The sequence below is a fragment of the Perca fluviatilis genome, chromosome 23, assembly GCF_010015445.1.
Source record: "Perca fluviatilis chromosome 23, GENO_Pfluv_1.0, whole genome shotgun sequence".
Classification (NCBI taxonomy): domain Eukaryota; kingdom Metazoa; phylum Chordata; class Actinopteri; order Perciformes; family Percidae; genus Perca; species Perca fluviatilis.
This window is the reverse complement of record NC_053134.1, coordinates 23169355-23240219: the sequence shown is the minus strand read 5'-3', so window position 1 is coordinate 23240219 and position 70865 is coordinate 23169355. Positions and strand designations below refer to the sequence as shown.

Sequence of the window (70865 nt, the reverse complement as noted above, 5' to 3'; positions counted from 1 at the left end):
ATGGGATGGCGCCCAGAGCAGGTGGGGGGGTTGTGCCATGCTCAAGGGCACCTCGGTAGTGGTTAGGGGATTAAGTTTATTCAAAGTTTTAACTTAAAGGGGAACTATGCAGTGTTTTTAGCTTAATTTACCTTAACTGAACAGCTTCGGAGTCATTGGAATGGTTATATGACTTTTTTTCGGGTTGAATGGTGGTCGTCTCGCTCCCCCCTAGCGCCTGTGAGCGGAAAAAACTCCCTTCAGGAAGTATGGCGATATGGTGATATCAGGTCTCGCGATGTAACAAATTGCTTCACGGCACTGCACACATACAACAAGGGAGCGATAGAGTTTTTCACACTATCGTCATGGCTGAGCCAGCAAAAAAGAAGCAGAAAGCTAGGAAAGCATTGTCGGAGGAACAGAGAAGGAGGAAACGGGAGACTTACCGAGCAAGGAGCCGAGCTGCCAAATATCTATTCTGAAGCTGTAGGGGGAGCTCTATAGAGAAACTAAGGTATGGATACCCGAACCAGATATTTAGAAATGATGGTCGGGGTCTGGTCGGGCTCGGTCACATCAGCGCGATAAGGCATTTGTTGTAAAATGGTGCTGCGGCTCCTTTAAGAGAGCTCAGTGCGTGTGTAAAGCGGGCAGAAGAGAGAGAGAGAGAGAGGAAGAGTAAGCAGAAGTGTAGACGCGACCGGAGCAGAGATGGTGGAATAAGTTTAAGTTTTGTACAAAGTGTGTGCAGTGTCCGAAATAAACCCCAGACTGGAAGCAAAGTTCAGTCATTTGCTCACCAGAAACAGGATTTTAACCCCCACGTTATTCTTTTTATAACATTGGCCCTGGAGGTAACCAGGCTCACCTGGTTTTCTGACCACGATCAAAGGTTAACACATTGAACATATTAACAGCTTATTAATGTGCGCTTTTTTGCCCCGTGTTTACTGATGCGCTCATCTGTTGACATTTCCGAATGCCTTCCTACAGTTGCTTAATAAAAGCGGGCTTTCCACACAAACGACCGTACCTGTGTCATTAGTATGAGAAAAAAGGAAAGAGATTTTAACTGTCGGGCTCAGACACAAATTTCTTAATGCCTGTCGGGCTCGGGCCGGGTTCGGTCACAGCTCTGTCGGACAGAAAAATTCGGCCCGATCCGGACTCTAGAGAAACCTGCGAGCAAAAAGCAAATGAACTTAAAAAGGGTGTGGATGGTAAAAGAATGTATACTGGCCCGGATCTGACCCTTCTTGTGTCTTTTCTAGTTACCCCACACTGAAAGTCTTGTCAGAGAGGAGGCCAGATGTCCCCATTTATGTGGGTGACACATCAAGAGCTGTCTTTTGGTGAGTAAAGTGATGGAGCTCAGTGTAATTCATTACATTGATTACTTTAAAACTGAATCTCTTAATGTGTTTTAGGTAACCATTATCCCATTATGCCCCTCTCTCTGTCTTGATGCAACAGGTATTTGGAGCAAAGTCAAGTCAAGCTGACCAACATCAACATTGTTCCTTTTGGAGTCTGGCAAAATGTAACTCACATGACAAAACCTCCTGTATAAAATGTCGATCTTAAAGATAAACTGTTATGAGAAGAGCTTTTAATCAGTCACTACCCTTGTTCTCCACCAGATTGACGAGGACCTGAGATTCATGATCCTGATGGATGGTGTGCATCCAGAAATGGACACCTGCATCATTGTTGAATATAAAGGTGCATGCTGTCATGATTGGTTATGCAGGGCAGGGATTGGACCAATGAGGAAACAGCACGGGGAATTTATTTTCAAAAAGCTTACAGAGATCAAGACACCAAAATGTAGAGAGGCAGACCGGTAACAGACAGACAGACAGACAACAGGCAGGCAGACAGACAACAGGTCCTCGTGACACACAGTTGCAGACTAAAAATCCATTGTGTACGATGGGATTGTTAAAATGCGTTTGGATTGCAGGTCACATGATCCTGAACACTGTGGACTGCACCAGGCCAAACGGGGGCCGGCTACCACAGAATGTGGACTTAATGATGAGTGACTTCGCTGGGGGTGCATCTGGATTCCCCATGACGTTCAGCGGGGGGAAATACAGTGGTGAGGCTGCCCCATTATTATTAATAATTAATATTTTTTGGGGGGCATTTTGGCCTTTAACGGATAGGACAGTTGTAGACAGGAAAGGGACACAGGTCGGATTCAAACCCTGGGCCACTGCGGTAAGGACTATGCCTTGGTACATTGGGCGCACGTTTTACCGGGTGAGCTTCCAGGGCACCCCAAAGCACTAATATTAAAATGTGATAGTTTAGTGTATCCATTTACTTTCACCTGTAGCTACTGAATGAAAAAGTTATACCCTGTAATGTAAAATGTGTCACAAAAGTAAGTAAGTCTGGTTTCACTCCAAATGGGTTGGCAGAATGCCCTGTCTTCCTCCTCTTCGTGACCCTTCCTGTGTTCCTGCTTATCGGTCTGCATTCTTATGCCATAAAAAGCTAACTATTTAATGACTTAAACTTTAACTTTCGGTGGATCAGGGACATTCCTTGAACCACTTCCTCAACGCAGCTCTTTTGCAACGAGCACATACACACAGATAGGCACATGAGACACTGATACTATAACTTGAATAATATGACACCTTAAGGTAAAATAAATGTCTAAAATAATAGAAATATCTTTCACTAATCTGAAACGCAAAGATATAAATCTGAGTTCAGTACACCCACGGTCAGGTGTGTCTAGTATGTCCCACACTGCTGACATAAAGATAATGGTGTGTGTCTGTGCCCAGATTCCTGGAAGGAAGACTTTATCAAGAACGAAAGGAAGAAGCTGCTGAACTACAAAGCTCTGCTGGTGAAGTCCCAGCAGCCGGCGATCTACTGCCCGTTCGCTGGCTATTTTGTGGAGGCTCATCCATCAGACAGGTAGAGTTTGTACAGAGGGTCAGGATATGTACAATATCAGTCAATGATAAATAATTTACAGACAAGCTTTCACTCTATATCAGAGTTGATATGCAGTTTATCTTGGAAAATAATCTATAATATGGATGAACTGTAACTGTTAAACAGTAACTACATGCACAAACCTGGCTAAGTGCTATTCTTGGGGTGTGTGTGTGTGTGTGTGTGTGTGTGTGTGTGTGTGTGTGTGTGTGTAGATACATTAGGGATACAAATATTAAGAACAGTGCAGAGGACCTCAATGCGCTCATCAATAAGCTCGGACCAAACATCAAGACATGGACGCCCAAACCAGGAAGTGTTCTGGACCTCGGCCTCGCTCTGAGAGACCCCACTAACAGGTTAGCAACACCTCAAGCTAGGCCTGTAACAATTCAAAATTTTGCTGGACAATTAATTGTCTCAGAAATAATTGTGATTAACAATATAATTGTCTCTTTTAGTGAAATAATACTTTTTTTATTTATTACTTTTTCAAACAAATTAAAAATGTAAATTAATCCCAGGATTAGAGATGCACCGACAGACCAGCCGGTGACCGGAATTGGCCGGTTTTCACATGCTCAGCCACAACCGGCAGGTCCGTCTGTCATTTCATGCCGGTCAACGCTACAATTAACCAACAACATAAGTTATACGAGTTACAGTTCTCAAGGACACACGCACACACGGACGCGACAGCACGGTCTCTTTTTACTTTCTCTCAACTTTCCCGCGGTGTGTGGCGCGTACCCGCTCGCGGCGTGAAGCGCGTGTCGGCACTATTCTCGCCCACGTAGGGAACCTCGTGAATGAACCTGCAACATGTCAGCTGTTTGGAAATTCTGCAGCGTGTGTGCAGAAGATAACAAGTTTGCAATATGCAACACCTGCAGGGAGGAAGTAGGGCGTGGAGGGACGACACCAAAAACCAAAATCACATTTTTGTTGTTGTGAAAAGAAGGAATTAGTTCTAACATTGCACTTTAGATGTGTGTGGATTTCCCACACCAGGAGTCATTTATATAGTTCTATTTTATAGTGATCCATTATCTGTTCAAAAAATGTTCTATGTTCTGTGCAAAATGTTCTATTAAAGAAAAAATAGAAAATAAATATTTGTGTGTGCTGTAAAGTGGTTAGAAAAGATGAAATCTGAATCTGCTAAAATCAGTATCAGCTGGCCTAACTCAAAGAAAAATCGCGTGTGGCGTTTGTCAACCTTTTTTTGTGTTCATTTTCTTTTCTTTTTAAGCCTTCCCCAATGTTCTTTTCCTAAACCCAACAGTTTGTTTTCCTAAGCGTGTGACGTTGGTCACCGTCGTGTTTTTGTCTTTTTTTTTGTGTTACTAAAGCCTTTCTCAATGTTCTTTTCCTAAAACAAACTTCTTTTTTTTTAAAGCGTGTGACGTTGTTCTCGTGATAGTATGGCATGGCCTCGCAATAAAACGCCACGTTGCAACGCAAACAAATTGTTATCTACAGATGCGAGATAGCACAAATCCCCGTTGACCTACGTTATCATAATGTTAATAAAAGTCGGCCAATCTCCGCTGGAGTGTTGTCATTGACGGTAACGTTACTAATTAAACAAAGCACCATAGTGGATTAAACACCACAGACGGACTAACTACATTACTTAAACACATGTAAAGGTGCTTTGGTGGATTTTTAAACGTTCCAAAGCCGACTAGACTTGCAACTGTGGGTGGTGTGTCCTCTGGTAGGAATCCATAGTATCATAGGCTAGCTAACGTTGCTGTTAGGTGACGCTACGCCGGTATTGGAAACGCGTTTGATGGATCCAAACAATAGTGTGACCAATCTCATTTAAAAAAATGCTCTAATGCTTTAATTGCAGTTATGTAAAATAATTGTGGTTAGACAATTATTTTATAATTGTTACAGGCCTATCTCAAGCACTGTGTGACGAATGTCTGGAAAATACTTTTTTTTTTTTAAGATTATTTTTTGGGGCTTTTCCCTTTATTTCAAAGTGGATAGAGATGAAAGGGGGAGAGAGATGGGGGATGACACGCAGCAATGGGCAGCAGGTCGGATTCGAACCCTGCGCCGCTGCAGGACTCAGCCAACATGGGGCGAATGCTCTTACTGGGTGAGCTAGAAGATGCCCCGATAAGACTGTTTACTTAGTTACTACATTGTAACAACATTAATAATTAACATTAAACATACTTGTCAGCACAAGGCAGTGTTCAAACCGTTTATTGGTTTGTGTCCACTGTGGAGTTTTTTGATGGCAGGGATCGCCTCGCTTCCCAGCTTTGTACACTAGTGGGCTTCATCAGTTTCTCCTCACTGACCACTGACAAGCAAATAAAACAGGATCCACCCTCCAACAGCCCAGATGGCTGCACCCGATTGGACAAACGCTTCATGTGGGGCTGTCTGCTCCCGGAGTTTCAAAACAGACCATAACAGATGCTCGTTTGGAAAACTTTCTGATTTTACAAAAACAGTTCACCGAAATGTGTTTCTGAAAACATTTTATGAGGGAAATAATCTGCAGCTGCTCAATGAGTCTTCATTTTAGATCGACAACGGTCAGTTTAAACCATTTCTGTGAGTTTTTGAGAGGTGGCGAGTGGAGCTGGACGCTTCTCTCTTGCATAAAGTAGCCTGCATTCAACTTTATGTAAATGAGGAACGGGCGAATGGACCCCCCTCTTCTCCAAAGTCCCCGCGACGCTACCAGCATTGCACGGCTGCTCCTATAGAAATGAATGGGAAGCGGGAACATGACGCTTCATGGTGGACACGTACTATGAGTTTTGGCCATCAGTTCCACTGGGTATAGCAAAGAGCAAAATTGACATTTGCCAGCTAGAAATGAGAAGCTTTGTTCTACCACAGTCGCAAATCAATGCATTATTTGAAAAATGACTACGCATTTTGAGTGGTAAATCTGCCACGGTTATCACTGTAAACCCCTTAAGTGCCACGTGAGAACGGAAAGCTGGACAGACGTAGCAACAGTAAATAAGCTGTGCTGAGCTTAGCAAAAAAATCAATTAACTTGGTGAGTACATTGTTATTATTACCAAGAGGAATGGTGGCCAAACTACAGAAACCATCCAAATTGTAATACATTGAAATAAGAGGCTGTACTCCAAATACTGAAAAACCAGCGGGCTGGGTTTGCCTCCACATGACTCTCACAGACCATTCCACAACTAGAGAAATACAGATGTTTTTCCACGGCCAACAAAGAACAGAGAAGAAGAGTAGTTTGGATTGCAACACACACCGAGGCAGTGTGACTTTATTCTTTGCTCAGGACAACATTACTCCACTATATCTTTACATTGCAAATATTTGCTGCTATATTGATGTTCTGAATGTTGAGTACAAACCTATAAGTTCTAAGTTTGCATGTAAATGTTTCCTTAACTACACTAGTGACGCCATCACCAATCCTCCAGCTGGTGCAAAAATCTACAAGGACAGTTGGGATTTCGACTTGTATGTGGATGAACTTAACAGCGCCATCAGCTGTGAGATATTTAAACATCAAAGCTGGATCCAGTTTTATTACACCTGGGCAGGCTTTCAAAACTACAACCTTGTTGTGCGGGTAAATATGCTGGACAAGCAAGATCCTCTCTGTTCTTTTAAAACGTGTTGCAGACTGGGGCTGGGCTCTTCCTTTGCATTTAAAACGCTGCTGAGCACTGCACCATACTAAGGTGGTCTGAACTTTGGTGGAACACTCTGGTGCTTGGTTCTACAGTACTTACGAGTCCTGGCCTGCTGTAACAGTTCAATCTCAGCCAGTGAGCATTGCATGTCTTTCCTTCCCTCATTTCCTGTCCCCTCTACTTTCTGCTATTAAAATGATTATTAAAATTTTTTTTGTTTAAACCTACCAATTTTATTTTAACCTGTTCATATCCACTGGGTCGCGGGCGGTTAAGTAATTGGATGTTTCACATTAAGCATTTTACCACAAAAGTTCAACACTTGTGTCAATATGGACATGCTACACATCGTTAGATCAGTTAGATTCTCCTCAATTCAATCGTTCAGTTCATTTTACTGAAATCATAAGCACCAAAGCATTCTTCACAATCTTAGTGCTCATGAAACGAAAGAGATGAGAAATCATGACGCTTCCCTACCTGTGAGCTGGTCCTGAACGCTGAATCTGGGTCCATTGCTGACTTCTATATTCCTCTAGTCCATTAGTGTCCAACGAACAAAAGAATCTAAAGGGTTTTTAATAAAAATAGTCCAAGTTCTGAATATCGTCCTGTAGAGACCATGGCTAACTGTCTGCTAACTTAGTCCTGTAGAGACCATGGCTAACTGTCTGCTAACTTAGTCCTGTAGAGACCATGGCTAACTGTCTGCTAACTTAGTCCTGTAGAGACCATGGCTAACTGTCTGCTAACTTAGTCCTGTAGAGACCATGGCTAACTGTCTGCTAACTTGGTCCTGTAGAGACCATAGCTAACTGTCTGCTAACTTAGTCCTGTAGAGACCATAGCTAACTGTCTGCTAACTTAGTCCTGTAGAGACCATAGCTAACTGTCTGCTAACTTAGTCCTGTAGAGACCATGGCTAATCGTCTGCTAACTTGGTCCTGTAGAGACCATGGCTAACTGTCTGCTAACTTAGTCCTGTAGAGACCATAGCTAACTGTCTGCTAACTTAGTCCTGTAGAGACCATGGCTAATCGTCTGCTAACTTAGTCCTGTAGAGACCATAGCTAACTGTCTGCTAACTTAGTCCTGTAGAGACCATAGCTAACTGTCTGCTAACTTAGTCCTGTAGAGACCATGGCTAATCGTCTGCTAACTTAGTCCTGTAGAGACCATGGCTAATTGTCTGCTAACTTAGTCCTGTAGAGACCATAGCTAACTGTCTGCTAACTTAGTCCTGTAGAGACCATAGCTAACTGTCTGCTAACTTAGTCCTGTAGAGACCATGGCTAATCGTCTGCTAACTTGGTCCTGTAGTAACCATTGCTAACTGTCGGCTAACTTCGTCCTGTAACGTTAGAGGCCATTGCTAACTTTGTTTGCCGAACTCGTTTCGTCTAAAAAAATATTTTCTCTTCTTCTTGCACCGTGTTGCTGGTTATGCTTATTTTCGTTAGGTTGTTGCCTACACAATTAAACTATTCCCACCTTTTTTTGTTTAGTTTTCTTCCCAGAACAGCCCCTGACATCCAGCAAGCACCAGGTGTGGAACGTCAAGTTGCTTCATGTCCATAGATAAGTCTCTGAGCAGCCATGTTGGAACGAGCTGTCATTGGCTAGCAACACGTCAGTCATGATACTTTTAGCCAATTAAATTCCAAAGCTATATAGCTTGATAGTAACGGCCAATGGGAGCCAGTCTAAATGTAACGGAGCAAAGTCTGTCCTCCCAGAGCCAGCAGGACATGTATGTGTTTTGTCAGAAAAGAGGATTAACAACGTTTAAATGAATGAATATGTGTGGTGTTCCGCATAGTGTGGAATAAAGCATGTCTTTTTTCCAATAGGCCTATGACTTATTTAAGACGAAAAAAAAAAAATAAAGTGCCACACTGCCTCCTGCTGGCAACACTCAAATGCTTTATGCCTCCATGTCTGTATTACAAAGAAGCCTTGTAGTCTAACCAAGAGGCAGTAATTCACCATTAATGCTCATATTAGAATATTTCTCTTATAGCAATAACACTCCTGAAATAAAAACAAAATTCCATTAAATGTGACCATACATTTCGTGTGCGTCACATTAGCACGCTAACATTAGCTAATCAATAGTAAACATCAAGTACAGCTGAGGCTGATGGGAATGCCATTAGTTCTGCAGGTATGTGGAGATAAAATAGAGGAAATATGTGGAGATCACTACAGTTATATAGAGTCATCCTTTGGAGTCTATGAATGTGTTGACACCATTCGGCAATCTGTTCATTCTGGAACTAGCAGGGCCATGGAGGGACGTGGGAGGTTGTATCATACAACGTGGAGATTTTAAAATTTACCTTTTCTTTGATTCCACCTTTGAGTGGTTCTCTCTCTCTGCCTGCTTTCTTTCAAAAGTCTGTGGGTGGTGAGATTATTTTGAACTGAAAACTGCTCCTATTGGCTGAGCATGTCTTCCTTTCTTTCTGTTGCTTCTTCAAAGTGAATGTCTGTTTGATGAAATGCAAATGTCCTAATATGTATATTCCAGGTGATCGAGACAGATGATGAATTTGAAACCCTAACTGATGGCTATGACTACTTGGTGGACTTTTTGGATCTGTCGTTCCCCACCAAGAGACCTGACAGAGAGCACTCCTACATAGAGGTGAGTTACTGGAGAGCACCAGGCAAACAACACACAATGGCATAGTAGAGCTTTTTGAACTCTACTACCTAAAATCATGTCTTAGAAGATACTAAAGGAACAAGAGAGCTAACAGATCCTACAATCAATCTGTTATCTGTTATGTTAGATCTTACAATTGTTAAAAATGGTTGATAGATGAGCATAGTTACAAAAAGTAATGCTTTTAGATTATATATCCTCAGATTCTCCATGTTTTTAGAAGATGATTAAGAGTCAGATGAGAAGCGTCTTGCTTTGCCGTAGCAGTAATGTGATGTTTCCTGGTTTCCTCCTTAAAGGTTAAAAACAGGATTGGGGTGATGAGATACGTGGTGCTGCACGGTCGTCTCTGGGATGATCTGTACATCGGCTTCCAGAACCGCATAAGCCGAGACCCGGATATTTACCACCACAAGTACACACACTTTATCTCATATATACCAAAAACATCACGATTGAGTCAAAGGAAACGGGAAACAACCGCAGGCATTCGTTTGTGATCACAGCAGAAGCAGCCTTCATTATTTTTGTGCAGGGTTGGGTTGTGATGAAATGTAAGCATTCAGAATACAGAAACAAAGTATCTGTGTTCAGGCCATGCATCAGTATTTTAGTATTTTCAACACAATGTTTACTGGTGCTTTGATTCAGTGGTGTAGTCTACGTGATACACAGGTATACGCAAGTATATCCACTAAGAAAGCTTCAGGATTTCATATTTTTGATATATTTTGAATGGTCATCTGTCTTTTTCTTCTTCACATAGGCTAAATAATATATTTCCACCATAAATTGGTGCATAAAAGTGTATCCGAATACAAGAAATGAAGTTGTCAAAACGTCCCTGGGGGAGGACACCCAGACCCCCCACTATGATATGTTCACCCCACAAAGCCAGATTCTGGCCACTATATACAATACAGTACAGTATACCCACTACAATACATTAGACTACACCACTGCTTTGATTAATTGTAAATGTTCTAAACTTGAATCTATCCTGTCGGTCTCCAGGTTCTGGAACCACTTCCAGACAGAGTTACCAGTTGACAGGCCAGACTGGGACCAGTTCCTGCAGCAGGAGACTTCCATCCAGGAGCCTGACACACCACAATAGGAGCCAAAGAAATGGAGCTATTGTGTAGTGTTATGATTATGTATAATTGGCAGATAAAAGATCAAGTAATTTTTTTTTTGTATGTTAGATTTATAACTTCCATGCCAGCCAATACATTACATTACAACATTAACATGAGGTGTCCTTCTGGCTGCAGAAGTTACGTTACCATGGTAATCTTAGAACTTTGATGATTGCATTAATCATTGTTAGTATGTGTCTTTGCCAATCATATTTTTATGTTAGTAAAGTGAAGTTTTTGTTGTTGTGAAGCCCAGTTTGACATTAAATGTCCCAACAGGCTGTTCAGGCCGAAAACATGAAGCCTTGCTGACACAGCAGAAGTTCAATAAGAAGACGAAATTCATCTGTTTTACCGGGCAGTTACTGTATTTTATCTGTGTTATGTTTGATTTGTAACCCTGTAGGCTGTGTGTTGGTTATGGATTATGTATTAGGTATGATTAGGTAATGGGTATGTATGGGCCACTAGTCCATATTTTAGAAGTACTGTATTTGGAGTCTTGGCTTACTTTATACAGTCAACCTAGTGCAATGATACAGTATGAGGGTGTCAGAGTTCAGGGAAGTGTATTAATCATGTCATTTATCATTAATAATCAATGGATGCACTATCAAATAGAAAACAAAGATTAAAGTGTTAGTGGTGTTCCTTGTTGTTGTTCCTTATTAACACTGTCAGTGTGTGACCACAGAAAATGTGACCTGTGACAAATTGCATTTATTTTTTGTATAAAACCCCTGAATATAAATACATAATCATTCAACGGTTTTGTTTGAACTATCCGTTTTTTTTCGACAGTTTTTATTCCTGTTACAAAAACCACACGTGATTAACAGTGAGTACACCTCACATTAAGTTCAACTTTAAAGCAACACTAGAGAACTTTTCCCCCCTTCGGTTCCCCAACAGGTTGGAAGCGGAATTGTCAAATTATGTCTCCTTTGAACTACAGATCCGCTACCCGATCTGGCAAAGTTACATAGTGCGGTGATAGCCGATAGAGGGCCGCAAAGCGAATGCTGAAGTGCTGTTCACCCTGTTAGGAGTTGATGAACCACTGAAATGATTTTGGAAACATTTTAAGTTACTAAGAGTTCTCTAGTGTTGCTTTAAAGACTAATATACAGTATATACATACTTTTAAGACTCCCCATTTCATATGATTATTCCAGTTGGATTTGACATACATTTTGTAGGTTTTGTATAAAATAAAGAAAATTGCAACAGAAGAAATACATTTTCCCACTTCTCATCAACCAAAAGCACAACCCAGCATTCCTCCAGAGCGTCCTCAGGGGACAGTGGCTGGAAGGTGCAGAAGCCCCGATGCACGTCAGGGTCAGTGGAAACTTTCAAACAGGATCAACCCTTCAAGTGATTCTACTAAAACCAAGTTCTCACCTCCAGGACCTCCATGTTACGTAACACAAGGATTAAAACAGCCACAGCCAGACAGAGGAAAATGGCTCTGTACTCCCTTTTTATACAAGCTCTGGCCTTCATGATAGTCTTCATCTATGGCTGCAGCTTAGCACCACGAGCACTTCATCCAGTACTGGATAAAAAAAAAAAAAAGCTAAGCTAAATCCAGTCACCCAGGAAATTGTTTTATTCATTGAACATGATAAGTCATACCCAGGTGACCCTATCATGTACCCTTTGCAACATAATGTACATATTTGAACTATATTCTCAGAAGGTGAAGCACTGCTACTTCTGCTACTTGGGCAGAGTGATTTGCTCGCAGCACCTGAGAAGCCCCGTGGTGAGGAGCAGAGAGTAACAACGGTGCTTTTCAGGTGTTGCGCTAATCACTCCGCCCAAGTAGCAGTGCTTCGCCTTCTGAGAATATAGTTCCCAGTATGTATACGGTTAGAAGATGGCTGTGTCTCATGTGACCTTGTTATTTGTACACGCTGTGACTATACAAATCACAACATGTAAATAGGAACATGTTGGTGTTATTTTGTCACTTATTGGGAGCTATAGGCTAGATGGAGGATCTGTGCTAAGCTAGGCTAGATGGAGCCGGTTACCTCCAGGATCTGTGCTAAGCTAGGCTAGATGGAGCCGGCTACCTCCAGGATCTGTGCTAAGCTAGGCTAGATGGAGCCGGTTACCTCCAGGATCTGTGCTAAGCTAGGCTAGATGGAGCCGGCTACCTCCAGGATCTGTGCTAAGCTAGGCTAGATGGAGCCGGTTACCTCCAGGATCTGTGCTAAGCTAGGCTAGATGGAGCCGGCTACCTCCAGAGCAACACTAAACTAGGCTAGCGGTGGATGCGTCAGACAGAGTTACGACACGCACTGAGATGAGAAGGGGATGTATGGACTTATCTAACTCTGGGGGATACGGGGAATAAGACAAAGTCCCAATAAGTGAGCGTGTTCCTTTAAATAATTGAAGTTTTTCAGAGCAATAAGATACAGATTATTAAAGCCATGTTCGTATTTGTAACAAACTAAAACCCTGATCATGTCCAGTAACCTAACAAAATCCAGTACAATTAAATTTACCTTGTCAAAACAATGAACTAATTCATAAAAACTGCACAATATATAACACAAAACCTAAATAGTGTATGGTACTCCTGTGAAGCAGTACACTTTCCCTGTAGGATTAGAAGGAACACTTGTTCACAAAGGACCGAAATTCAGGTATTGCAACACAAATTAAGAATAATTAAAAGAAATAGGTATATACAACTAGTAGAAGATAAATTAGCTATATATGAGGTAGTGGCAAGCTAAAGTGACATATAATCAATAGCAGGTAGTCATGTCAACAGTGTACACCAGAATAATATCTACTGTGATTAAGTTATGATACTTAGCAGGCACGTGCACACAGACATCAAAAGGGGCTTGAGCACCTGCCCTTTTTCGTCCTCATGAGAAAGTGCCCTTTTTTCTAGATGCATGTTTTTTTTAAATTTACTTTTTTATTAATTATTAAATATAGCCTATATAGTCCTGGTAGCACACAGCTTCCCTGTCTAACAAATGTATTTATTGAATTAAATAACTCAAAATATCAGATCGGGAGATGAACATTTGTCGATCTCTCTCTATACGATGCGTCTCCTCGCAAAACACACACACACACACACACACACACACACACACACACACACACACACACACACACACACACACACACACACACACACACACACAGGGGCATATACCCTGCATCCCTCCACCAAAATCTACGCCTATGCACACCTTAGGACGAAGACCTCAGAAGTAAGCCTCACACTAAATATTCTCTCCTCTTTATGCATGCATGCGCGCATGCACACATACACACAAACACACACACACAGCAGCCAGCCTCTGTCCAACATCTGCTTTGGCGAGACATTTAATTTCACTTGTTACGTCAGCCACACACTCTGGCTTCCAGGAGAAGCCATTAGGAACATGACGCTGGGCAAGGTCTGAGGCAGCGAGACAAAGGAGGCTTTTGACTGCAGCATCAGCCATCATCCGTCCACATCCCAACATAACCTCTGGCTGAAGTGCAACATCAGTATTCTAACAGCACGGCTGCAGAAAACACACAGACATGTACAGCTTGGTGCTGAACATGAGCAGGAATATTACAGGACACAAGTAGAATTTGGAATGTATTCTGTCATGATTTTAGTTTTCAGGGCAAATAATTGCAATATTAAAGGAGATATTTGTGATATTGGACTGTTTGGTGACACTTTTGCATTGTTCTTGTACGGCTCAAAAGATGGAAAGGGAGGCTTTTAAAGTATTTTATTCAAAAATGTCAAAGGACTTGGAACCTGCTCTGGATTTTTCCAAATCAGGAATAGAGTCTATTTTTCAGTCTGAGATGACAACAAACAAGTCTGGAAGAAGCAACTGGATGGCATCAGATTCAAATCAAAGTTAAGAAAAAACTACAACAATGAGAATATCTTAATACTTTTTTAAAATTTTGCTGAATTGATTAAAGCTGCTGTATTCAATAGACATATTAATAATGGATCCGATAACTGTGTGTATGTGTAAGGAGTCACTCGTAGTTATGCATTATGTACCCCGGGTCTGATTAGCCACTTGAGTCGCGATAATGAAGTTTAAATTGAGACAACATCTTTAAAGAGATATCTGCATATCAACGCAGTTAAATAAATGTAGAAAGCTAATAAAAAGCTGAATCGTTGTTAGACGTTAGCCAATAGTTTCCAAAAGTTTCCATACCCACAAAAACAGTAAAGGTGTATCCCAATAATAAAACCTATGTAACCAAAGGCATTAAACAAGTAATGAATTTGAGGAAATAGGCTTTTAAAAATAAAGACAGAAGGGAGTTACAAAAAACAGACAAAAAACTGAGAGAAAAATTGAGGAAGGCAAAGGAGGCACACAAGAAACACCTGGAGGAAGCTTTCAAGGCTAGCAACCCACGCAAAACATGGGATACAATGAAAAACATGAGAGGCATGCCAGGTAAAAACAGGAGACCTTTTGTGACAAGTGATGAGCTAACCTCTGCTATTGAACTGAACACCTTCTTTACTAGGTTTGAAACCTCTGGGAGTACGGAGAGATGCAGAGAGGTGCTGGAGTCAGTCGCAGCAGGCTCTGAGGATAGAGTGACAATTACTTTATTATATTTTTTAATAATTATATAATATATTATTATTATATTATATAATTAAAACATCAGTGCCTCTATCCTTAAAACTTACAGCAAGGAGCTAGCCCCAGTGTGGCAACCCATCTTCTAACAGTCCATGGATACACACACTGTCCCCATGGCCTGGAAGACATCGCACATCATCCTCCTGCCAAAGAAATCATGCCCCAGGGAGTGCAATGACTTCAGACCTGTGGCATTAACATCTGTATTAATGAAGTGGAAAAAATCATATCCTATGTACTCTCTCAGTCTGTACAGGACATACTAGATCCATTCCAGTTTGCATACAGGCAACAATGCAGCACGGAGGATGCTGTTGGCACTCTCATGAATCTGGTCTCAAAACACCTGGACGCTCCGAAAATAAAGCCTTATGCCAGGGTACTGTTCATCGACATCGCCTCTGCATTCAATACAATAAAACCGGAAATATTGTTATCCAAAATGGCTCCAATGGGTATGAACCCATATCTCATTCACTGGTTCTGTTCCTTCCTTAATAACAGGCAACAACTGGTCAGGGTCAATAACACCTATTCCCCCATGGTCACATCCAGCTGTGGTGCCCCACAACGATGTGTTAGCTCTCCTCTGCTCTTCACACTCTATACCAATGACTGCGCTACCTCTGCACCCGACCACCATATCATCAAATTTTCCGATGATACTGCACTGGTAGCTCTGATGAAGGAGGGGGAGGGGGCTGACCTCTATGTGGAAACGGTGAATAATCTGGCAAAGTGGTGCGATTTAAATGCCCTCATCCTCAATGCACAGAAAACTGTGGAGATTATCTTCGGCACCTCTCATGACACCAATACCCATTCACAATCAAACCATAAAACAAAATTCATCCTTCAAATACCTTGGAGTGCACGTGGACAGTGACCTTTCCTGGACCTATCATGTAGACTTTATCTGCAGCAAAGTACAGCAGAGAATCTACTTTTTAAGGAGACTTAGGTCATTCGGAGCGAGCAGCGAAATCCTTTTTCTTTTCTTTGTGTCGACAATTCACAGCATCCTGCAGGATGGAGGCGCAGTGTGGTTTGGGGGCCTATCAACTCAACTGAAGGCCAGGATTCTACGGCTCCTGAGGATTTGTTCCAAATTGGTGGGACGTTCAGTGGAGAACGCGTTCACTGAAAGCCACGTATTGCACACCGTCAGACTGGCTGACAAAATCTCCCAGGACTCTTCCCATGTGTTGCATGGGGAGTACCAACTCCTGCCCTCCGGGAGGCGCTATAGGGTCTCAGGCTGCAGAGAGAACAAATATAAACACTCATTTGTTCCTCGGTCAATATCTCTGCTGAATCAACACAGGATAGCAAAGAAGTGATAGTTCCCCCCCTATTTTTACTTTTATTTATTTTTACATTTATCTGTATGGCTATTTAAGACCACTCTTGCAGGGCAGGGCCCCCCTCATATTAATTATCTATTTATGTTTAATTGATGTCTCTATGTTTTTAGCTTTTGTTTTTAGTTAGTTGTGATTGTTGGAGCTTGTATTGCAAGACAAATTTTCGTGTACACGGACAATAAAGTGCTATCCATCTATCTATCTATCTATCTATCTATCTATCTATCTAAAATTGCATTACGGGCCACTGCGTTCCACCTCTTTTGCTCTCCACATTTTTTTTTATTGGTGGAACAAGGGGAGAGGAGGGTATGTGCTGCTGGATCCAACTGGAAGCTAAGGCTGGAAAAAGAGGAGAAAGTTCTGAGTGGTGGTTGCGGTGTGGCACTTAACCTCCGTGCAAGACGAAAGGACAGCATGTGTGTGTGTGTGTGTGTGTGTGTGTTTGATGTGCCAGATCTGTGGGTCTATAGCTGCTCTCAGATGAGCAGGAAACCAAATATTTTCATGGCTGCTATACCAAGTCACTTTACCATGTGGAGCTGTGTGTGTGTGTGTGTGTGTGTGTGTGTTCGTGGTTTCCCTGGGGTCCATTTCAGAAAGCAGGTTTAGTGAAAACTTCAGGTGTATTTGTTTCGCAACGTGCGTGTAAAAGCATGGCGAGGTATGTACAAACAGGCAGCACTGAGGTAAAAGCGCAGACTGCGTGTCGCGGGGACTGAAAATGACAAATTTCGCTTTTTCGTGTCATGCGTATGCATTCATGGGAGGGTGAAGGGGAAAGTGGGAGTTTCCCATAAAGAGATGGGAGGGGAAGCGTAAAGTGCCCCTAATTATGTATTCCGCGGTATGTACAAAAACCGCCCGTGAAAGCGCGCCTCTATTTTGCGGTGAAAATGTCTCCGCCTCTTAAAAGCAGGTGTAAACCAGGGGCCTCATTTATAAAACCTGTTACGCAAGAAAAAGTTGCGTGAAGCAGGGTGAAATTTGTCGTTGCAACATTCCTCGCAATAGTCGGGATTTATAAAGAATTTCCATGCGTAAAAATGTTCCCAGTTTTTTGCAAACTTTTGACCACACGTGTGATCGTGCGTTATGCTCCCAATGTTTTGTAGACTGCGTTTTAGTGAACTCCGATGGTATGCCCGTTTTCCGAACCTAACCCAGTTTTTGTTTTCCTGAACCCAACAATCCCGTTCTTTCTAAACCGACCCAGAGCCGGTCGCGGCGCCCGGCGAGGGGCTGCCAGCAACGGGGTAGTGATGGGTCGTTCGAGCCGACTCATTCGCAAAAGTCAAAACATACATTTTTTTAAAGAGCCGTTTGTGAGCCAAAAGAGCCGGCTCTTTTCAGTGAGCTGAGTCAAACGAGCCGGCTCACGAAAAAGAGCCGGAATGCCCATCACTACAACGGGGAGAGGCAGGGGCTCCTCCCACACCGTGCAGAGTGAGGAAGAGGAGGCTGCAGATTCAGAGAGAGGAAGAGGAGGCTGTAGATTCAGAGAGAGGGACAGAGTGAGGAAGAGGAGGTTGTAGATTCAGAGAGAGGGACAGAGTGAGGAAGAGGAGGCTGCAGATTCAGAGAGAGGGACAGAGTGAGGAAGAGAAGGCTGCAGATTCAGAGAGAGGAAGAGGAGGCTGTAGATTCAGAGAGAGGGACAGAGTGAGGAAGAGGAGGTTGTAGATTCAGAGAGAGGGACAGAGTGAGGAAGAGGAGGCTGCAGATTCAGAGAGAGGGACAGAGTGAAGAAGAGAAGGCTGCAGATTCAGAGAGAGGAAGAGGAGGCTGTAGATTCAGAGAGAGGAAGAGGAGGCTGTAGATTCAGAGAGGGGAAGAGGAGGCTGTAGATTCAGAGAGAGGGACAGAGTGAGGAAGAGGAGGCTGTAGATTCAGAGAGAGGGACAGAGTGAGGAAGAGGAGGCTGCATATTCAGAGAGAGGGACAGAGTGAGGAAGAGAAGGCTGCAGATTCAGAGAGAGGAAGAGGAGGCTGTAGATTCAGAGAGAGGAAGAGGAGGCTGTAGATTCAGAGAGAGGGACAGAGTGAGGAAGAGGACGCCGTATATGCAGAGAGAGGGACAGAGTGAGGAAGAGGAGGCTGTAGATTCAGAGAGAGGGACAGAGGCAGAGAGTGATCAGGAGGATGAAGATGACAGGGAGGAAGAGGCCAGTTGTAAGGCCCATTTGTTAAAATAAAATAAGAATATATAGTAGCGCATCAACATAAAATATATATTGATATAGTTGAATGTGAAACAATAAACCTGATGTTGACTTTGATCTACATGCTACAGTGTAGCCAATGGTTGACTATGGGGGGCCTTGAGTCTTGTTGCCCAGGGCACATGGAATTGTTAATCCGGCCCTGTTGATCACCAATCACCAAACGGAAAAATGGGGAAAAAAACACGATTCAGTGATTGTGAGATCGATGTGCTCCTAACAGAGGTAGAACATCCAAACTAAATCCTCTTTGGAAGCCATAACCCTTGTGTGGTGTTCATATTGTTGTTACACAGCCTTAATACTTAACAGATTTAGCTCAATTACCAATGATATACATCATTTATTGGTCATATTTGCCATTTACCCCTGGCCCTTTGAGATCATATTTATGATCATATGATCATTTTCGTTTTTTGTGAGAAAGTAAATTCAATTATTAAAAAGGTAAAAAAATAGAAACAATATTTTGGATCATTATTGGTGCAAAACAGGTGAAAGTGCTTGAAATGTGACAATTTGGTAACTTGTATGGTAACTGTGTGGGAATAGCAGGTGCAGAAAGACAACATTCCCACACACAGACACCTACAATCAGACACGACCACATAAAGACACACAGACACACACACACACACACACACACACACACACACATCAAACAAACAACGCATTTCCCGGGGAGAGGCAGGGGAGAGCAGCGGAGGAAAAGCGCATTTCCTCCGCTGCACGGTGTGGGAGGAATTGTTGGGTTCAGGAAAACAAAAACTGGGTTAGGTTCGGAAAACGGGCATACCATCGGAGTTCACTAAAACGCAGTCTACAAAACATTGGGAGCATTACGCACGATCACACTGTCAGGTGTAGCAGGGAGGAGTAGGGAATGGCGGACCCAAAATGCAGAGAGCAGGCAGGCAGGCAGGAGAATGTTTAAGGTGGAAGGTTTATTCAAACCAAGAGTCCAAAAATCCAACAGAGAACTGACTAACAAAACAAAGGAAAACCAGAAACAGAACTACTGACCAAAACTCACGGACGAGGAGACAGAACTGAACACGGTTGGGAAACTGGAAAACACACAAACAAACAATCATCTGACACTGGACAAGGGGAACACCAAGACTAAATACACAGACTAATGAGATGACACAAGACAGGTGACACAAGGGCTGGGAAACAGGTGAAACACATTAGGCAGGGCAGAGCAATCAACAAAAGGAGGGAAACAAGACAGGAAGTAAATAGTACAAGACAAGACAGAAAACCAGGGACTTCAAAATAAAACAGGAAACAGAGCACAAAACAGACTACCAAAATAAGACTAGACACCAAAACCATAACAGTACCCCCCCCCAAGGGACAGATCCCAGATGTCCAAAAAAAAAACAAAAACAAGAAAGGAGCAAAAGACAAACCAGGGAGGGAGGAGGGGGCCCGGAGGAGGGACGACCCAAAAAGTCAAACTAAATCAACCCCGGAGGGGCGAGGAAGGCACTGGAGACACTCTGGGCAAGGGAAACAGAGAGAGGCCAGAGGGAAAAGAGAGTCCTGGGGCACGGGGAACAGGGAGTCCAGGAGCACAGGGAACAGAGAGTCCCGGGGGCACGGGGAAACACAGAGCACTGGGGACACAGGGGGCCTCAGAGAAGGCAGAATCCCACAGGCGACCGGCGACGAAGGCAGGATGCTTCAGGCGGCCGGCGACGAAGGCAGAACCCCTCAGACGGCCGAACAGAACGGTGAGGGTTCGTAGGAGGCCGTCTGCAACGGCGAATCCCCTCAGGAGGACGAACAGGACGGGAAGTCTCACAGGCGGCTGTGGCGCGGTGAGGTACCCCTCTGGCGGCGGCGAGGCCATACCCTCTGGCGGCGCCGTGCGGCGAGCGATATCCCCTCAGGAGGCCGGCGGCGAAGGCGATATCCCTCTGGAGGCCGGCGGCGAAGGAGAGTCCCCTCTGGAGGCCGTCGGCGAAGGAGAGTCCCCTCTGGAGGCCGGCGGCGAAGGCGATATCCCTCAGGAGGCCGTCGGCGAAGGAGATATCCCTCAGGAGGCCGTCGGCGAAGGAGAGTTCCCTCTGGAGGCCGTCGGCAAAGGCGATATCCCTCTGGAGGCCGGCGGCGAAGGCGATATCCCTCAGGAGACTTGGCAGGCCAATGAAGGCTAAAACCCTCCGAGGGCCGGGCAAGCAACGGGTCAGCTGAGCTGGAGTCAGGCGAAGAGTCAGCTGAGCTGGAGCCAGGCGAAGAGTCAGCTGAGCTGGAGCCAGGCGAAGAGTCAGCGGGGCTGGAGCCAGGCGAAGAGTCAGCGGGGCTGGAGCCAGGCGAAGAGTCAGCGGGGCTGGAGCCAGGCGAAGAGTCAGCGGGGCTGGAGCCAGGCGAAGAGTCAGCGGGGCTGGAGCCAGGCGACAAGGTAGCAGGAGCAGAGGTCGGCCGGACCGCCGACAAAACCCGGGGGGCAGGAGTCGGCCGGACCGCCGACAAAACCCGGGGGGCAGGAGCCGGCTGATCCACCGACAAAGGCACAGTCTCTGGGGCAGTCACCGGGGTGCCGGAGACCGACAAAGTCTCAGGGAGAGCGGTTGATGTGGACTCTGAGAGGTCTGGGAGGTCGGGCGACGCAGACTCTGGGAGGTCTGGGAGGTCGGGCGACGCAGACTCTGGGAGGTCGGGCGAAGCAGACTCTGGGAGGTCTGGCAGGTCGGGCGACGCAGACTCTGGGCGGCTGAACATCAGCGGCGGTTCTGGGCGGCTGCACGTCAGCGGCAAATCCGGGCGGCTGCACGTCAGCGGCGAATCCGGGCGGCTGCACGTCAGCGGCGAATCCGGGCGGCTGCACGTCAGCGGCGAATCTGAGAGGCCGCTAACCGGCCGGGGTACTGAGAGGCCGCTATCCGGCCGAGGTTCTGGAGGGCTGCTAGCCAGCCAGGGATTAGGGAGGCCGCTGGCTAGGCTGGATTCAGGTAGGTTGCTAGCTGGCTGGGACTCGGGGGAGCTGCTAGCTAGCTGGGAGTCATGGAAGCTGCTAGCTAGCTGCGAATCGGGGGAGCTGCTAGCTGGCTGCGAGTCGGGGGAGCTGCTAGCTGGCTGCGAGTCGGGGGAGCTGCTAGCTGGCTGCGAGTCGGGGGAGCTGCTAGCTGGCTGCGAGTCGGGGGAGCTGCTAGCTGGCTGCGAATCGGGGGAGCTGCTAGCTGGCTGCGAATCGGGGGAGCTGCTAGCTGGCTGCGAATCAGGGGAGATGCTAGCTGGCTGCGAATCAGGGGAGATGCTAGCTGGCTGCGAGTCAGGGGAGATGCTAGCTGGCTGCGAGTCAGGGGAGATGCTAGCTAGCTGCGAGTCAGGGGAGATGCTAGCTAGCTGCGAGTCAGGGGAGATGCTAGCTGGCCTGGACTCAGGGGAGATGCTAGCTGGCCTGGACTCAGGGGAGATGCTAGCTGGCCTGGACTCAGGGGAGATGCTAGCTGGCCTGGACTCAGGGGAGATGCTAGCTGGCCTGGACTCAGGGGAGCTGCTAGCTGGCCTGGACTCAGGGGAGCTGCTAGCTGGCCTGGACTCAGGGGAGCTGCTAGCTGGCCTGGACTCAGGGGAGCTGCTAGCTGGCCTGGACTCAGGGGAGCTGCTAGCTGGCCTGGACTCAGGGGAGCTGCTAGCTAGCCTAGACTCAGGGGAGCTGCTAGCTAGCCTAGACTCAGGGGAGCTACACGTCAGCCCAGGGTCAGGAGAGCAGCACGTCAACCCCGGGCCAGCAGAACTGCACGTCAGCCCGGGAACAGAAGGGCCGCACGTCAGCTCGGGAACAGAAGGGTTGCACGTCGCTCGGGAACAGAAGGGTTCACGCTCAGCTCGGGGAACAGAGGGTCAACAGGGGTGCCGACAAGGCACAAGGGGCAGGAGCAGGCCCCGACCACAGACAGGACACGGGGACCAGGAGTCGGCTCGTGGCCACTGGTAGGCCTGGGAACACCAGACAGCACTGGGAAAGTCACAGAGCGAGGTTCAGGCTCACCGTTAGGAGACTCCAGGAAGTCTTGAATCCAGTCTGGGAGGGAGCTCCGGAGCCAGGGATGAGCGGGAGCGTCTCGGCAGCAGCCTGGAGACCTCCTTGGCCTTCCGACCTCTGGTGAACCTCCACTCCCCAACAGCACAAACAAGCCTGCAGGTGAGGTCACTGAGGTCGTATGCCATTGTCTCTGCTGGGTCCATGGTGGTCAGATGATTATGTCAGGTGTAGCAGGGAGGAGTAGGGAATGGCGGACCCAAAATGCAGAGAGCAGGCAGGCAGGCAGGAGAATGTTTAAGGTGGAAGGTTTATTCAAACCAAGAGTCCAAAAATCCAACAGAGAACTGACTAACAAAACAAAGGAAAACCAGAAACAGAACTACTGACCAAAACTCACGGACGAGGAGACAGAACTGAACACGGTTGGGAAACTGGAAAACACACAAACAAACAATCATCTGACACTGGACAAGGGGAACACCAAGACTAAATACACAGACTAATGAGATGACACAAGACAGGTGACACAAGGGCTGGGAAACAGGTGAAACACATTAGGCAGGGCAGAGCAATCAACAAAAGGAGGGAAACAAGACAGGAAGTAAATAGTACAAGACAAGACAGAAAACCAGGGACTTCAAAATAAAACAGGAAACAGAGCACAAAACAGACTACCAAAATAAGACTAGACACCAAAACCATAACACACACGTGTGGTCAACATTTTTACGCATGGAAATTCTTTATAAATCCCGACTATTGCGAGGAATGTTGTGACGACAAATTTCACCCTGCTTCACGCAACTTTTTCTTGCGTAACAGGTTTTATAAATGAGGCCTCTGGATGCGGGTTTCCTCGCACATGCCTCCTGGTGAAATGGCAGCAGTAATCCGAGCAAGACGAAGACATAGGCCAAGGAGACGAGCTGAAAAGATCCCACTTTTTCAGTTGAGTGAACACGAAATCATTAAGCGTTACAGATTAAGCAGCCATGCTATATTACAGTTGCTGGAAGAAATCAAAGATGACATTGAATCTCCAACTCAGAGTTCACATCCCATTCCAGCAGTTGTTAAACTCCTCGCTACATTACAAATATTGGCATCAGGATCATTTCAAACAGTCATCAGCAGTGGGAATATGGCAGTCTGCACTCAGCCGTATCATAGCACCAGTACTCAACGCTTTGCTACTGCGCACTAGTCAATACGTACATTTCCCCTCTCTGAGGGCTAGATTTATCAAGCCGTTTGCGCCTGTTTCCAGGGGCTAATTGGTCGCAAAGACGGACGTAACCGATGCGGCATATTTACAAACAGGGCGCACTTGGGTAAAATCGCAGATTGTCTGCCACATGAGCGAGAAGAGACAAGTTGCGCTTTCAATATGCGTTCGTGGGAGGGTCGTGGGGAAAGTGGGAGTTCCACCCAAAAAGGTGGGAGGATAAGCGCAAAGTGCGCCTAATTATATATTCCGTGGTATTTACAAAGACTGTCAGTAAGAGCGCGCCTCTATTCTGCGGGGGAAATTCTCCGCCTCTTAAAAGCAGGTCTAAACCAGCTGCAATCGAGTTTCCTCGTAGACCTTTATGCCGCTGGTGAAATGGCAACAGTAATTTGAGCAAGACGAAGACATAGGCGAGGCTGACAATATTTTTAAACACAAGGATCACACTTTGTCAGTGAACACCACATCATTTAGCGTTAGAGATCAAGCAGCCATGCAATATTAGAGTTACTGGAAGAAATCAAAGATGAAATTGAATCTCCCACTCAGCGTTCACATCCCATTCCACCAGTTGTTAAACTCCTCGCTACATTACAAATATCGGCATCAGGATCATTTCAAACAGTCATAGCATCAGCAGTGGGGATATCGCAGTCTGCACTCAGCCGTATCATAGCACATGTACCGCTTTGCTACAGCGCAATCTACGGTATAGTGGGCGGAGAAAGACGCTGATTGCCTGATGGGTGTCAGGGTTGATAAATACTACGCAAAACGTGGAAGCATATAGCGTGCGCTATTACCTAACTCGCATAAACAGACGCAGCGCAAACTGCGCTAGTGTTAGTAAATCAGGCCCTCTGTTTGTTAAACCTCCTTCCTGAAACGGGCCCCTGCTTAGGAAACGAAAGCCCAATTGAAGTGGTGTGCGTCAGGCTTATTAGAGCAAACTGTGTTTATACAGGGAGTGTTGGAGAGAAATTAAAACAGAGCGGAGTGTGAAAAGAAGCTTAGATCAGCAGCAGGGACACAGTTCAACACAGAAACTCACACCGCACGCACGCACGCACGCACGCGCGCGCACACACACACACACACACACACACACACACACACACACACACACACACACGCACACACACACACACAGGGAGGCAGCAGTCCCTTCCAGCTCCTACCCCAGAGAAAGTTGTTCTTGGCTTGTGTGGAGGTGAGTGGTGATGAACAAAAAACTAAGCAGCCAGTGCCTCGAGTTTACAGCTAATTAGCCGAAAGACAAAACAAGTATACCGTAGTTAACTTGTGTCTTGCTAACATGCATGAGCTATAGCTTGTGTAATAAGTTAGCTAAGGTTTAGCTGAGGCAGCATGGCCCTACAGGCTAATGTACTGTACTTAATGGAGACACTCCAGGTGAACAGCTACAGTAAAATCTGTGTCTAATAACGTCATCACAATTGCCACATTGATATGCAAATTAGGCGCTAACTATTAAAATGCGCTAATTTGCATTCATCTGACAAGGCACTGCAGGTGAACAGGATAAACAAAATAACTTAATCGTGTTACCACATGAGTTAAGAGATTTTTTTTCCCTTAAAAGTTAGGTTTAAATATGTAGATTCATTTAGATGAAATCTACAGATGCAGCCTAAACAAATACCATCTAAATGTGTATTTTGTAAGTTTTGCTTCCATTAGTAAGAGTAAAAAAAGACGGAAGCAAAATAGACCAAAATCTCTAAACTGACCACAACATGTAAAAAGTGTCCTGCATTAAACAGTAACTTCATCATTTATATCTTAGGCTCCTCATCTAATAATAACAGTGTTTTTTCATTATTGCTGCAGATCTCACACAATTGCGGCAACAGCCTTTTTCAGTGTAGTGTGAAGACTTTTCTTCAGATTTTTCAAAAAGAATTTTTGAAGTGTTATTCCAATGACACTTATAAATTTAAAATGATTTATTGCCATTTTCAAAATAAACAAAACTATGTCCCTCTCCTTGGTGCAGTCACTTATTCTACATATATACTTGAAACTAATAGCATAGAAAACATGCACATTGTGGCAGTTTGCGATTTGTGGTTAACCTGGTGAATACTAAAAAGTCTCTGTGTGAACGGATTATTTTGTTGAGTATTTATTAAATCTATTAAACAATTGGGTATGGGAAATGTGAAAAATTGGTAAGGTAGTCAGAGTTGTGTTAATATATTTAACGTTTTGTTTAAATTTAAAATAAAGAATTATTTATTAACTATTAAGCCTTTTTTCCCATGAGCCCCTGCTGCCCAAAATGTCTGTGCACATCCCTGATATTTTATTTTTATTTTATTTATTTATTTATTTATTCGGGACAGTGCACATTAATGAACAATCTAACGTTTCTGTACAGACTGTAAATGAGCCAGGTTATAGCTTAGTACTTAGTGTTGTCTGTACTATACTATACTGCAGTATGGAGAACAACCGAGTACCATATGACCCTAAGAGACTTTAAGTGCCTCTGTTGATGTTCATTACAACCAAAAGTTGCTGACGGCTGTAGTCTATAGCCAGCCATACAGTAGGTAGATCTGGGCCGGCTGGAGGACCACTGTCTCAGCAAATGCTTGCTCTTCGGGGGAATTGTTGGGTCTCTGTAAATGATAGAGTGTGGTCTAGACATTTTCTCTAGTAGTGTGTCCTGAGATGACGTCCGTGATGATTTGACACTAAAACATTGAATTGAATAAAAAAAAGTATCGTTAATAACTTAATTAGAGCAGGAACAATTAGTTAACTTTCAACAGATAGTTAATCGGCAAATAAAGACTTTTATGGTAGTTTGTTTTGTCTGACTTAACGCTGCAGTAGGTAGAAAGCAAAAGAGAGCCACGAGGATGGGTTCACTAAAAAGATTCATACAAAAGATCTTGAACGGATCTCCGACTGTAGTATTCCCGCTCACTGAACTGAACCACGTCTGAACATTCAGTTCAGCTTGCATCTGGTCAGAGTAGTAGACCAGTAGTAGGAGAAGAGCATGGAAGCTTTCCCACAATGGTTAATGTGTGTATTTTGCCTAATCACAAATTATAACAGAGCAAGAACAGTTGAATGGTTTTTTTCTACTTTAAAGCCATTGTAAGTCAACTTGTTTCTGAAAATTGAATGGATCACATTTGGCAAACTTGGCTGAATGATCCAAATACTGAATAAAAAGAAAAATGGTCTAAATAAAAAGTTGAAGGTAACAGGAGAACGGTTCATTGTGTAGATCAGTTTAAAATGGGACTGAGGACATCTTGTGGTCACTTTTAAAAAGACAGTTCTTCACCATATGCTTTGGATTTTGAATTAAAATGAAATCTTGTTCAAGCTGAGGATTTAAAAGAAAACAGTAATAAATGGATGTTGTGTTGTGTGGCTAGACTGAAGAAACTGTGTTACCACAACAGTGCAATCCCCAATTCCCACCAAATGCGGAACGGCTGCAGATCCGCTCCGAAACGGCCGCGGAGTCATTAGGTTTCCATTAAAGTCAATGTGTGTATTTTCACTGGCTGCGTTCCGACTCCGTTCCGACTGCGTCCCAGCTCCGGTGATCCGCAGCCCTCCGGAGCAGATACACAGAGCTTCTATTTTTGCCGGAGGCCGGAGAGCTCTGCAGCAATTCAGCACACGGCAGATAGTGCAGGACAGGAAGTCGAGCACAGAAACAAAATAAAACATCCGGTTAATTTTCAAAATAAAATCCACCGTGCTCTAGGCGGATCATATTTCCCTGCACTACACCTTGAAAACGTCATAATGGGCGGAGACAGGCCTCAGTCAAGTCAGGTTGAAGTCAACAGGTCAAACTATTGGTTTTGTGGTTCTGTTTATGGAAACTACATCCTGTTATATCACGCAATCATACGTGAATTCGCGAGATCTCGTGGGTCCTCGTGACTTCAGCTGTCAGTCACGGCCGCAGCTGTTCCGCAACAAATCCGGACCTGGTGGGTGTTGGAGGACGGCGGAGCACGGAGCCGACACGCAGCGGAGCCGATCCGCAGTTGGTGGAAATTGCGGGTAGGACTCACATTTGGTTAATTACGGAATGCGACAAAACTACGCAATATGTCAATTCAATACTACACATCAATTCCAAGCATGTGTAAGTATTTACAGTAGTATGTTCACACTGGAAAAGTGGCAATGCTAAGCATACTCAAAACAGTCAGTATTCTGCTTACAAAAATGCTTGATTCTGAGTGTGCTGTTGCCCACTGTCCCACAATGCAATGCAACAAGGAGATAAAAAAGCAACTTACAGCTGCAAGAAAAAGTGTGGTGGAATTTCCAGAAACACCATGTTGTGGTATGATGAGACAAAGGGAAAGCTTAGACAACATCCGGTCATTCATTGGTCACAGGTCAAGGGATGAGAACATTCAGTCTCTAATAACCAAAACTGTTCATTTATAATTATGTTAGTCTCTCTACAGATTCAGGGAATCTAGGCAGCTGTATGATAACGGAATGTTTTGTCTCAGGACTGTCTCTTCTTGGAAGTCGGTGGGCCAACCACACTTGAGCATACTTCCCAGAGAGAGAGAGAGAGAGAGAGGCTGAACTAGGCTTTAGCGTCTGTGTTTTAGGCATCTCCAATATCTTTGTTTCCCTTAAAGGTTCAGCTAAACTTAACGCCTCCAGCATGAGTTTAAATATTCCTTCAGGAAGACAGGAACTTCAGAGAGTTGAGACGGCACTGCACAATTACACACTGTGGTTAAACTGTACTGCCTGCTTAACTGAATATAGAATATCTTTATTGTCATTGGAACAGATACAACGAAATTAAGTGCAGTCCTTGTCAAGTGCCAAACATCTATGAGGTAAAATATGCCTAAATAAATGCATAAATAAAGAACGCTACTACTGCATACATATTAATGCTAAAAACACATAGGGGAGACAGCCATACAGTCATCCACGTTTAAAAAAATTGCACATAGCCCTATTGACATAGATCAGTGGTGGGAACTATACTTTAGCAGTATGGTTCAATGCCCTTAAAAGCTGTTTTGTTCTCGTTTTCACAGACCTGTATCTCCTGCCTGATGACAGTAGTTTGAACAGTGTGTGACCGGGGTTGGTTTTGGCCTTTTTGAGGCAGCAATTGTCTCCTTAATTGAGTGTTGATTAAATGCGCCTGTGTAATTCATCAAGGTCTCCTGAACCTTCTTGGGGGTGGTAGTAGGTCAGTCTGCAGGGCGTTGGGTTGGGAACCAAAAGTATGGGGGGGGACTGGTAGCTGGAGAGGTGCCAGTTCACCTCCTGGGCACTGCCAAGGTGCTCTTGAGCAAGGCACTGAACCCCCAACTGCTTGGGGTGCCTGTCCATTGGCAGCTGCAGCCCCCTCACTCTGACATCTCTCCATTAGTACATGTATAGATACTGTGTGTAATTCAGGCCTGTGTGTAATGTGTATAATAACAAAGTGAAAAACATTGTAATTTCCCTTGCGGGATTAATAAAGTATAAATTCTTCTTCTTATTATTATTATTCATGTATGTTAAAAGAGTTTTTCCTTAACATCAGACCGACATTGTCATCTCTAAAAACATATACAGGGAAATAAAATTGTGGCCAAAAAAGCATACTTAATATAGAATTAAACTGAGCACAAAAAAAGCACCTTTGTTGGGCATACTAGATGAAAGAATGTTTGCACGCAATGCATATTCTGCCCTGTTTCTCACCTATTTTTCTACTTCACTGCATCACAGTCCACAGACTAGCAACTTCATTGTGCACATACGTAGTGTGTAAAAGGCAAAATACAGCACATACATCCTGTTCCTCATGGTTGTGACATTTCCTGTTTCAGTTTGACAGACGCTAATATATTTCATAAACGACAACTTCTGTGCCCGAGTTATATTCTTTGAAGCATGGGGATTGTGGTTAAGATGTTGCTATGGGCCTGGATTGTCCTGGACTCGGGAGTGTGTTCAGTCTCACTGCCAGAAATCACTGATGGGAAGTTCATTGAAGAATGTGTGATGGAACACAACGAGGCCCGGTCATCAGTCAGTCCGCCTGCAAGTGACATGCTGTACATGGTAGGCGTGATGCACACTTTTTTTTCTCACCATCTCTCTCACTATCACTAACAAATGACAGAAGTGCAGTGGTAAAGTGACTACACAAACACAACAGGTCGACAAAAACATCTGAACATCTAATGGGCACGGGTCTAAAACTGAAGTTACATTGTTATCATGCTGAAAAATCGTTTATCATGATGTGGTTATTTTGATGATGTGGTTATTTTGATGATGTGGTTATTTTGTCAGCCCTCTGTTGGTTTAAAAATGGTACAGTAGTGCTCGAGACTGCAGGTTGAAGGAAATACATGTTAATGTATACTTTGGGGGATGAAGTAAATCCCAAATCTTTTGCCTAAGGTTCAATTTATGAACATTGCCACATTGACTAATAGGAAACCTCTTACAAATGCAGAGGGAATGTAGAGCCAGAGACTCTAAAATGGGGGAAGCTATCTTAGCTTAGTTGTATTGCAACATTAACCCTTGTGTTGTCTTCCCGTCGACATTTTTGACGCCTTTTTTTTCACAGTTTGTTTTTGCTTTTTCCAGCATTTTAAATTGTTAAAATTTTCTTCTACACATTTTCAGCGCTTATTTCTACGTCCCATATTTTCTGATATAAAACAAAAATTGAAAACGGGTCAATTTGACCTGAAGTAAACACAAGGGTTAAGTTTAATTCAACCCTCCTCTGTTGGGTATAAACTACTCCACAAAAGCAGCTGGATTTTTAGACAGTTGTGGGACAGGAGTCAATGGTACACGTCTTTTGACTGAACTGTATGAATGTATAGTCCTGTTAGTGTCTGAGCTAATAGGCTACGGACTGTTAGCAAACTAACTTAATTTATTCTTTATTGAATGAAATTTTAGACAATCCTGAGAACAAAATACCAGGTGGCCTTAATGGCACAATAATATAAAAAATATATATAAAAAGGCTCTGAGAGCTATAGTGACAGACAAGGCCATAATGCAGGTGAATTATTTTTTGTTTGCCATGTTGAATGCAGTGAAAAATGACAACTCACAAAAATTCATCACCAACTCATGAGGCCCATGGATTATACAGGAGTAGCCAGGACATAGTTTGGGGAAGTACACACTGCTGTTCAACTTTCTTTCCCTATGAATTCCATTTACCGCCATTATATTGGAGAATGTTTTTTGTGAACTTGTATTTATTGTTCTATTGCATCACATATATACAATGAAAAACTCAAACATAATAACAATACAACACTGTATTGAAGGAAGAAAAAAAAACTGGACAAATAACACAAGAAAGAAGTGAGATTTTATTAAATTCTTTGGATAAACCAACTCTTTAAAATGTTTACAGCTGCTTGATATTCTTTACCTCTGTTCATTCAGACATGGGATGAGGGCTTGGCCATTACTGCAAGAGCATGGGCAAGGCACTGTGTGTCTGAACACAACACCTACCTCAAAGATGTCCGCCGTGTGCACCCTACCTTCTCCTCTGTTGGAGAAAACATATGGACAGGCTACCCACCATCAACTTTTCATGTGCAGACGGCCATAAAAAGTTGGGTGAACGAAAAACAAGTCCATGACTACAACAGAAATGTCTGCAGAGGCATCTGTGGCCACTACACACAGGTATGTGCACTTTTCTTTGGAAATATACTGATGACATTTTTTTTCTAAATATTAAAATATTTAAAATAAATCAGGGGAAATAAAGAGGAACTGCTCATGTTTTTTATTCTGTCTGCATTGCGCAATTTAACCCTTTTATTGTCCCCAGGTTGTGTGGGCAAGCACCTACAAGGTTGGTTGTGCTGCCCAGCTGTGCCCAAATGGTGTCAAAGACTTTGTTTCTGAAGAGGGTGTCATTTTTGTATGCAACTATGCCACAGCGTAAGTTGAACACATCTACCAATACAGACTTGAGAGTTTATGACTTGAAAACTGTTTTGAAAACATTTTTGTAGCGCTTTAAACCAGGCCGGTGCCTCCCTTAAATATAAAATATAAATGGTTTTCACTTTCACTTCACATTTAAGGGAAGCACCGGCCTGGTTTAAAGCGCTACAAAAATGTTAGATCAGTTTACAATACTATACGCCGTACATGTTAACATTTCTCTGCTGGTGTTTGAGGCTGTGGTTAGCCAAGGTTTCAGCCCTGACTTCATGTGAAAAAAGGATGTGGAATTTACCGCAACAACTTAGCAAGGTTCAAAAGCTGGCAGTATTTTAAAATGGTATTCTGGAATTATCAAAAACAACCTTGACTGTATCCTAACAAGTATACATATTATTCCTAGGTGCCATAGAGCTCCTTTGGCCAATAACTATTACAAACAGAAAAATGAGCCGCACCATTGAACTGGGAACAAACACTGCAGTAGCATAGTTCTCAACAAATGCACTATGTACTCCTGTTTAAATAACATTTGCTAAAAAACTACAGTGACCAGCTGTTACAGGAAATCACCAGGCAACAGTCGACAATAACAAAACATAGAATAATGCCAGCCTTATCACTTTAGATCTCCATATCTTAAAGCAAACAATGTGATAGATATACCTGCGTATTTCTACATTTGAACATTTTAAGAAAAACAATAGAGGGTGGTAGGTTCAGTACAAAAATGACCTCAGAATGAACAAACAGTTGCTACCTACAATATGGGGTTACACTTTACTTGAAGGTATCTACATAAGAGTGACATGACACTGTCATGAACGTGTCATATACATTATAAACAAGTGATAAACGTTTATGACGTAACGCTTCTTTTAGTAAGTGTCATTCGGTTTTTGTCATGACAAGTTATGGTTAGAGTTAGGGTTCATGTGTCATGTCACTCTTATGTAGATACCTTCAAGTTAAGTGTAACCCCATATGGTAATGCCACTTTGATGTTGGTTCCTTGTGCAGGGGTAATGTGAACGGAAGGCGACCGTATGAACAAGGGACAAGCTGCTCTGGGTGTAAAGGGAACTGTGAGGAGAAGCTCTGTCGTGAGTATTCAATCCTTTTTAGGTGGTACAAAAAATTCTTCATGTCCTGATTTTGAATTATGTTTAACAGATCAACACTTTTGGCTACCTTTGCCTATTTTCACACATACACATTTTATTTCTTGGCTTTTTGTGACATCTGAGATTGTCACAGTTCATTTTAAGACCTGTTTATAACTACAAACTTAAGGAAGCCAAGACAAAAAAAATCAAGAGCTTCATCATGCTATAAGCTTTGCTACTGACAGAATTTAACAAGCCACTTTACAAAAACCTATGAAATCAATGAAAATATTGGGCAAAATGTATGTGCTCAAGCATAGTAGGCATTTCAACCATTTCTGTCTTAATGTCTTTGCAGGTAGCCAAGAACGAGATTCACAGAAAAGTAAGTGACAGTACAGTATATAAGCCAACAAATAAAGTTTAAAGCACAGATACAATCCAACTTTGCTTAAAAAGGTAGTTGTGGTTCGAACGTGGTGTTAGTGAAGAAGTGCGTAACACATTCCACATGATCAATCAGTTTAAGCTGTGCTAGGTATAAATACTGAAAGCACTCTGTTTGACTTCATGTTTTCAGGTTACAACTGGACCCCAGACTGGGACCCTGCTCTGGCCACCAGTGGCTCCAACTATGCAACTATTCTGATTGTCCGGTCCACTGGCCTCATCTTCACCTTCATCACAGCATATGCAGTCCACCACTTTTATCCCGATGTCTTCTGCTATGAATAGACCACCTGTAGTGACCTTAAGAACACAAACTTACTCAGGAAGTGCTACGATGAAGATGCAGGTTTTATTTAACATTTAATTTTTGTCAATAGGCAGCTTTTCTCTTGTCACTTACTGGAAGATCTGCACATAAAGGTCAGAGGTCTAATCGAGTTAGCAACTAGGTGAGCAAAAAGAGAGATATTTCCAGCCAACAGAAGAGTGAATATTGGACTCTGTGTATACAAACTAGACAAGTAAATAGACAGCTGTTCGCTAACATGTTCACCATATCAACTTTATGAGGCAATAACATGTCCTTGATAAACTGCAAGAAGTTAAAAAAATAAACCAATTGATTCTCCGAGAATGGCACTCAGAGCGCAGACCTCCGCCAAGGCATGCCCCACCTCACAATGCATTGTGAATTTCTCCAGTCGGGAACTCATTATGCCGACACCACATGAATGCAGCACCTATTTCGTGAGGTTAATTAAAGTGAAACATATTTTGTGTTCCCACTCCGTGATTTGTATCCACTCCAAAATATAATGGGTCTTACTTGCCCATAATACACCCTTCCACTGAGTTTGGTGAAAATCGGGTCAGTAGTGCTTTCACAATCGTGTTGACAGACAAACTGACATACCCAACCGAAAACATAACCTCTTTGGAGGTAAAAAAATAGAATGATATCCAACACTGACCTTTATTTTTACTTCCAAATAAGTGCTTTAGATAAATTGGACTTTAAATCTCACCACCAAGAAATGTGGACTTTGCTATAAACCTGTATCTAGAGATATTGTTAAGTCAAGCCACCCATACTTCACCTCTATATTAAGTTTGTTTTCATGATCAAAAAGAATTAAGGCAAACCTACAGATGTAAGATCCAGGTTGTAAAAATCTTCCTTTAATTTGACATTTCCATCAGAGTGGGTCGGCCTCCTCCTGGACACGCATTAGCCTTAAGGACAGAACAATATCTTTTGAAATGTATAAATACTGAGCATACCGACTGAGAATTGGTCTCCAGAAAGAAGATTAAACTAGGTATTATGAACAGGAAATCTCCACAAAAAAAAAGTTCAATAAAAACATGAGTTTGTGATGGAATTCATTTTTGATCCAAGCACACACTGTATGTCTGGCGTCCCATCTTCCTGACAGAGTCCTTAATCTGTCCAATAGGACTGTCCAACAAATACCATATCATGGAGTACACATTACAACTATGACAGTCTAAGTCTGTGGTTAGCCTTTGTTTTTTGTTTTGCTCTTTTTCTTTTTGCCAGTGGTGCTGCTGGTGGGGGGACATGGGTTCACTGGTGGAGCCCCCAGTTTCTTGGTTTTGGCTTTTTTCACTTTCTCCTTGATGGCTTCGATGTCCAGCTTGCCTTCTGTAGGAGCTGTGACAGAAATAAGGTCAACAAGGGCGGGACAGAGGTTAGCTGGACTTTTACAGTGAACAGGTTTAGACACATTTGCTTTGTTCTCAGGTAAAATTGTTTCCCTTATTTCTACCTTTTGGGGTTTTCTTCATTAAAGGCTTTTCTTTAGGAGGAATGAAAGCTTTGTTCCGCTCTTCCTGCTTCTTGGTCAGTGCCTCCGCTTGTTTCACCTGAGAAAGAGGAACAATGAGTCATAATTGTCGGTTCTTAGAATATGATGCAACTTAACTATTTTAGGGTGAGCTTCTGCAGAATTTTACAGAGACTCTCATGCTAATCTAGCTGTAACTAAGCAATAGAAGGACAGATGCTTTTAAATCAACTGGACTTTATTACAGTAATATCACTCATGTGAACAGGCACAGCAGCCCAGCAGGAGATGAATCCACTCAGTACTCACTTTGATCTCTTCCATCTTCTTTCTCTTTTTAACACTTTCACGCAGGAAGAATGCTCCTGTGGCCAGCTCCTTGTCAACCTACAAAGATAATCCACAGAGAATCAAAATAAAATACATCTCAGTCTAAAGAAGTCTCAATGTGCATATTAGTCTCAATAACAGGGTTCAAACAAAGGAGAAACAATCCTGTTTCTGTTGTTAGTTTACATTAACTTAATTTATCAGAAAGACCTTTAAAATAGCTGCCTTTAGCGTAGTTTTATTATAATTAGGGTGGGTACCAAAACCCGGTGCTAATATGGCACCGGTGCCTAAACAACTGGTATCTATGGGACTAAATAGCAACGCCGATATTAAATGCCTTCTGCGTTTCTCTCTGGTGCTCTAAAACGGACGTTAGAAGCAACAGAAGCATCGCTGAATGTGGCGCTAGTTAACACTACACTTGGCAGCAGGTAATGTTAGCCTACCGTTACCGCTAGTAACTGGATTAAACACGGTTAAAATGCTGATAGCTTAACGGTGTAAAAGTGTGACTGCGTTTCACTGGAGAGGATTCCAACACCGGGACGTTAAGCAGTGTGCAGCTGCTGGAAAAACAACACAGACGTTGTGTTTACTTGAAACTACTAAGCCTCCTGGTGCATTCAAAGTTATTGGAAAACACCCTATTCCTGTCCAGTGGATGTTTTTGTTATTTTAACAGCAATTTAGCTGTCCCTGAGTTGTTATAAGTTATTATTAAATGTTTAATAAATCACTTGGACCAGATGGTAGCAATAAACAAGCCGTTCTTAAATGTCGCCGATAGTCATTTTGTGATCTTCCTTTTTTTCTTTAAATAAGTACCGGTTCAGGCACTGGCATCCCTTTAAAAGTATGGTTTTAGCACCGGTATCAGAAAAACCCAAACGATACCCAACCCTAATTATAATATAAAACAATGAGCAAGTGTGCCTACATGTGAAATGCTACATGTTATCTTCAGCAAAGTAAACTAATGTTACGGTGTTCTCCATAGACAAGATAGAGGTAGTTATTCAACCATGAATGTTAAAATAAATGAGTTTTCAAGCAAATGTCTGACCGTGCTCTCTGGCTGTGCTGGAGGGAACGGCGTGTACTCCTTCTTCACACTCTTCTTCTTGGGCTCCCTGCGCTTGGCCAGGTTCTTGTGGCGGAACTTGGGCAGGAAGCGTTCCCAGCTCTGCATCCTCAGGTCGGGGTCTTTGGACAGCTCACGTTTGATCATCAGTGTCTGATGGTTCCAGTCGCCAGAAAATATGGAATGGGGGCAGTGGGTGGTGTAAAAGTAACAAAAATGTGATATTTTGGTGATGTACGGTCACGTCATACATCATGTCTGCACTAAAATGTTTCTATACATTTATATAGTTTCCACCCATTCATTCAGATGTGGTACCATGTAAATGGTAAATGAATATTATGCCTCATTTATCAGTATTGACCATTGTGTTGACACAGCAAGAGCCCTAATTCTTTGATTTCTGCACTAATCATTTGCTGCAATAAGCTACAGACAAAGCTACAGTTGATACTAACATCACTTCCTGCATGCATTTCATAAAAAGCTGTATTTTAATTTGAAGGCAGCTGTAGGTGTTTATTGTGGAAGAACCACAGGAAATGCTGGGAATGCCAGTGACATTAGCTTATGAAAACCTTACTTATTGAACATTATTATTTTATTTTAGCATTTCTTGCTAGGAACACGATGAGAAACGTTGCATGTATGCAATGAATGGTTATTACATCTCAAGTCATGATGAAAGAGTTCAGGGCAGAAAACAACAACCTCTGCCAGTAATATAGCCAAGCACTTTGGTTTTTGCCATTGAATAAAGAGATGAAGATGAATCCACACGTGAAGTGGTTAGATGTAGGCCAGAAGTGTATGGGAAAACCTCGAGCTTGTGAGGTCATCTAATAAAGACGAGCAACGTCGAAACAGCGTGTCTGCAGAAAGGCTCTCATCTCAGCAGCTCAGCTGTTTGAACGGTACGTTCACTCTGTTCCCAAGAATAGAAATCCCACATGAAAAGCTCTGGCTATTACTTGTATTAAACAAGTCATTAGATTAGGATACATACAATTTTTTTTTTTACTATTACCCTTGGGTAGTCTATGAACCGAATGAGTGCTGCAGAGCATCTGTGGCTCTTTCATGCCCTCAGCTCCAGGTTGTGCCAGCCTTGGCGTACAAACCCAGAGAGGATGATTTCAGTCAGGAGATCAAGAACAAGGATGGAAAGCATCTTCATTGGGCATGACTGCAGTCTGTCCAAACATTTCAATCTATCCAACACTATTGTTTTTGAGCGGTGGCATGGCAGAAGGCTGCCTAAACAGCCACGTTTCGGTCAGCAGTTTGAACGTACCTTGATGTTGTAGATGGGATGAATGTTCTTCATTGTGTCCATCACCACTTTGCGTACCTGAACAATAGAAGAAAAGAAAAAAAAGACATTGAAAAAATGCTTCTACATTTTCTTTTTGTGTAAAATTATATTCTAATTTGATAATTAAAGAGGAAAATGTAATACTTGTGAAAGATATATATTAAAACTCCAATCAATATTATGAAATGGTATTCCATCCCCCCAAGCCTAACACTCATGTACCCACCCGCCTATCTTAAGCTAGAAAGATTAACAACTACTACCACACTTAGCTAGAGCAAGAACAATACCAAAGTTAAAGTTAGGCTCTTGCTTACGGGAGCTAACTGGCTGAGTCTGCTAGCAGTTGTTGAGCTTTCTTTCTTAAAAAGGAACACGCCGACTTATTGGGACTTTGTCTTATTCACCGTATCCCCCAGAGTTACTCCAACTCCGAGCGAACTCCAGGCAAACTCTCTGCTCCTCACCACGGGGCTTCTCAGGAGCAAATCACTCCGCCCAAGTAGCAGTGCTTCGCCTTCTGAGAATATAGTTCCCAGTTTATATACGGTTAGAAGATGGCTGTGTGTCATGTGACCTTGTTATTTGTACACCCTGTGACTATACAAATCACAACATGTAAATAGGAAAACGTTGGCGTTATTTTGTCACTTATTGGGAGCAGTAGGCTAGATGGAGCCGGTTACCTCCAGGATCTGTGCTAAGCTAAGCTAGCGGTGGGTGCGTCAGACAGAGTTACAACACGCACGGAGATGAGAAGGGTATGTATGGACTTATCTAACTCTGGGAGATACGGTGAATAAGACAAAGTCCCAATAAGTCAACGTGTTCCTTTAAGAGACAGGGGGCGTGTAATTGGCTGAAAGGTGAGAGGACAGTGTGACATTACAAGGGTTTTTCCAACACATGCTGGCTTGGCCCAGCTTGGTTTTAGTTAGAAGCTGCAAAAATATTGAGAGCTGTTTACAGAGGCATTTAAAAACCTCTTGTTCTCTGGTGTCCAGCACAGACACGAGTCAGGTTGAGTCTCTCAACATTTGAGGGAGGGGAAAGGGGGTCGTCTTTCAAACTGCGGCAAACCCGCTTTGACGGGCGAGCTTTGGACGTACTTTGCAGATGGCCCAGCGCGGTCGCAGCGAGGCACGCTACAACTGGTAAAGGAAATGCAAATAAGCGAGGCGTGGTTTGGCCCGGCACGGCCAAAAGTACCAAGACATTTTCTATTAGCTGTTGTGTCACAGTTGTCAGTTTCTCCACTGTTCATATTTAACAGTAGACTCCTGTGAACAGACAGAGGCTCTGTGAAGTTCTCACCTCCTTCAGACCGTTGAAGGGCCCCAGGGCCGACACCGTGTTGCCCTGCACCATCACGTAGCAGTTGGTCAACAACTCCAATGCCTGGAGAAAAGAGACAGGAAAGCAACGTAAAGCATGTAACTCATGACTTTAAAAGAACAAGTCTGTTAACAGTAAGAACGACACAAACACACGTGTAGCTTATTAGAATCAAAGCTGCCACCTAGTGACGTTTATCTCCAAGTGCAACCATGGACACAGACCAAGTCCAGTGAGCATACTCAGTAAGCAACACAACACTCAGACTTTACCCTCCTCATATTACACAGGTTTACAATTTAAGACTGAGTTTTAGGGTATTAGGCTCAACCTAATACCACCCCCAAGTCAAAATACTCAACGTACAGTATATCAGCAGAGTGTAACTGATGTCTGGTTCTAATCAAAAGAGACATCCATTTGTATATATGTTTGAGCATTAAGCCACTGTAAAAGGTTTTTAAGAATCAAACCCTTCTTTGGCATGTCCACTGTACACTAACATGCTACGTTTTTTCTTGGTAATGCCTGAAGACAGGGTTAGACGATAAGCTGTCTTGCTTGTTTTTATTGCTGAGAATAACATTTGATGATGCCCAATATCACCCCAAAGTAACCAGTGTTATCAGTTAAAAGCACCACTGAGTTTCACTTATTCCAAGTCTGTTATAGGTTCCATGGATGCTTGCTATTAACTAAATCCTGCATTTTCACTGCCATGAGCCTTGTTATCAGAGTAAGTTACTTGAGGTAGCAGTCAAACATTTTAACGATTTATCGATGAAAAAAAAAAAGTAGTGCTACTTCCCAGCAGGTATGTGTTGGATGAAAGCTGGACATTGGTATGGGACTCACTTTTAGAGTGGAGCCCTTGGGGCCAATCAGCCGCTGTCGTCGCTTCACAAACCGCTCCCTGTTCCTCACCATGGTCCCGATTTTGATGATGTCACACGCCATGTCATCCTGTAATATCCGCACCGCCTGGAAGCGAAAAAAAACAGTATGAACAGGGAAACAAAACAACCTAATAATCTGAACTCTGCATCAGCTCCGCTGTTGTGTTGGTACTGCCTTTACCAAGCATCACAAGTTTCTAAAAGCCAAAAAACACCTTCAGAAACTAAATCTACATATGTCATGTAGGGATGGGGATCTAGGGTTGGGTACCATTCACATTTTTATTGGTTCCGGTACCTGAAATTCGTTTCCCGGTACCCAACGGAACCTTTTTTTTTACTTTCTCTCTGTAATTACAAAACAATTATTTCAGTTGTAAAAATTATTCCAAACCCATTTGTCCTGTTTACTTAGAACATCATGTTATTTATTTAGAATATTTGACACTCTAAAGTAGGGTTGTGCCGATGGACGATATCATCGTCCACCCCCCCGGTCTCGAGTGAGAGAGAAAAAAGCGTTAACGTGGAACGCTATCACACTTTCCTTTCTCCCCTCATTGGACTAAGTTTGTCGACACTACTCTGTGCGTGCATCAATAAGTAAGTCTGATGTCCTGTAGGTACGGGACGATGTTATGCAGGATTTATGAATGTACATTAGCAACAGTAGGATAATTCAGGTGGGTGCTATTTTATGTGTGAGCTAATATTGCGCATCTGTTCATGTGCGCTGCAAGAGTTATGTTTCTGTTTATTGAATGAGTTATTCAGTGCAAACATAACCGAGAATGTAGTTTAAACTCAGTAATGATGGTATGTTAGGTTATTACTGTCGCTCTGTTGAAGGCAAACGTCCCACTGTGCTGTCGTTACGCAGATCACGGACATCTGATTGATTTTACTGCACCGTACTTAAGTGAAAGTAGGTCAAGTTGTAAAACCTACCAGCAGGGCACCATTTACAGAGGGCATTTAACTGTATCTCTAATCGTTTCTATGTTAACTGTTGGCCCATAATAGTATAAAAAAATATTTATGTAAACCTACCCTCCCCCGGCCCCGACGACGATATCATCGTCCATCACGATGTTTTACTGTAAACATCGTCAACTGCCAATTTAAGGGACATCGCCCAACCCTACTCTAAAGAATTTAAACAAAAATAAAAATAAAAGCCCTCCCACAGGGCTCAACATAAAAGAAAATTCCCAGTAGATCAGAGTTTTGCTGGCCCCTTCTACATTTTTACAGGCCCTGAAAGAAATATAGGTGTGCTTGGCAAAGGACAAAAAAGCAGGAAAATATACGCCGCACCTACCATGAAGCTTCAGAAAATGGTTCTAACCCAGCTAGCCACTGCCACTGGATGTTGTGCCATTAGCAGCAAAGCTAGACCAGGGGTCATCAAATACATTTTTCACTCCAGGTGCCAGACTTTCAAATAAAGAAAATAAAATGATACCTAATAAGCATCTTCTTGTTTGATATTTTCACTTTCTTACTAAATTAATGCTATATTTTTTTACATGTATTAGTGTAAGCAAACCCCTAAAAACATGGAAAATCCATAATGATAACTAGATAGGCTACTTAACTAGAAAATGATCTCAGATTAGGGGGCAGTATACTGAGGAGTGATGGTTAAAGTCTTGATTACTGAAACGTAATCAGTGTCCTGATTGGTGGAGAATGCTTACAGAAAGAAAGGCCTGTTGTCAGGTAAAAATGTCACTGTCAAAGAGCATTAAGTCAAAAGTGGTGGAAAACAGCAGCTGTAATGATGAATTGACTGATAAGCAGGCTAGCATTCGTCCTGTATGCCTCATTTGAAATAAGACAATGTTGTTGCTAAATAATACAACCGGCAACATCATCAAGAATAAAAAACGCGGCGTCATTCACGTGCATATTAAGTAGCCACATGTATTTGTTTTGGTCTTATAATACAGCCACAGGTTTACCGCTCGAGCGGAGAAGATGGCTCGATTAGACAGCAGCTACGTTTACAAGAGTTCGTCCAAAGTTCAAGATTGGTTGCAAATTAAGATAAACAGTTAGATACAAACTGACATCTTTCATTTTAGCTCGTTTGTAAAGTCTCTATTTGCAGAGTAGAGCTGTGTTTGCACAGCGTGGTGGACAAGATCGGACAGCGCAGACAGAGCAGACTGAGATATCGGTTTCTACATGTTTCTGCCTGTAGAACAGGTATGTGGGTTATTGATAAGTATTGACTCTTTAATCATGGAGGGTTTATTGTAGGCTACTTACAGTAACGAGTGTAGCGTTAGTTCATCTGCGCCATCGGCGGTAAATAATCCTCGGTAACGTTTCCAGTCAGTTACATGTGCTGCGTGAAGTAAAGCACACACCTCGGCCCTGCTATGTGTGTGCACACTGGCCAATCAACTAGCCCGACATACGTTTTTACTGGCCCCGGGCCATTGCTTATGTCGAGCCTTGCCTCCCAAACCCATCCCTACAACCTATTAAATTGAATAATTATTAATTTCTTACTCACTTTAACTTTTATTCTTGTATTTGTATATTAATCTTTTTTAGCCTGTTTTATTTTCATCATGACCGTTTTTTAATTGCTCTTTAATGTTTCATGTAAAGCACTTTGAATTGCCTTGTTGCTGAAAGGTGCTGTAGAGATAAAGTTGCCTTGCCTTACAACCTCAGCCTGTCAGTCAGTCCCCAGGGCATAGAAACCACCTGCTCGTGTCAGAGGAAAGTCTAACGTCAACAGCACCCCGACTGCTTTCGGCTAGCCATTAATATTAAGGCTGAGCAATTTTATCGATTCAGCGATATAAATCGATATAAGTAATAATAGTAGATAATTATAAGTATCAATACATAAGTCCCATTCAAATCCCCCGTGTTTACCCCCGTTCACGTTGCAGGAAGAGCTATTTGGTCAGCCAGCCGCTAGTGTCGCTGTAGAGCAGCCAACGTCAAAGCTTTTAGTCTGGCCTGCAGAATAATCATGAATTCACAAAATGTAAAGAGGAAAAAATGTGTTCTGTTATTTATCATTTCAAGCATTTAGAGCAAAAACCCAGCCCCCTGTATTTACATCTCTATTCACATGCCGGGATTCTGTACAGCGATGCACGAGCTCCACACACACACCGCTCAGCCGAGATGTGTGTGCGCGTTAAAACACACACACAGCTGAGCCGAGATGTGTGTGCGTTAAAGGTTAAAACACGCAGCACCTTACAGGGAAGGATACAGAGTTACCAACGGCCGCTGGGGCGGATGAACTCACCCTGGTCTCTTTTCTGTAAATAGGCTACAATTAAACCTTCGTGAGTAGAAAGTCAATACTTATCAATGCACTCACCTGTGTAGACCGGCATAAACATGTAGAAAGCGATATTTCAATCTACTCAGTCCACCGCGCTGTTTTACGCAAACACAGCTCTACTCTGCAAATAGCGAATTTTTACAAACAAGCTAAAACAAAAGCTGTCGGTTTGTAGTCTAACTGTTTATCTTAGGTTGCCGGGAATCTGGAAATTTGGACAAATTCTTGTAAACCTCACTGTTGGCTGAACAAACCAAACTCTCAGCTGGAGCGGACAATCTGGAGCTACTTAATATGCACGTGAATGACGCGATCGTTATGTTCGAGTGATGATGATGATGCTGGTATTTTGCAACAACATCGTTTCATTGCAAATGAGGCATACATGACGAGTGCATAGCCTGCTTATCAGTCCATTCATCATTAAAGCTGGGCTTTTGGCTTTTCCACATCAACTTTTCGCTTCAGCGTCTTTGACAGTGACATGTTTACCTGACAACAGCCTCTCTTTCTGCAAGCATTTTCCACCAATCAGGATGCTGCATACTACAATAATGTTTCCATAATCACAGACTTTAACCATCACTCCTCAGTGAACTGCCTCCTAGTCTGAGATCTTTTTCTAGTTAAAGAGCCAGTTATCATTATGGAGTTTGCTCACACTAATACATGTTAAAAAAAAATTTTTTAGCATTAATTCAGTAGGAAAGTGAAAATTTCAAACAAGAATAGGCGTATTAGGTATAAATTCATTTTATTTTCTTTATTTGAAAGTCCTGCCGCCAGAGTGCTTAGAAAAATTCTGAAAAAAATTTAGTTGATCCCTGCTGTAGACTCTCTGTCCAGTCAGAGACATATATTGTCTAATTGATGTTTTCAGTTCAATTAATTAAATCCAAGTAAATGGAACACTCACAAGATGTCACCAAAAATCACTCTGTCCCCTTTAAATCTTTCAGAAAATGATGTAAGTGTATCGAATTATATCGAATCGAAAGCTGAATATCGTGTATCGTGTAGTTTGCTCGAGTTTACTCCGTCCGCACCTCTGCGTGCACGTGTGTCGGAGCTCCGCTCTCTGTCAATATGCAGAGAGTACAGATAAGCTTGGGCTTATGTGCTCTCAGGTACCGAAATTGGGTACCAGTTGATTTAAAGTGAATCGGTCCACAGTAATACCGACATAATTCGGTCGGTACCCAAAAAAGTACAGAGTTCAGTACCCAACCCTATGGGGATTGTTAATTTTTATTAATACGGATACCATTTTTGAGACTGCCTAATGATCCGAGTCTCTATCGATATTTTTCTATTATTTGGCAGAAAGACTAGATGACAAACTCTTAATCTTAACAGAACTATTATTGCTTTTATTGCAAAAACTGTGAGTCTGTTAATGTTTGATTTCTTCTTTCTCTGTCACCGTTTTTGTTTTAACGAGCTGATGAAGCGGCCCACAGAGCAGTACTCTCGGTAGCCAGTCCGACTAGGTTTTGAATGATTTGCAGTGGGGAGGCTAGTCTTTACCTATGGTTTTTATGCACACACTGTGCTCGTCAATCTTTCCAGTTCGCGCACGTATCTATTTTTTTTGACATAACATTCTATGATCCACTCGTCTCGATAGCAGTATCGATAAGCTCGGCCCTTATTGATTTTCGGGTTTTGAGAAATTTGGAACCGGGCTTGGAGACCCATCCCTAATGTCATGTGCTGCAAAAACATTCTTTTTGGGGTGGACGAGACAAACAGTGCAGACCCCAACCCTATATGACAGCAGTGCCCCGTGACCATTACCTGCTCGAATGGGACACTCCTGGCCAGCAGCTTAATGAGATCTCTGGCCCTCACGATGGCGTAAGGGTCATATGTTTTCTTAGTGGTGCAAACTGTGATGCTTCCCTCTATCAGGTCCAGAGTGGCTTTGATGTTCTGAAAAGAACAAAAGATCCTTGTTACACAACGGGACAACCACCAGGTGCCTAAACCAAAACTAAACCACATAGCACAAGGCTGCAATTCAGCCTGACTAGGCCTGAAGGTAGTTAAGTAATCCAGCCAGCTTCAAGCTTACCATCATGTGCATACTGGGGGGTCAAGTACAGGCTTTTAAATCCATATTACTTTTAATTAGATTTTTTAACACTATGGTCTAAGTCATTTTTCCCCATCTTTGGTTCGCCTGGTGTCCCTGTGTAATAATGCTTGTATAACCTCAACCCTGTTAAACACAATCAAGTTATAGACATTTCTTCCAGTAGAACCTGGGCTAAGCATGTTGCAGGGATGCCACATAAATGTATTAATTCTTATAAGACTATAAAGACAAAAGAAAAGACTAAACGGAAATGAAATGTCACAGAAATGTATTGAAATAACACAGAGAACAGTGTTCTTCTAGGTGTTGGCAAATATGGGGAAACAGAAATAAACTCTGCAACTAACAAATTTTAAACTATTTAGGTTTTTTCCCCGAAAAGTCCACGCGCTTTTATCCAAAAATGTTAGTTGTGTCCCTCTCTTTCTCTCTCTCTCTCGCAGCCTCCTCCATTTTTTTTTTTTTTTTTTTTTCCCACAAACCCCCACTTGATATTTGTGTTAATAATAATTTTATTGCAGCTCTAAAATATCATCAAATTTATTTAAGACTTAGTCAAATTATTCAAATCTTAATTTTTTTTTTTTTTTTTTTTTTTTTTTTAATGGTTTTTTTGGACAAAAGTTTTTTTTTTCGGGAAAAAGCGTATCTGGTCCAATAAGATGGATTATGATTAAGATATGTTGTGGTCTGTTTTCAAAGCTTGAGCTGACTAGGTGAACTTACTGACTCTCCTAAAGCCTTCTCCACAAGCGGCCAGCACTCCTTCAGGTAGGCTTCTCTGTATTTGGGGAAGAGGGTGGCAAAGCTGCTCTCCTCCAGAAGACCACGGGGGTTGTCATCTTTGGTGAAAGATGGCTCTTTCCATCCATCAGGAACAGCCAGTAGTTCAGATTCATCCACTGCATGACACAGACAGGAGAACCATGGAGGGCTTGACAACCGTTTTCTCGCCCATACGACTCAACCCCGTCTATCTCCTCCATCATTTCCACGTGTCCAACACACCAATAAATCCAGCTCCCTGGTGTACTGTACTTTGGTTGTTTAAAGAGTGAATCTGTCTTAGCTGTAGCACATGGTGTTTATATGGCAGTTAGTCCAGAGCCCACAGGATGTTTGGTACAATGCAGTTACAGCTCTCTGACAAAAATGTACGTAGGGTTCCACGTTACAGTGGTTGATGGTAGCTAACTGGAGCTTCTATCCAAAAGGCATGTTTCATAAAACAAAATCAAACGTTATGAATTATTTTACTTAGCGACATTGCAATGGGAAACATGAATTACTAGTAATATGCAACAACCTGCGTGTTTGCAATGTCTGGACATTGCAAGAGTATTTGACACACAGGGAAGAACACAGGGATAATGTTAACATCTGTGCTGACTGAGTTTTAAACGTTAGCGTTACTGCAGTGATTTGAGGCATGCTGTTAAGTTACAGTTCTGGAAATGTTTACACTAAAAATACTAATAACATTACATAAAGTTAATCTAAAATGTTACGTTCCTGTTTCCCTTAGGGTGAACACAAAACGAAGCCAAAGAGGGTAACGTTTTAAAATTAAAATAAAAGAAGCAGCAAATGTTTGCAACACACGACAGCGCACTTGTTAGCTTAAAGCTAACGTTATTTCATGCGTGCACTGCAAGTGACTGATGTAAACAGGCCAATTAGACGAGAAAATTCAGATCTACTTTACAGTGAATGGGTCGCTGATTGTTAAATAACGGTGTCTAACTCGGCAGCATCCATTACATACCTTGGCTTTTAGTCTTTTTGGATTTTTTCCCTGTTTGTGCTTCACTCACGCCGTCTCCCGTCGTGGAGGACGCCATTGTTGTTGGAGGAAACCGGCTTCTTCTTCTTGTTTGGAGTTTACGGGCAGCTTGCATCCTCAGTGTTTATTACTGCCATCCTCTGGAATTAGTTAGCTCCTACACCGCCCGGTATGTCAGAGTTTCCTCATCAGTCCTTTTCTCTGAAGCCGAACCACCACCTTCTGCCTTCTTCACTTCCACCTCACTCCAGTCTGTTTTTAACTCCTGCTCCTGTTGGCCTAATCTTTTTTTTTCTTCTTTTTTCCATCATGTTCTTTCTCTCTGCTACAAATGTCCTACAACTAGCAAGCGCAATGCTCTACAGATGCACACTCACACCTCTTTACATTCAAACTATTCCCAGTCATTTTCCCCTCCTCTTTTCTATCTTTTCTAGTGTCTCCCTCTTATGTCCTAATCACAGTGCTACTACCACTCTTTGATTCCCCTTCTGATTTTGAGAGACTAATATGTGCATCTGTTTTCTTTTTTAACAGCCATTTGGCTAGTGTGTCCGTCATCGCTATATGCAGGGGCGCAACTACCCAGTGTCAGAGGGGTATGCAGCAACAATTTTGGCTTCCCCCCAAAAAACAACAAACAAACAAACAAACAAGTAAATAAATAAGTGTGCCAGACATCATCATGTATGGGGTTTAAAAAATAAAGATTTATTTTAAAGTATATCAGCCACTGTAGGCCTAGCATAATTATAATTATATGGTATATATACACATGTATAAATGTACTTTATTTTCATTACAATTAATAAATCATCATTGATGGCATTCGAGCATATGCGTTCCAGATGTTTAAATTTGTGTTCTGATTTGTTTACTACGCTCCTGCTGTCAGACATAGGCTAATTGTTATATTTCTCACAATTGCCAGGTTTTGATACAGAAATGCATTTTTCATTCGCAATGGCAGGATTAGCCTCATAGCATATAACAAAACATGTTATATTATTTCGATTTGGCATTAGAAGTAATCAGACTTCATCTGTAAGCAACACTAATGTTAAAGTGCAAAATGAAACGAATGTGAGGAGGACTCAGAGCTTGAACTGGACATTTAGTTTTGTGTGGTCTAACAGAACTCCTACCTGATGTCATCACTGGTCTCATCTCTACCTGATGTCATCACTGGTCTCATCTCTACCTGATGTCATCACTGGTCTCATCTCTACCTGATGTCATCACTGGTCTCATCTCTACCTGATGTCATCACTGGTCTCATCTCTACCTGATGTCATCACTGGTCTCATCTCTACCTGATGTCATCACTGGTCTCATCTCTACCTGATGTCATCACTGGTCTCATCTCTACCTGATGTCATCACTGGTCTCATCTCTACTTGATGCCATTGGCAACTTCATGTCTATCTCATTCACTCCTTGCCTGTGTTCTTCTCCACTAAGACATATTGTCAAACAAACATTATGTAATTGATTTTCCATATTAGTTGTTCCATATTAATAATATTAAGAAATTAATCTGTAGGTAACAAGTGGCTCCCCCTACACTTCCACCTCATGTTAGACCTACCTGTTGCCTTCCCCTGTCTTTCCTGATCCACCATCCTCACACCTGAATGAAATTAACTCACTGTTAAATATAGCAGCCTAAATTCAATTCTTAAATCAGCCTAGTGATGGCATCAGATAAGACAACTATTATGCAGTAAGGTTGTGCTGCTGTTGAAATTACATTCACATTTTGGATTTTAAAAAGTACAAATATGGAGAGCCACTTAGCACAGACCTTTAAAGAGAGAGATGTGACCCTGTAATTACAGCTCCAATGTCACCCAACAGATGTAACTATAGCCGGTATATGTCTGACAGCTAATGGTAAAACAAAATCTATGCATGATTCCATGGTAAACCAAAGTTATTGCATTAGTTATGTTTTCCAGATTATTGTCATCTATTGTACACGCTACCTTATATTTACCAGTTTTCAACTCAGCAACCTGGGTTTTGCATATTCTAAGCTAGCCATCAACCCAAATTTGCCTTTGCCTTTCACCATCCACTTATTTAACTGCTGTTGTATCCCTCGACATGCTATCTCCTTTTCCCTCTCTTTTTCTATTTTTAGCCCCGGACAGCTTTTTTGCTTTATCCATCTTTTTCCATAGACGACAACTCACTCCTTCAATAGCCCGGGTCTTGCTTGGCGTGGCCATAGTAGGGAGCGCCCCCCCGCTCCCTCTTCTACAGTAGCCTATGTCAAAATTCTATGATGGAATCTTATGAGATAGGGCGCCTACTCTAGCCGGTTAGTCCTCTACAATGTTATATAACATTCAGGAAATGCAGAAAAGATTTAGAAAAATTTAATTACATTTTTTTACCATCGCTTTGGCGCACCTATGGTGCTGCGCCCCTATGCACCGCATATAGCGCATAGCCTACCCACTTTTTGCACCACTGGGTGTGCAGGATCCCTTTCACCTTCAGAACTGCCTTAATTCTTTGTGTCATTGATTCAACAAGGTGCTGGAAGCATTCTTTAGAAATGTTGGCCTATATTGATAGGATAGGGTCAAACACGGTATTAATATGGTGTTCCTAATAATCCTTTAGGTGAGTGTATAGGCTATATATATTAGAGGTAATGTTTGCCTATTTGGTACACCCAAATGGAAACGTTGTTACAATAGAACTGTAAGGCCCAAATGCGTGTATGAGGCTTTCCATGTTTACTGTGCAACAAACTGGATGAACAACTACAGCTACTGTTGAGGAAGAGGATTTCTCTACATCTGCTGTTTTGTGCTTGAGAGCGACGTGGCTCTGTGAACTGATACCATACAGCTGGCTGGTTTCAGCTGTTCAGAGCGGACCGTGACAAATCAGAAGGTGGAGGAATCTGTTTTTACCCTAAAGGCCCTGACACACCATAGTGTAGTGTAAAACCGTCTCTGTCAAGCACAAACAGCAGATGTAGAGAAATCTTCTTCCTCAACAGTAGTTGTTGTTCTTCTTTGTTGCACAGTAAACATGGAAAGCCTTATACAAGAATTTTGGCCTTACAGTTCTATTGTAAAAACGTTTTCATTTGGGTATGCCAAATAGACAAACATTACCTAAAAGGGCTGGATTTATTAACATAAGTAATGTCTGGGAGTTCTCATAAAGCCATTATAGTAGTCTAGCTGTGTGGTTGAAAAAGCTGAAAAACTAGTCCATGCATTTGTTACTTCCAGGCTGGACTATTGTAATTCCCTACTGTCAGGTTGCTCAAATAAGTCTCTTAAGACTCTCCAGCTGATCCAGAATGCTGCGCAGCGTGTTCTCACAAGAACTAAGAAAAGAGATCATATTTCTCCTGTATTAGCTTCTCTGCATTGGCTTCCTGTTGAATCCAGGATTGAGTTTAAAGTCCTTCTCTTGACCTACAAAGCTCTAAATGGTCTAGCACCATCGTATCTAGAAGAGCTCCTAATACCCTATTGTCCTACTAGAGCACTGCGCTCCCAGAATGCAGAGTTACTGGTGGTACCTAGAGTCTCTAAAAGTAGAATGGGAGCCAGAGCCTTCAGTTATCAGGCTCCTCTCCTATGGAACCAGCTCCCGATCTGGGTTCGGGGGCAGAAACTGTCACCTCATTCAAGAATGAACTTAAAACTCTCCTATTTGATAAAGCTTATAGTTAGGAAGTGAGGAGTTGCAGTGTTCACCTAACTGGCCCAACTGCTTCTCTTCATAATTGTTAGATTAATAATACATAACAAAGTAGAGGGAGGCAGGCCAGCCAAGCCAGATCCGGCAGGGGGAGAGTTCTAAGCCCGAAAAAGCTACCTCTCCTTATGACCTGTCTCTCTTAGTTACCTGTTATAGTCCTAGACTGCCGGGGGACTTCCTTCCTTTGACACACTGAGCTGCTCTCTCCTCTCCCTTTCTATTACTGTTACTATTACTGTTACTATTACTATTACTATTTGTGTGCAGCCCGTCCCAGAAATGCTTGTTACTAATCCTAGCTTCTGGGGAGTTTACTCCCGAGGAGTCCTTATGCTTTTTCCCCAGCTTTGCCTTATTTTGAACGCGTTTGGCACCAAGACCCTGGTTGCAGCTGTCGCCGTGGTCCTGCTGCACTCCCTGCTGAGCTCAGCGATGCCCTGCAATGTCATGCTGCGTCCTGCTGAACCCTGCAGCTTCCCGCTACATCCAGTCACTGTTCCATTATTAATGTGACTACTATCGCCACTGTTCATCACACCCCCAACCGCTCCGTCAGACACCGCCTACCAAGAGCCTGGGTCTGTCCGAGGTTTCTTCCCAAGAGGGAGTTTTTCCTCGCCACTGTCGCACTACTTGCTCTTGAGGGAATTACTGGAATTGTTGGAATTGTTGGGGCTTTGTAAATTATAGAGTGTGGTCTAGACCTACTCTATCTGTAAAGTGTCTCGAGATAACTTATGTTATGATTTGATACTATAAATAAAATTGAATTGAATTGAATTGAATTGGTTGTGCCAGGCTTTGGAGCAGCAAGCTGTGGGTCCAGAATACTTAAGTTTTCTCCAGATTACATTTAAAAAAGAAAGAAAAAAAACACACACTGAAAAACGACTGACATGAACATAAAGGAAAACATTTGAATGAGAATCAGAATGCTAAAATAAATAAATATATAATGATATAAATATTTTTTTTCAGAACTTTTTTCAGTATAATTAACTAATTGAGCATCTTTGATCTGTGTAGTCAGAATGAAAACAGATAGGCTAGCTGTGGTACTTTTTAGGTCACCTTTGCAGAGTGTGGCATCAGATTGCACAGTCCATATGTTTACAAAGATGTACATTATGTTGCACAGGGAAAATGATAGGATCACCTGGGTATGAATTAAGCCATGGATATCCGAACCGAGCCTGACGGGTACCGACGGACAGATATTTAGAAATGATGGTCGGGGTCTGGTCGGGCTCGGTCACATCAGCGCGATAAGGTAGGCCTATTTGTTGTAAAATGGTGCTGCGGCTCCTTTAAGAGAGCTCAGTGCGTGTGTAAAGCGGGCAGAAGAGAGAGAGAGAGAGAGGAAGAGTAAGCAGAAGTGTAGACGCGACCGGAGCAGAGATGGTGGAATAAGTTTAAGTTTTGTACAAAGTGTGTGCAGTGTCCGAAATAAACCCCAGACTGGAAGCAAAGTTCAGGAATTTGCTCACCAGAAACAGGATTTTAACCCCCACGTTATTCTTTTTATAACGTCGGCCCTGGAGGTAACCAGTCTCACCTGCTTTCTGACCACGATCAAAGGTTAATTGAACATTGTAACAGCTTATTAAGGTACGCTTGTTGAAATTTCCGAATGCCTTCCTACAGTTACTTAATAAAAGCGGGCTTTTGTTAGGTTGTAAAAAGATAAAACTATGCTTATGTATTATGTTTTAAATAATAAATTGTATGCTGCAGTCAGGTTATGAAAATAGGAATGGAATCTAGAATGACTAGCCTACTAAGGTAAAAACAGCTGGTTATTTCTCTCCCCCTCTCTTCCTGTCTTTGGTTAAATTGATTAGGTTAAAACCAACTATTAACATATGAAGAGGAACGTCTGGGTTAGAACAAAGGAAATGCAAACTCTGTAAACTTGAATATAATCAACACTTCCATGATAATCAACCTTAGTCTGTGACCTGGAGTAAACCTAAATTAAGAGGTGTGTCCTTATCCTGAGAAAATAGGAATAAATGTGGGAGCAGGAGAAGGATTTGGGGCCACAAGCCTGGGTCCCGACAAGGGAACAGGTTCTGTGGTCCGCTGTCAGCTGCAGTGTATTGTTTTGTCAGGTTGCATGGCTGCAATCTGTGTCCCGACAAGGGGAAGCATGTTTGCAGTCTGCTGCTGACAGTGTTTCATGTTTTATGTTTTATTGTGTTTTGACTGTCGTTTCCGTGTTGTTTTATTAAACCTTTTGCTTTAATCTTTCAATCCGAACGTCAGCCTCTCTCCGTCCTCAGAAATTTAAGAACACGTCATTTGTAAATAATCTTAACACTTTCCACACAAACAAAAGTACATGTGTCATTAGTATGAGAAAAAAAATTGAGATTTTAACTGTGTCGGGCTCGGGTCTGGTTCGGTCACGGCTCTGTCGGACGCAGGCCGGGCTCGGACAGAAAAATTCGGCCCGATCCGGACTCTAGTATGAGTCATAATGTTGAACAGTTAGGAAACAATACAAATTTCCTGGGTGACTAGATTTAGCTTAGTCATTATAATTCTTATAAAGGTTGACACACTATTTGTTTAGAGATTTCCCCATTTGAATTTTTGTAGCAATATATATATAGGCTAAATAATATCCTTTAGTATAACATGGTGTCACTTACCCCATTGTTTTTGTATAATTTTTTTGTATCCAGTACTGGAGGAAGTGCTCACCGTGCTAAGCTGCAGCCATAGATGAAGACTATCATGAAGGCCAGAGCTTGTATAAGAAAGGAGTACAGCGTCCTCTTCCTCTGTCTGGCTGTGGCTGTTTTAATCCTTGTTCTACGTAACATGGAGGTACTGAAGGTGAGAACTTGGTTTTAGTAGAATCACTTGAAGGGTTGATCCTATTTGAAAGGTTTAATTTTAGTCCATTTTCACTGTATTGTTTTCAAATGTGTGTTCAATGTGTATATATTTTTGCTTTGTTTAGTTAATTAGCTTTTAGTGCATTTGTCACCATCTCTCCATAGACCTCCAGCCAGTTTCAGCATGAGGTGAACTCCACCATCATGGCCCCGAGAGTTTCCACTGACCCTGACGTGCATCGGGGCTTCTGCACCTTCCAGCCACTGTCCCCTGAGGACGCTCTGGAGGAACGCCTCCTACTGGACTCCATTGCTTGGCCTGAAACTCCACTATTGCCAACTCCTCTTATCCTGGAGCAGACCAGTGACCCAGCTCACAGCACCTTCACCATTCTCCCAGGGAGGGGGGGAGGACAGTGGCACGTAGGGGATCAGCTGGAGGTTAGGATCAATATGGCTGATTTCCAGGGCCGTCCCAAGAAGTCTGGGGGAGACTTGTTACTCGCCCGGCTGCACAACCAGACGCTTGGTGCGGGTGTGGCTGGACAGGTGGTGGATCATCTGAATGGCAGCTACTCTGCTGTATTCTCTTTACTCTGGGAAGGAGACGCGCAGGTTGAGGGGATGCTATACACTAACATGTTAAATATGGTTGTACTGTAGTTTTTTTTTATCTATCTGCTAATTGATTGTTCACATAGCCCCCTTAGTTACTGTTGCTATGTCTATTACACTATTTCTCACACGGGACGTGCAATTTATAATGATAACTGTTGCAGATTTATCATTACAATTTCAGAAACAATGGGACCTTTTCATTTCAGGCTTAAGAGTCTCCTGTTAGCTTTGTTGCACCTGTTAGGACAGGACTAATGACAGCTTTTTCATTCTTATTGCTAGAAAAGATTTGTGACCTAATACATTTCCATCTTAGCTGTGGCCCACCTTCAAAGTGAGCCCAGGACCAATCAGCCAGATTAACTGAAATCACCTGTGTAGGTGTTCAGAGTGGGTGTGGTCGAGCTGCAGCTCCCATATGGTGCTAAAACAGTCTCATATCAAGTAGAAACTGACACACACAATGCACAAATAAATGCAAAGTGATTGGTATCTGTAAATCTGTGTTGTATCTTCGCCTCTAATTTGTGACTTGAATTTGTTAAACAATGCACAAATAAACGCAGAGCTATGGAAGTAAATATGTTTCATTGGATTTTGATATTAAAAAGCCATTGAATTTCTAGCACTGAATATTTTAGCAATGAAATTATGTATCTGAATTTTTTGCCTCTGAATTTTACTCTGCAAATTTTCAACAAAAAATTTTCACCTTTATTTTTCTAAGTTCATAAATTCAGAATCAAAAATTCCACGTAAAGAAATACAATATAACAAATCCAGATGCAAAATGCAATGTTTAAAATTCAACTAATATATTTTCAACTTGCTCAAATTCAGCTGCAAAATGTAATGTTTAAAATTCAGTGGTAACATCCGGGAACCCAAGGAAAAGCAATCGATTCTAGAATCTAGATCGGTAGTTTGCCATAGTAGCAGCAGCCAACAACTGGAAACTTTTTACAATTTCCGTCTGTCTATTTCACCACTAAATTCACTTCTAAGACTTTTTTTATGCGAGAAATCAACTTTGCACAATATAGGCATTTTTACAAAAATTTATGGCGAATTGCACATTTGCTCCGATGTTGGCGGACTTGAGAAGCTCCAGTCTGACGTGACCGGGATCGCTCGCTCGCTTGCCGGTCCAACCAGTGATGCTCTTAAACCCTGCTGTCAGCTGGAAGTCTCTCAATAGACTCATGGACAAGTTTGTTTCCTCAATCGTTTTTAACAAAATAACAAAACACAATTATCCATTATAAGATAAACAGCAACCTGCGGTTACCTGCCTTTCGGAGTTAATAAGCTCCACAAGCGATTGCGGGCCTAACATTTACGAGCTCGCTGGGCAGCCGAGCAGGAGTCAGAGGAGTAGGAGAGCAGCGTCTGAAAGGACAGAGAGAAAAGTCTCTCTTGAACATAGCCTACAGGTATGTGTAAAAAATAAATAATGGCCTATGTTATTTAGACTTAAGGGGAGACACCAAAGCTTATAATTTTCATTAATTGGCTTAAAACAGGGACAATAAATGTATTGCACCAGATATAGGCTATCACAATGATAATTCCCATCTGTTGTCTCTTTGGCACGTAGGTTATAAGTGCACATCTAGGCTATATAAAAACATATATTTCCACATAACACTAATGTACACCTGTAGGACTGACCATTGTTCAGAAACTGACCAGTGTTCAGAAAGGCATTAACAGCCCTGAATGACAACAGGACTCTTAAAACTAACAGTTTTGTTGTGGTAAATAAAAAAGTTTGAGAAGATTTTGGCAAGCAATGTTTTGTACAACCCTCGTTAAATAAACGTATGTTAAAGTGAGAGGTATCTCTCTGCCCTGTCAGACGCTGCTCTCCCACACCTCTGGCTGCAGCTGTGTGTGTGTGTGTGTGTGTGTGTGTGTGTGTGTGTGTGTGTGTGTGTGCGCGCGCGCGCGTCAGCCAACAAGCTCGTTAACATTACGCCCGCAATCGCTTGTGGCGCTTTTGCGAAAGGCAGATAACCGCAGTGTCTTTTTTTTATTTAAACAAATGATTGAGGAAATAAACTTGTCCATGAGTCTTTTGACAGACTTCCAGCTGGTAGTCGAGACTGGAGCTTCTCAAGTCCGACAACATCGGAGCAAATGTGCAATTCGCCATACATTTTTGTAAAACTGCCCATATTCAAACTCTAGACAGTTGATTTCTCGCATTAAAAAAGTCTCAGAAGTGAATTTAGTGATGAAATAGCAGACAAAATATTTGTTGGCTTTTCAATGCATAAATATTGAGTGCTAGATATGCAATGGCTTTTTAATTTCAAAATCCCATGAAACAGATTTACTTCCATACAGAGCGATTCGTATCTGTGAATGTGTATCTGTGTCCATTCCTCTAATTTGTAACTCTTATTTCATCATTTGTAAATTAACTCAGTATTTTTCAATGGAAATATATTTGAAAACCTCCTATTTGTGTGGATCCTTTTCCGCACCCTGTGTTCCCAACAACTTGTGTCTCAAGTGACAATCCAGCGCTCTCTAGTAGATGGAGGTAATGCCAAAAAATAAAAATTAGAGGCACGTATACAACAATGATTTACAGATATAAATCACTCCGCATTCATCTGTGCATTACGTTAACAGTCACAAATCACTTTGCATTTATATGTGCATTGTTTCACAAGTTTTTCAGAGACTGTTTCAGCACCATGCATTCTAAAGGACAAAAAAGGAACAATTACGCTGTCTGAAACCTTTATTGCGTCAAAAAACCTGCTACCTGTGAGTGCCGATCGACGAAAGCTGTGTTTTTGTATGCAGACAAATAACAGTATGCAATTATTAGCCCAGTTCGAGATGATCCAGGCATGCGCAGAATCAATCACCGGGGATCGCCGCCCAATGCATGCTGGTTAGATTTGTTTTTTTTTTAAACAACTTTGCATATTTGAATGTGATACAAACAACTGTAGAACAGTTCGGCATCTTGCTTAAAAAATACATAAATAAGGCAGTCATTTCCATTCAATGAGCATTACAACCATACATAATGATGACATAACCTAAGTAAATTTAAGAGAGGCACTTAAATACACAGTAAGAAAAGAAGAAAGTCAAAAATTTAATAAAAAATACAGTAAAAGAAATTGAATTGAAAGGTGGGATATGCAATCAAATTTCCTTGAGGAAATCTTATAGTACATCTGCTGTAAAAACACTTTTCTCATTAATAATAATTTGTATAGACTCAAAATAATTCTGAAATTCAATTCTAAAGTGATTAAAAGCTGGCAGAGAAATGTAGCTTTATCATTGTGAAATTTTCTTGTAGAATTAATAGGTTGACAATCCGATGTATTGTTTTGTTTATTACAACTTTTGCTTCTAATTTAATTATGTGAAATAGTTAATTTTTCTTACAGAACTCCAAGTATCGGTATAGTCCCAGAATAAATGTATAATAGTTTCTTCTTCAATTTTACAAAATTCACATTTATTATCCACAGCCACCAATCTTGAAAAACTAATTTGTTAGTGAGATAAATATTGTGCAGAATTGTGTCTGACTTGATCCCGACTTGCTCTGACGTCATGCACACGTGGGCAACGATAACCTCATTAGATCAAGGCGGGCGCTTGTTTTAGAGCCAGGCGCCGCAATTGCTTTCCATCGACTGCAATACCCAGGGCATGATGGGAAATGCCTGGCTCTCGGTTTCCTGGTTTGAAAGACACGTTTCCCCAGAACGGTTTGAAACGGCTTTGAGATAGGTTTTCTCTCGTTTGGTGGGTGTGTCTCTGTGTGGTAACTTAAAGATTACACCTCACAACTTCAAATCTGAGGGTTCACAAGGTTCAAAGAGGTCCTCACAAATCTCTCAATCTTCTATCGCCTCTGCAAAGCTCAAGTTGGAAAGTAAAAGGGCTAAATTGTTGAGGAGATGTGCTTTTTACATGCACTTTTAACACATCTTTTACATGTGCTTTTAACTCTGGTTCTCTAACTATCTTCTCTATCTAGGTGATGCTGGCTCACCCTAGTGAGGCTATCACAGTACTGAAGAGACTGAAGAGTGAAGAACCTGACAGGATAAGCCACAAGAGCCTCTTCCGCTCAGGCTCACTCTCTGAAACTACCAGCTGTAATGTCTGCCTACGTCCAACCCAGCAGCCGCTGTGCAACCACACTGACCTCCGTACAGGCAATCCTTGGTTCTGCTACAAGCCGAAGAAGCTGAGCTGTGATGCCAGGATCGACCACGCTAAGGGAACATACAACCAAACCTTTAAGGCCACAGAGGAGAAACTCTTTCAAAGGTGAGGGAGAGAGAGACAGGAGTGGCATTTTGAGTGACTTCTGATAAATATATACATCTCCTTGGTGGGAAGTTTCAAAAGTTTAACTGTAACAGGCAGTTAAGATTGAATCTAAAGATGTTAGAGTTTTAAAGATTAAACAAATCAAACTAATCAGTCTGAATTATACAAGTTTACTTTCATTAAGAACATTGTATTTGCTATGATTCATTTTTGTTTTATTGTGAATTCATATATTTTATTTTGGATGTGGTCTTATCAATAACATTACCGCCCCCTTTTTTGGAACTTTGCATTTGGTCTGGGCTGTTTTAGCCACCGCGGTTCGCGCCCGGGCATGTCTGGGCATGTAAGTGTGTCTTACCCCTTTTCCACCAACAAGAACCAGGTGCTGGTTCAGAGCTAGAGCTAGTGCCGGTTCAGAGTTGGTTCGACTGACAAGCCTCCAAAGAACCGGTTTGCTTTTCCACAGGCTAAAGAGCCAGCACAGAGCCAGGTCTTACGTCACTGTATACGTCTATTCTTTCCCAGCAACGTTAGCGCCAAACACAAACACACCATCAACAATGGCGGACGTTGCTTTGCTATCGATGTTCATGGCTTTGCGGACCTACATCGGCATCCAAACTCAGCGGATCCAACGTGTTCGCGTGGCTCGCCTTCATAGTGCAAGAAAGCAGCTTGTTTCCTCCTCTGACCACTGCTGTTTTTGTTTAATCGCGTCCATTGTGTTTATCTGTTAATTCAAAAATGACGGTCACAAGTTTCTGTTCGCCTTGTTGGTCACGGTAACCCCGCCCCCAGCCGCTGATGTAAGCGGTTCATACTTCTGGCCCAGCAATTATTTGGTGCTACTTAAGAACCACTTTTACTGGTTCAGAGCTGGTGCTTTGGTGGTCGAAAAACTAAGAACCGATTTGAAACTAGGCTCTGGCTCCGATCTAAATATTCATGAGCATACCATATTTGGAAGAAAAGCTCTCATTCCAAATATAGCCATTACACAAAAATAGCACCTGAGACATTTTCAGCCAAACCAATGTTACATACCCTATTAGGAGACTTTAAGGAACAGTGTGAAATACTTGATATAATCATTCTATCACCCCTTTAAACGTCTATATATGGGCACGCACTCTATCAACTGAGCTTAATGGACGCCTGACATTACCGCCCCTTTTTCACCTGGTATTAAAATCTAATTTGTGATTGGATCACAAGTGGAGAGCTCTAAGTACAAGATAAGGTGTAATGTCCATAGGACACATTGACAATGCCGTCAGACCTACTAAGACCACATTCAGAGGTGGTCTGGGCCACATTTGACCATATTCTTGTAGCAATGTGCACCGTTACATGGCTAAGCTAACCTGGGCTTGTACCACAAAGAACACACAGCTATCCTAGCTGTGTTTGCATTTAGCTTAAGAATGAGACCTGGGTTTGCCTGGATGAGTTTATACTGTCCTACCTGAGAGGGGTTGTGCTGTGTTAAACTGACTCACCATGCCGCTGTTTTAATTCACGTTCCGGAGCCAGGCCTGCTTGCTCTGGTGTCCTCGCCGTTGGGAGCGACCCCTCCTTTAGGGACTCCGCACGCTCTCTCTCCGTGGTGCTTGCATATTAAGTCCCCTCTTGTAGGGCACCACTTGAAAACATCAAGAAAAGAGAAGCCAATTAAGTAACTTAAGTCTCATAAAGTATACTAAACTATATATTTGGAGTTACTAGTGCAGTGCCGGTTTGAAGCGCTTGCCTGTCTGGAATGGACCAATTGCTTGGTTCCCAGTTTATTTTTTCCACAACCTTCTCTCACTATAAGAGCTGCTCAATCAGGCGCAGCTGTGGCTGATCTAGAGATTCAGTGGGTCTTTCTTTTTGTGTAGCCAGCACACATCCAGGTACATATGTGGCCCGGGCAGAGAGCTCAGGCTGCTAGGGAAGATGCTTCAGTGCGCAGAACATACAGATGCATTCACCACGTCTAAACAGAGGCAGAACATAACCTTGGAGCTTATTCCTCCACAGCGCTGTGCAATACAGTTCTGTTACAGTAAATTTTAGCACTAGTTTGGTCTCCACCAATTCCAGGGGGGAATGCCTTTCTACTGTAGCTTTTAAATGTTATGCTGTTCACTAGCTAGTTGCTAACTTTGTTTGTCTGCTGATTAGTAATAGGTAGTGCACAATTGGAGCTGATGAAGAAAAAAGATGCCTGCTGTATCTTATAAAATATGTTGATGAAAGCCGTAAGACTAACAAAAACAGTGAAGTTGCCGGGGTCACAAAATGCAGTGCAAGATGTTTGTCGTCCTTTCTTGTAGTTCTGCTGATGATGTTGTGGTTTGTGATATACTGTATAATGCATGCTTTTCTTTAGTGGTGTCAACATGAAAGTGTACATACGGGCTTCAGGACCTGCCAATGTCACCGTGTTGCCAAAAAAGGAAGGTAAAGCATGATTTTTACTACTTTAACTGCCAATTATAATAATTCAATACTGAATGTGCTACAGACAATGAAAGTAAAACAGACAGAGAAAAAGTCCTTTAACCCTTGATATAAGGTGATAGTCAAGGGCGGACTGGCCATCTGGCATACTGGGCACTTTCCCGGTGGGCTGACGTGCTTTTTGGGCCACTGCTGCCGCTTTATTTATTTTTTTATTTTTTCGGCCCATAAAAGTGCTAGACCTATATCGGCGGCCCATTGTTTTTTCAATTGACACTGGGCTGGCCCAAAACACTTTAGTCAAAAATATCACACAGGTTTCAGTCTCCATCTCTGAAAAGTGCCGCTTCTCAGCCGGATTACGTCTCGCCATGTCGTAAATTGTAGGGGCGAGGCCTGAAAACCGTGAATATATTGGGGCGTGATATTTAAATTACAATCGTTTCCAGCCGCTGCATTTATCAATGTACGACCATTCTTACACTCTGATTGGTGTCATACGAACGTTTCATGAATCACGCGTGAAGCCTATCGTAAGAGGATTTCTGCGCTCATATCTGCGCTGGTTTCTACGTTAGGTTGATAAATGAGGGCCAGTGTGTTTTTGAAATCCTTGTCCAAGGTTTTTAACATTGCAGATTGAAGCTGAGCGCTGACTTTTCCTTGTTTCTCTTTGGTCCACCAGCCTAAATAACCCCATCCCTATCCTTTATCTTCCTCTCAGGTCAACCAGAGGTGGAGAGCAGCACTGTCAAGGTTGGACCCTCTGGCTATTACTACCAGGGTGTTTGGCAAGCACTAAGTGGCACCAAAGTTCGCCAATTCAACGCAGCTGCTATCAGTCAGTGTCTGAAAGGCAAGGTGGTCCACATGCATGGGGACTCCACCATCAGGCAGTTTTTTGAATTCCTCAACGCAGCACTACCAGGTAGCTGATCCACAGAGATTTATGGCAACAGTTTGATTTTGTTCACACTTCAGCTGAATCTGTTCCCTCTCTAATACTTTTAGGTCTTAAGGAGTTTGACCTGCACAGCCAGAGGGTAGCTGGACCTTTCATGGCTTTGGACTATGCAAACAACATCTTGGTGAAATTCCGCTTCCACTCTCCTCCTATCCAGAGTCCTCCTGTCCTAACCAGCAAGCTTCGTTACATTGCCAATGAAATAGATGACTTAATCGGAGGCACCGACACTGTTGTAGTTTTTGGCATCTGGGCTCATTTTGCCACTTACCCGATGCAGATCTACATCCGGCGGCTGCAGAGCATCCGCAGGGCGGTGGTGCGGCTGCTGGACAGGGCTCCAGGGACAGTGGTCGTCATCCGGACCGGGACCCCCAGAGACGTGACGCTAATTTACAACGACTGGCACTCGCTGCAGTGTTATAAGGTGCTCAGAACCATGTTCAAAGGACTCAACGTTCATCTGATCGATGCCTGGGAGATGGTCCTTGCCCACCACCTGCCGCACAACGTCCATCCACCACGTCCCATTATTGAGAACATGATTAACGTTTTCTTGTCCTACACATGTCCTCAAAAGGGCGGCTAGATGTGTGTGTGTGTTGGGGAGAGAAGTGGAGATTCAAGCACACATTGAGTTTACATCTTATCTTTTGTTGCAATTTTCTTTATTTTGTATCTACAAAACTTGGAAAATATAAGTAAAATCCAACTGGAATAAAGTTATACTTTAAGGTATGCATATATAATGCTTGTTTGAAGTTGAACTTAAAGTGAAGTGTATTTTAATTACATTGTGTGTTTTTTGTAACCTAACCGTCGGCTGCAGTAGCTTTAGCGCCAGGCTTACGAAAATAATGTGTAGTTTGAGTTGGCTTTTGTTTCATATCTACTTCAGTGATTTACATTAGTTCAGTTCATGTTTGCACAGAGAATGACCGCTAAGCAACGTTGTTGTTTCTAGGTGACTCGCAACACAGACGGGGTAAATTTATGTTCAAAACAATACGTATCCTCGCGCTTTTGTAAGTGGGTATATGGAAATTCTTTATCTTTCCTCATGGGTATATGGTGTATACCTGCGTATCACGTACACTACACCACTCAACAAAATGCGGATACCCTTAAAGGACAACAACCGACCACCCAGCCAATCATCATCGCATTTGCAACGGTGTCATCATCCCCAGCCCTGGTCTCTCCAGGCAGCTGGTGTGTAACCAAAGCCTGACACCTCGCGCTTTATTCAACCACATTGTAGTAACGCGCCACTTTACATTCTCAGTAACGATAACAGCGTTGCAAAGATGGGAAAAGTAATTAATTAGATTACTCCATTACTGAAAAAATAACGCCGTTAGTAACACCGTTATACTTAAACGCCGTTACTCCCAACATTGGTAAGGAAGGTGTAAACATTTTCTTGAGTACATCTGAATTTGTAAAAAAATGCAAACCAATCTCCTAAGGTAACCCCTGTGATACCATTTTGCCTTTTAGCCCAGCTTTAATGGATCTATATCCCAGTGAAGCTTTTAACAAAGAATCTTTTATAGGTGTCCTGACCTCAGAGAAGTCTCCATTTTCTGCAGCCTGAAATGGATTCTGGGTGATGTAGTTCTGACATGGGGGTTGCTGCTGTTCATCACACCGAGCCTCCTATTTTATGAGACAAGTCATGTCACACTCAAGATCTCACTCCCTGGCTAAACACCTCACCTCGCGCAACCCACATACTCAGCGCTGCTGCTCATCCCACAAATGCATGTTCCTTACAAATGGGGCACCATTTGAAAGGGAACTAAACAGGCTTTCCAACGATCTAAAATTCATTGCCAAAAAGCATAGTTACCACAGAGAAATAATCTACCAAACACACATTTCCTTACTTTTTGTGTGAGTTGAATCTAAAACAAATGCACTTTTAAAACTCTTTAATAAAACCCAAGGAATCAGTTAACAAATTACCAGCAGACAGGTAGGTGTTCAGCCTATATGGGGCAGTGCAACAAGCTGTAAACACAAGATTGACCTTATAAAGTTCATAATTGTGTTGCCTAGGAAGGTGAAGGCATGTCCCACCCTAGTCTACCTCTGATTGGATTACCAATCCAGCCAACCAAGGCAACGAGTACTAGCCAATAAGAGGCAGAGTAAGGCGGGTCATGCCTTCGCCATACCAGGAAATGCACATTTGCTTACCTGGCTACACGGCAATTCAGGTGAACGGGCTAGCAGCAGGTCGGTTTAGGCTGACTGAAGACCAAGTGTAGGCGTGCTACAATGGCCTATAATCCATTCATAGTCCTGCTATACTGAGCCTGAGAAGCCTATTAATCCGGCCACAATGGGGATCATGGTCATATGCTCTGGCCCTGCAAAGAAACGGACACGGGTCATTTCATTAACTCTGTATTCTGAGTGCACATATACACCTCACACTGACTTACGATAACCAAAAACACAAATCCAAACACAACTGTACGTTAGTTCAATTATTTTGACTTAGTGAAAATAATGTAAAAACTTAAGAAATATATAGCTAAAGATGCAGTGAAGGCTAGTGATACAGTCCATTTGTATTCTGATACTTTAAAACATGATGTGCACTGGACATGTAACAGTGTGTACAAGTTCTGGACTGAGACATGAACTCACAGTAAGACGGTGGGACAGCTGACGTCCCCCTCCTGTTGACCACCAGAGGTCCAGCAGACACTACAGCAGCTTGGGCCCCCTCTCCGTCCATCTGGCTCCCTGACCTCTTGGTGTGCTGCTGGCTGCTGCAATTCTATTACAACATCAGGCTCAGTTGGGGACTTTCACTCCTTTACATTCATTTGTACGATTTAGTTTTTACATGAAAACATGTTTTTTTTTTAATATGATTGCATGCTACTGCTACCCAACAGTAGTCTACAGTACATGAAATGGTGAAATAGCTCCCCCTTGACCAACTACAACAGGAAAATGTTGTTTTTTGTTATAAATAAGCTGTTAAAAGTAAGAAGTTAATTTGCCTCAAGTCTTAATGAGTTCTCTATTCATGTTGCTGTCACTTTAGCTGGTAACCGCTACGTCATGTGGGCCGTAGTTAGGAAGTAAATGAACGCTACAAACTAACGGTTCAGTGATTTATGGTTGTAGTGTAGCAAGCCAACTACAGCTACATTTTGTTGCACACGCGAATAAGGACTCAGTGTGACTAGTATTTTCTTCCTTTACTGGCACTGCAAAATACACAGACATTGCGTACATTGTTAACACATTTCTGTACAGCGTTTGCTCTTAGCAATACCATACACAATGTATGTGCTTTGACTCTGTTTTCTCCTGACAGCTAAACAAAACTTGCTTCCAACAATTGCAAAACAAATACATATTACTCAAACTATTACTGTGGCTCTTGTTAAGAAAATCTAAAAGACGTGTTCGTTTGATTTCTGAGGAGGAAGGAGATGCCTGGGTCGAATTGAAAGTTAAGCAAAAGGTTTAATGAACAACACGATGAAAACGACATGACAAAAACAATCAAACATAAAACATGAAACAATGCCAGCAGTGGAATGAAATGACATGCCTCCTCTTCAGGAATTACATCAATCAGTCCTGAATCATTCTCAGGTTCCGAATTATATTCCTGTCTCTCAGGTTAAGGACACACCTCTGATTTCAGGTTTACTCCAGGTCACAGACAAAGGTCGTTTATCATGGTAGTGTCGATTCTGTTCAAGTTTACAGAGTTTGCATTTCCTTTGTTCTAATCAAGTCTGGCCCCGCAGGGAGTGGCTCCCCAAAAGTTGTTTAAACAATAAGTCTTCTAGAGCATCTACATTCATGCTAAATAACAGACATGACCTAATCAATTCTTTAGAAGCTTGAGAAGGTGTGAGCCAGAAAAATGCTAATTAAGTGTGGTGTGATGCAATCGGTATTGTTTCAGTGTTCTTTTCTAGCTACAGTGTTCATTTAACTAAATGTATATTTTTTAATCAGACATCACCAATGGTTTAACTTTTTACAACCTAACAGTCCACCCTTTCATACCTTAAAAAGGTGTGAATATCACTATAAATGTTACTGAAAACACAGTCATTTACATAAACATAAAAATATAACAAAATTGTAGACATTAGCAAAATGAAGTTGATTTATACAAGAAATTCTTTTCCTTCTCTGACCTCATCTTATCGGACTCCTCATCTTGTATCAAATAGGTTATTTCTCTAACAAAAAATGGTTCTCACAGTGATCCGTGGGATTCTGGTCTCAAATCTGTAAGTTAATCAGATGGGTTGAAATCTATTCAATGGCAAATCTGGGGAAAATAGTTGGCTTTGTGAAAAGATCTCTTATCTGACTGAAGGATCTTTGTGATCTTAATCACAAAGGAGCTAAAAACTGATACACACACACTTCAATATATGCTGCCAGTTCAGATGAAGTGAGCACAAAGAAACAGTTTTCATCAATGTCCATACTGTAGTGAAAGATGCAGACTGTGAAAAAAGTCTGAAAAAGTTCCTCATTCAATATTGTCCAATCTGAAAATTTGGGACAAAATCTCAGATCGCTGCTGGTTCATTCTCATGCACACAGCACCAGGCGCCAACGTCACCAAAAACCTTAGCAGGCTATTGTGCGCCTATGACGTCACATTTGCGCGCCAGCTCAGCTGCAGCTGCTGTAAAAAATGCCCTCATCCTTTCTGTCCGAAGAATTGGCTGAAAATTCTGGCCCTTTAACAGTTGAATGGAATGTGACAGATCAGAGTCAGTGGCCAGGGTCTCATTGTGGATTTACCACTGGCGTTGGTGTTCTTCTTGCTGTGCTGGCATTCAAGGGTTACATCCTGTAGGACGTAATGAAGCAGAATCACCAGCAGAAGAGACAGGAGTTACACGCCCTCTCAGAGACCTTTAGAGCAGCCACCTGATCCATAAAGGTAACTAGCTTTACTTTGAAGAAAAAATTCTGATATCACAGAAACGTCTGATATGGTTATCATACAGTTTCTCTCTCCATCCTTTTCAGAAACAGGACAGTTCCTGTTTTCTGAAACATCAAGATGGACCGGCTGGGTGTGCTGCTCGCTCCAGCACCTGTAGGAAAAAGCCATCCTTAGCTTTTTTGGTGTGTCACCAGGCCCAGGGTCAGGGAGTGGGATCCAGTCTCCTTGCTCTGTCAGGAAACCACCGCAAGAAGTCAGCAGAAGTCAGCATCGTTGGTTCTCTCCGTCGGCGTCTGAACCCGGGCTCCCCTTGTCACTCTGCTGGACTGTTGTTGAAGTGTCAACATGGTTCCTTGTGATGCGTCCTTCCCACTCCACTGCAGCGCTGGTGTCCAGCAGCACCTTGTATGAATCTGTCCTGGATTCCTTGATCTCTTTGATCAGATGTAGTCATCAGGCTGGACGACAATCTCCACAATCAGAGTCTGGGCTGCTTTCACCTGCGAATAAATGGCTTTGACACACTGACTTTTTGCAAAAGTCATATTAGTGTTTTCATTTCAGGCAATGTCTAGGTGTGAAAACAATGAAAAATGTGATAGACGTTTGTCATTGATTTTGTCCATTATGTTTCCGTTGTCATCTGTGTTTTCCAAAGTCCTTAAGACAATTGGCAAAAAGCTTTAGTACATAACACAATAAATGATCCCAAAAAGTCATGAATCCATTGAAAACATACATATAGATCATCAATTACAAAAACATATTCAAATAAAAACATCACAATTTTCTTTCTCAATGGGGGGAATGGTCTTTTACTATTACTTCAAACATTTTGACAAACTTGGTCAGCAAATTGCTATTTTTTGAGCAAATAAATGTCAGTCACGTGTCATTCTTTGTGCTCCATTCCATACCCTGAGAAGAAGATTTGCATAGCACCTCTGTGTGGCCAGCAAATATTTTAACAAAATATTTACAAACTAGGGAATAAAAACCAAAAAAAATATCAAAAAAACGTAAAGAAATATCAATGGAAAAGCTACTACCTTGGCTCTATCAACCCAAAGATTTTTCAGAGACATCATCAGAAACATGAAGAATAAAAACCAACAAAACAAAAAATAGTGGAAGATTAGCTACAGTAAAATCAGAATGCTTAAAAATATAATGAATTTATCTTCATGTGCCTGTTATTTATCATTTTAAGTGAAAAACAAACCAATTTTGAGTCAAGATGCACAAAAATGCCAAATATGCATTTACTAAATTATCCATTGAAAACCCCCTAAGAATCTTAAATTCTTTTTGTTACAATTGTAACTAATGTTAAATTGCTTAAAGCACCTCAAATTATTTTTTCATACTGCTAAATTTATCTCCACCCCCCATTGGACTCTCTTCAATTCAATTCAATTCAATTTTATTTATAGTATCAAATCATAACATAAGTTATCTCGAGACACTTTACAGATAGAGTAGGTCTAGACCACACTCTATAATTTACAAAGCCCCAACAATTCCAACAATTCCAGTAATTCCCTCAAGAGCAAGCAGTGCGACAGTGGCGAGGAAAAACTCCCTCTTGGGAAGAAACCTCGGAAAGACCCAGGCTCTTGGTAGGCGGTGTCTGACGAGCCGGTTGGGGGTGTGATGAACAGTGGCGATAGTAGTCACATTAATAATGGAACAGTGACTGGATGTAGCGGGAAGCTGCAGGGTTCAGCAGGACGCAGCATGACATTGCAGGGCATCGCTGAGCTCAGCAGGGAGTGCAGCAGGACCACGGCGACAGCTGCAACCAGGGTCTTGGTGCCAACGTTCTCCAAGGAAATACGCTGGGGGAAAAAAGCATAAGGACTCCGGGGAGTAAACTCCCCAGAAGCTAGGATTAGTAACAAGCATTTCTGGGACGGGCTGCACACAAATAGTAATAGTAATAGTAATAGTAACAGTAATAGAAAGGGAGAGGAGAGAGCAGCTCAGTGTGTCAAAGGAAGGAAGTCCCCCGGCAGTCTAGAACTATAACAGCGTAACTATAACAGGTAACTAAGAGAGACAGGTCATAAGGAGAGGTAGCTTTTTCGGGCTTAGAACTCTCCCCCTGCCGGATCTGGCTTGGCTGGCCTGCCTCCCTCTACTTTGTTATGTATTATTAATCTAACAATTATGAAGAGAAGCAGTTGGGCCAGTTAGGTGAACACTGCAACTCCTCACTCCCTAACTATAAGCTTTATCAAATAGGAGAGTTTTAAGTTCATTCTTGAATGAGGTGACAGTTTCTGCCCCCCGAACCCAGATCGGGAGCTGGTTCCATAGGAGAGGAGCCTGATAACTGAAGGCTCTAGCTCCCATTCTACTTTTAGAGACTCTAGGTACCACCAGTAACTCTGCATTCTGGGAGCGCAGTGCTCTAGTAGGACAATAGGGTATTAGGAGCTCTTCTAGATATGATGGTGCTAGACCATTTAGAGCTTTGTAGGTCAAGAGAAGGACTTTAAACTCAATCCTGGATTCAACAGGAAGCCAATGCAGAGAAGCTAATACAGGAGAAATATGATCTCTTTTCTTAGTTCTTGTGAGAACACGCGCTGCAGCATTCTGGATCAGCTGGAGAGTCTTAAGAGACTTATTTGAGCAACCTGACAGTAAGGAATTACAATAGTCCAGCCTGGAAGTAACAAATGCATGGACTAGTTTTTCAGCGTCGTTTTGAGACAGGATATTCCTAATTTTGGCAATGTTACGAAGATGAAAAAAGGCTGTTCTTGAGGTTTGTTTTAGATTGGCATTAAAGGATATATCCTGATCAAAGATAACTCCTAAATTTCTAACAGTGGTGCTGGAGGCCAGGGCAACACCATCCAGAGAAGCTATATCTCTAGATAATGAAGTTCAGAGGTGTTTAGGGCCCAGCACAATAACTTCAGTTTTGTTAGGGTTTAACATCAGAAAATTATAGGTCATCCAGGATTTTATATCCTTAATGCACGCTTGAAATTTAGCTAGCTGACTGGTTTCGTCTGGTTTGATTGACAAGTATAATTGGGTGTCATCCGCATAACAGTGAAAGTTAATTGAGTGTTTTCTAATAATATTGCCTAGAGGAAGCATATATAAGGAGAATAGAATTGGTCCAAGCACTGAGCCTTGAGGAACCCCATGGCTAACTTTTGCGTACTTGGAGGATTTATCATTAACATTCACAAATTGAGATCGATCAGAGAAATAGGACCTAAACCAACTCAGAGCAATTCCTTTAATGCCAACCAAGTGTTCCAATCTCTGTAACAGGATTGAATGGTCAATGTTTAAAGAAAAAAAAAAAAAAAAGATTGAGACAAGACCTTTGTCTGCAGCAGTTAAAATGTCGTTAGTAATTTTCACCAGTGCGTCTCTGTGCTATGATTCTTTCTAAATCCTGAACTGAAAGTCATCAAATAAACTATTGCTATGTAGAAAATCACATAACTGATTAGCAACCACCTTCTCAAGGATCTTGGATAGAAAAGGAAGGTTAGATATAGGTCTATAGTTTGCTAAGACCTCAGGATCCAGGGTGGGTTTTTTCAGAAGAGGTTTTATCACAGCTACTTTAAATGACTGTGGTACA

The 70865-nt window shown here is 42.4% G+C and overlaps 4 protein-coding genes and 1 long non-coding RNA gene across 8 annotated transcripts in view; 3 read left to right on the top strand and 2 right to left on the bottom strand.

Moving 5' to 3' along the window:
* LOC120552982 overlaps window positions 1–7722 on the bottom strand; it is a 25364-nt gene extending 17642 nt beyond the window's left edge. The window contains exon 1 of the long non-coding RNA XR_005638073.1: window positions 7077–7722. This is a non-coding gene — a long non-coding RNA (uncharacterized LOC120552982). The remainder of the gene's footprint in view (window positions 1–7076) is intronic.
* The window catches only part of cmah (cytidine monophospho-N-acetylneuraminic acid hydroxylase), a 46461-nt gene extending 35324 nt beyond the window's left edge, over window positions 1–11137 (top strand). Inside the window, exons 7-16 of the mRNA XM_039791006.1 lie at window positions 1254–1334; window positions 1456–1522; window positions 1623–1704; window positions 1946–2083; window positions 2784–2919; window positions 3156–3299; window positions 6358–6532; window positions 9127–9243; window positions 9564–9679; window positions 10279–11137. Of these exons, the coding sequence (XP_039646940.1) occupies window positions 1254–1334; window positions 1456–1522; window positions 1623–1704; window positions 1946–2083; window positions 2784–2919; window positions 3156–3299; window positions 6358–6532; window positions 9127–9243; window positions 9564–9679; window positions 10279–10381 (1159 nt within the window). The 3' untranslated portion in view covers window positions 10382–11137. The remainder of the gene's footprint in view (window positions 1–1253; window positions 1335–1455; window positions 1523–1622; window positions 1705–1945; window positions 2084–2783; window positions 2920–3155; window positions 3300–6357; window positions 6533–9126; window positions 9244–9563; window positions 9680–10278) is intronic.
* An 18585-nt stretch (window positions 11138–29722) lies between these two features.
* Window positions 29723–34786, top strand: glipr1a (GLI pathogenesis-related 1a). Its single transcript, XM_039791993.1, has 6 exons — window positions 29723–29977; window positions 31340–31588; window positions 31737–31849; window positions 32876–32958; window positions 33320–33346; window positions 33542–34786. Exons 1-6 carry the CDS (start codon window positions 29807–29809, stop codon window positions 33694–33696), a joined length of 798 nt encoding a protein of 265 aa, XP_039647927.1. The 5' UTR covers window positions 29723–29806; the 3' UTR covers window positions 33697–34786.
* Window positions 33742–47494, bottom strand: krr1 (KRR1 small subunit processome component homolog). The gene is made up of 10 exons (XM_039791992.1): window positions 47362–47494; window positions 46323–46498; window positions 45296–45430; window positions 40139–40264; window positions 39263–39346; window positions 37928–37984; window positions 36616–36786; window positions 35529–35606; window positions 35202–35298; window positions 33742–35086 (listed from the first exon to the last, which is right to left on the bottom strand). The coding sequence occupies exons 1-10, from the start codon at window positions 47492–47494 to the stop codon at window positions 34932–34934; spliced, it is 1212 nt and encodes a 403-aa protein (XP_039647926.1). The 3' UTR covers window positions 33742–34931.
* Window positions 47495–52457: 4963 nt separating this feature from the next.
* On the top strand, window positions 52458–63034 carry LOC120553577 (NXPE family member 3-like). Of its 4 annotated transcripts, none has more exons than XM_039792152.1 (7): window positions 52458–52652; window positions 53799–53952; window positions 54120–54575; window positions 58591–58886; window positions 61267–61337; window positions 62062–62265; window positions 62349–63034. In XM_039792152.1, the coding sequence occupies exons 2-7, from the start codon at window positions 53839–53841 to the stop codon at window positions 62888–62890; spliced, it is 1683 nt and encodes a 560-aa protein (XP_039648086.1). In that variant the 5' UTR covers window positions 52458–52652; window positions 53799–53838; the 3' UTR covers window positions 62891–63034. The 4 variants fall into 4 exon arrangements, with proteins under 4 accessions (XP_039648086.1, XP_039648085.1, XP_039648084.1 ...); XM_039792151.1 differs by having other exon boundaries at window positions 52458–52689; XM_039792150.1 differs by having other exon boundaries at window positions 52458–52719.
* Window positions 63035–70865: the final 7831 nt, after the last annotated feature.

What these genes read in the sequence shown, in the direction of transcription:
- krr1 (XM_039791992.1), bottom strand. Translation starts at nt 47,494, where the DNA reads ATGCAAGCTGCCCGTAAACTCCAAACAAGAAGAAGAAGCCGGTTTCCT. An exon ending in GGAGTGTCCCATTCGAGCAG is followed by an intron (nt 40,265 to 45,295) that starts GTAATGGTCACG and finishes TTTCGCTTCCAG; the next exon opens with GCGGTGCGGATATTACAGGA. An exon ending in AGAAGATGGAAGAGATCAAA is followed by an intron (nt 35,299 to 35,528) that starts GTGAGTACTGAG and finishes CCTCTTTCTCAG; the next exon opens with GTGAAACAAGCGGAGGCACT.
- glipr1a (XM_039791993.1), top strand. Translation starts at nt 29,807, where the DNA reads ATGGGGATTGTGGTTAAGATGTTGCTATGGGCCTGGATTGTCCTGGAC. An exon ending in CAAGTGACATGCTGTACATG is followed by an intron (nt 29,978 to 31,339) that starts GTAGGCGTGATG and finishes CTGTTCATTCAG; the next exon opens with ACATGGGATGAGGGCTTGGC. An exon ending in CTGTGAGGAGAAGCTCTGTC is followed by an intron (nt 32,959 to 33,319) that starts GTGAGTATTCAA and finishes ATGTCTTTGCAG; the next exon opens with GTAGCCAAGAACGAGATTCA.
- LOC120553577 (XM_039792152.1), top strand. Translation starts at nt 53,839, where the DNA reads ATGAAGACTATCATGAAGGCCAGAGCTTGTATAAGAAAGGAGTACAGC. An exon ending in GAGGAGAAACTCTTTCAAAG is followed by an intron (nt 58,887 to 61,266) that starts GTGAGGGAGAGA and finishes GCTTTTCTTTAG; the next exon opens with TGGTGTCAACATGAAAGTGT. An exon ending in CGTGTTGCCAAAAAAGGAAG is followed by an intron (nt 61,338 to 62,061) that starts GTAAAGCATGAT and finishes TCTTCCTCTCAG; the next exon opens with GTCAACCAGAGGTGGAGAGC.